The sequence below is a fragment of the Henckelia pumila genome, chromosome 3 (assembly GCF_033568475.1).
Source record: "Henckelia pumila isolate YLH828 chromosome 3, ASM3356847v2, whole genome shotgun sequence".
In the NCBI taxonomy this organism is placed as follows: domain Eukaryota; kingdom Viridiplantae; phylum Streptophyta; class Magnoliopsida; order Lamiales; family Gesneriaceae; genus Henckelia; species Henckelia pumila.
In genome coordinates this window covers 174,757,407-174,818,354 of record NC_133122.1, presented here as the reverse complement: position 1 = coordinate 174,818,354, position 60,948 = coordinate 174,757,407, and the positions used below count along the sequence as shown (strand labels likewise).

The 60,948-nt window shown below is 34.3% G+C and overlaps 4 protein-coding genes, 1 non-coding gene and 1 pseudogene across 6 annotated transcripts; 4 read left to right on the top strand and 2 right to left on the bottom strand.

The window, feature by feature from the left end:
- Positions 1-7,509: 7,509 nt before the first annotated feature.
- On the top strand, positions 7,510-12,865 carry LOC140887799 (switch 2). Its single transcript, XM_073295287.1, has 8 exons — positions 7,510-7,951; positions 8,523-8,629; positions 8,841-9,768; positions 10,202-10,449; positions 10,660-10,786; positions 11,148-11,423; positions 11,516-11,780; positions 12,350-12,865. Exons 1-8 carry the CDS (start codon positions 7,580-7,582, stop codon positions 12,640-12,642), a joined length of 2,616 nt encoding a protein of 871 aa, XP_073151388.1. The 5' UTR covers positions 7,510-7,579; the 3' UTR covers positions 12,643-12,865.
- Positions 12,866-15,634: 2,769 nt separating this feature from the next.
- Positions 15,635-18,412, bottom strand: LOC140892166 (uncharacterized). 2 transcript variants are annotated; one of them, XM_073300935.1, is made up of 5 exons: positions 18,132-18,412; positions 17,615-17,773; positions 16,753-16,971; positions 16,161-16,211; positions 15,635-16,055 (listed from the first exon to the last, which is right to left on the bottom strand). In XM_073300935.1, the coding sequence occupies exons 1-5, from the start codon at positions 18,285-18,287 to the stop codon at positions 15,870-15,872; spliced, it is 771 nt and encodes a 256-aa protein (XP_073157036.1). In that variant the 5' UTR covers positions 18,288-18,412; the 3' UTR covers positions 15,635-15,869. The 2 variants fall into 2 exon arrangements, with proteins under 2 accessions (XP_073157036.1, XP_073157035.1); XM_073300934.1 differs by having other exon boundaries at positions 15,635-16,211.
- A 12,232-nt stretch (positions 18,413-30,644) lies between these two features.
- On the top strand, positions 30,645-33,287 carry LOC140891332 (protein ACCELERATED CELL DEATH 6-like). Its single transcript, XM_073299779.1, has 3 exons — positions 30,645-31,568; positions 31,707-32,248; positions 32,487-33,287. The coding sequence occupies exons 1-3, from the start codon at positions 30,797-30,799 to the stop codon at positions 33,081-33,083; spliced, it is 1,911 nt and encodes a 636-aa protein (XP_073155880.1). The 5' UTR covers positions 30,645-30,796; the 3' UTR covers positions 33,084-33,287.
- Positions 33,288-40,492: 7,205 nt separating this feature from the next.
- LOC140889995 (protein ACCELERATED CELL DEATH 6-like) lies at positions 40,493-42,554 on the top strand (annotated as a pseudogene).
- Positions 42,555-53,486: 10,932 nt separating this feature from the next.
- TRNAV-UAC (transfer RNA valine (anticodon UAC)) lies at positions 53,487-53,559 on the bottom strand. Its single transcript has one exon. It is a non-coding gene; the product is annotated as a tRNA-Val (tRNA).
- Positions 53,560-53,696: 137 nt separating this feature from the next.
- On the top strand, positions 53,697-55,856 carry LOC140892403 (tetraspanin-19-like). The gene is made up of 6 exons (XM_073301277.1): positions 53,697-53,927; positions 54,025-54,124; positions 54,502-54,582; positions 54,671-54,775; positions 55,281-55,479; positions 55,698-55,856. The coding sequence occupies exons 1-5, from the start codon at positions 53,776-53,778 to the stop codon at positions 55,476-55,478; spliced, it is 636 nt and encodes a 211-aa protein (XP_073157378.1). The 5' UTR covers positions 53,697-53,775; the 3' UTR covers position 55,479; positions 55,698-55,856.
- The last annotated feature ends 5,092 nt before the right edge of the window (positions 55,857-60,948 follow it).

Here is a 60,948-nt window from a genome sequence, read left to right as displayed (position 1 = left end):
TTTGTGCCAGATTCGATTAAAAACATTATTTCTATTTCTATGCTTGATAGAAATGGTTTTTCTTGTAATTTTGTGAATGGGATTTGCAATATTTACAAGAATGAATGTTTGATTGGAAATAGACAACTTGAAAACGATCTATATAACTTAAAATTAAAAGACGTTCCAATTAATTATGTTGATAAGCCGGTAACAACAAATAAAAGGAAAAACAATAGTCAAAGCAAACTTTTGGCATGCTAGGCTAGGTCATATTTCCTCAAAGAGGATGAACAAGCTAGTGGGAGAGGGCATGTTTGATATGTCTGATATTAACTCTCTACCTACTTGTGAGTCCTGCCTAAAAGGAAAAATGACTAAATCTCCTTTCAAATGGAAGCCTGAGCGTAGTCAAAATCTGTTGGATTTGATCCATACAGATGTTTGTGGACCATTTAGTATCAGTACTAAATTTGGTCACACCTACTTCATTACCTTTACTGATGATTATTCAAGGTATGGGTATTTATATTTAATGAAATATAAGTCTGAATCATTTGAAAAGTTCAAAGAATTCAAGGCTGAAGTAGAAAACAAACAAGGTAGAAGTATTAAAGCACTTCGATCGGATCGAAGTGGAGAATACTTAAGTACCGAGTTTTTGAGCTATCTAAAAGAGAATGAGATTCTCTCTCAGTGGACTCCTCCTATGACACCTCAGCTGAATGGTGTCTCGGAGCGTCGCAATCGAACTTTGTTGGACATGGTTCGATCTATGATGAGCTTCACTAAGCTCCCACCTTCGTTTTGGGGCTATGCGCTTGAAACGGCGGTATTGTTGTTGAACAATGTCCACACTAAAGCAGTAGATAAAACTCCATACGAGTTATGGAATGAAAAAGCTCCTAAGTATTTGTACTTAAGGATTTGGGGATGTCCTGCTTACGTGAAGCAGACAGTGGGAGATAAGTTGGATAGTCGATCTACCTTGTGTTATTTTGTAGGATATCCGAAGAATTCAATCGGATATTATTTTTATCATCCTTATGAGACAAAAATGTTTGTTTCGAGGAATGCCACCTTCATGGAGAAGGAGTTCTTATTAGATAAGAAAAGCAAGATGATGGAACTCGAAGAAATTCGAGAAGAACCCGAGATACAAAATAACGACCACACACCTCAAGAACCTTCAACGGACACGTCTATATCTAGGAGATCCGAGAGGACTTCTAGACCTCCTATTCGATATGGTCTTCTTCTTGAAGGGGATCAAAGTGAACCCGACATTGGATGTGATCCAAGAAACTTCAAGGAAGCAATTTCTGATGCGGATTCTAATTTATGGCTTGAAGCTATGCAGTCGGAAATAGACTCGATGCATACGAACCAAGTTTGGTCTTTAGTAGATCCTCCCGATGGAATTGTTCCAATAGGGTGTAAATGGATCTACAAGAGAAAACTTGGGCCTGATGGTAAGGTACTTACCTACAAGGCACGATTGATAGCAAAAGGTTACACTCAAAGACAAGGAGTTGACTATGATGAAACCTTTTCACCAGTCGCAATGTTCAAGTCCATAAGAATCCTTATTGCCATAGCAGCATGGTATAACTATGAGATATGGCAAATGGATGTGAAGACTGCATTTCTTAATGGAAACATTAAGGAAGAAATCTATATGATGCAGCCCGAGGGATTCACATCCATGGGAAGCGAGCATAAGGTATGCAAGCTTCAGAGATCAATTTATGGTCTCAAACAAGCATCAAAAAGTTGGAACCAGAAATTTGATGAAACAATAAAGAACTTTGGTTTCATCAAAAACCCGGAGAAACCGTGCGTGTACAAGAAAGTAGTTAAGGATGCGGTGACATTCTTAGTGCTTTATGTTGATGACATCCTACTCATTGGGAATGACGTAGGGATGTTGCAGTCAACAAAGATATGGTTATCAGGTAGATTCTCGATGAAGGATTTGGGTGAGGCCTCCTATATTCTAGGGATACAGATCTATAGAGATAGATCTAAGATAATGATAGGACTCACTCAAGCAACCTACATCGACACCATATTGAAAAGGTTTTCTATGGATGAGTCCATGAGAGGACATCTACATATGTGTCATGGAGTTTCTCTATCCAAGTCTATGTGTCTCAAGACTGATGAAGAGATAGAGAAAATGACACACATATCATATGCGTCAGCCATAGGTAATATTATGTATGGGATGATATCTACCAGACCGGATGTAGCCTTTGCTCTGAGTGTCACGAGCAGATATCAGGCCAACCCCGGTCAAATGCATTGGAAAGCCGTGAAGGATATTCTTAAGTACTTGAGAAGGACTAAGAATATATTCATGGTTTATGGAGGAAGAGAATTGAAATTGGAAGGCTATACCGACTCTAGCTTCCAAAGCTACGTGGATGACTCGAAGTCAACCTTTGGATTTGTATTCATGCTCAATGGCGGTGCTGTCTCTTGGAAGAGTTCCAAGCAAGACACCACAGCGGATTCCACCACTGAGGCAGAATACATTGCAGCATCAGCTGCTGCTAAAGAGGTCGTTTGGATGAGGAATTTCGTCCAAGAGTTGGGCGTAATTCCTGAAGTTGTTGGTCCAGTTCCGGTATACTGCGACAACAATGGTGCCGTTGCTCAGACAAAGGAACCAATGTCTCATCAAAGATCCAAACACGTACTGAGGAAATACCACATCATCCGTGAGATTGTGGAAATAGGAGACATCACTGTCGAGAGAGTGGCCTCTACAGATAATATCGCTGATCCACTTACTAAGCCCTTGCCAGGACCATTGTTTGACAAACATCGCGAAGCAATGGGATTGCGTAGTGTGACTAGTTGGCTTTAGGGCAAGTGGGAGATTGAAAGAGTGGGTGCCCGGTTAGCCAACTTATGGCTAATGGCTTTTGTGACTCTATGTATAAACAATCTTTGTTTAATATAATTTACATTCATTAATGGTATTTTTTTGTCTTTCTTCATATTGTTATATTGTGATATACTATTGATGTTTTGATAAAGACCTTGAATATACTATAGTGTAAGTAAGATGAGATAGTGAATAAAGAGAGATCACTATTATGAAACACATCTTATAGTCACTGTATATTCTAAACAGTTCCTAGTCAATTGAGCCGTCCGCTAATAAGGATAAGGATCGCTCGAGATTGAGACTAGCATTTGTGATGCCAAGTACCACGTTTCATTGGTAATGGACATGGAGATGTTCAAAGCATGCAAATGGATATTCATATGATGAATGATCGAACTACCCTATTCGGACTTTCCAAGTGGTTATCACTTATCGAGTGGATAAAGTCCGCGGTTTTGGTTGTACACCATTAGTCCTTACAACTTGAAACATCATTGAGACTCTATATGCTAGTACTGTACTTTGATCGTTTACCGACTCTATTGGGGTCATCAGGTGTCGGGATTGGGTACAGTTACGACACATATAGAAGTCGATGTTTTGTTGTCAAGGATTCACCACATACTTGCGAGTGTGGATATCATATGCGATCTGAGGAGATATTAGTGTGACGAATCTCTGGCCAGAGTACATGATGTGTTTTAGGTTACTCGGTTTTCCTAGTAACACATGCGATGTCACTATTTGATCTCCAAGATGTAATGCATAGTTATCGAATCTCGAACGACTCTCGATGCACCAATGGTTGTTGATTCGATCGGGATATTTGGATGAAGGGACCGTAGTGTACGCTAACCAAAATCTACTGGTTCTTGCAGGCACTATCAGTGATACCTAGGGAATCATGGGGCGATGTTGCTAGACGCTCTTACTATGATTCGTTGGTCAAGTCAAAAATTGTTGTTCCGAGTCACAAGGAGTTGTGAGCCCACGGCTAGCTGTATCCCTGAACCATTGAGGGTCACACAAGTAATGGATTACTAAACCCCGTTGAGATAGTTAAATTTAAAGAGTTAAATTTAATGAAAGAGAAGTTGGACTTCTTAACTAAAAGGGAGTGGAATTTCCTAAAATGACATAGGGATGGGCATTTTTGGAAATCACTGAATTCGAATTCAGAAAAATTATCTTGACTTTAAAAGGTACAGAAATGGTTTCTGTGCACATTGGTGAAATCGGTTTATCAATCGGAGTCATGATGAATTTTATATTAATTTCTATAACAACGGGCTTGGCTTGTTGGGCTTAAGTTATGGATTGTGAGCCCTAAGGAGTTAGAGTTCTAATACAATTATAACTTAATCTAGTCTAGAAATTATCTATAAATACATGTGTAGTGTTCGAAAATTGACACAATTAATTCTAGCAATTTTCGAAATTCACATAAAATAATTCAAGTTGATTTTCGAAAATCCTCTGCTCCTTTTTGAGAAAATTCGGTTTGTGATTTTTGCGAAAAATTACATTTTGAATTAACAGATCAAATCTGTTTATTCTCATCGATAAACATCTGATTGATTTCTAGTGCAATCAATCAGAGGGTTTCTGTTTTCTGTTCGTGGACCTTATTCCGGAGATTGATCGTGAAGCCATCGGTTTCTGGGATATACAAGAAGAGCAGATTAAATTCTGTTGGTGTCCATAATCAAGCCGTTGCTTGAAGAGGTAAAATATTATTAATTGTGATTATTATTATTTTACTTGCATAATTTAATCGTAAAGTTTTGATACCCATGATATGGAATTGTTCCATATAGAAAAATAAAAAATTTTAAACTTCTGCTGCACCGGGTATCAATTCTTAATTGATCTGAACACGTTTTCCAACAGGAGCTCGGCTCTACTTGCTGATTTTCGCAAAGTCAGAGATCTTGGCAGACATATTGTGGTGAGTACAGGGCCAGGGAGAGAAAGGAAATGGGTTGCGCCGCCTCATAATGCTTTTAAACTTAATACTGATGCTGCTATCAATCCTAACTCTAATCGATCTAGTGTGGGGGGTTTATTGCGAGATTGTCAAGGTCGTTTACTGTTGGCATTTGGCAAACAAATTAGTAAACCACTGTCTGTCGTACATGGGGAGCTATTGGCGATCAAGGAAGGAGTAAAGCTTCTATATGAACTGGGGTTCAGAAATGTGCATATTGAATCAGATTCCTTGTTGGCAGTGCAAGCAGCCACTACCAATTAGGAAAATCTTGGCTATGTCGATGTCTGTGCTCAAGAGATTACTTCTGTTGAAGGAGCCTATAATCACAGGGATTAGTCATATCAACCGAGTTGCTAATAATGTAGCTCATTTTCTTGCTCATTTTGCTTTTTCTTCCCATTTACCTTTTATTTTGGGTAAATGGTGAATTTCCAGGTTGGTTGGTTTGTCTTGTAATGAATTATTATCCTTAATAATATTACAAGCTTTCCGTCAAAAAAAAAAAATAACGGTGAGGTGTTTTTTGAAATGAAAATAGTGATGAAAATCAAAACATATTTTTTTAATGTAAAAATATTTTATAGAATATTTTTCCAAATGCATTTTTGTTCTTACTCTCTCTTATAAAATCAGTAACATCAAACATGTAATAAAATATTTTATTTTTGCCAAAAATATAAGAGAAATGAAAATAATACAGCGAAATTTTTTTGTATATCTTATTCATACATTATCATTTTCCTGAAATATTTTTTTCCCCGTTAATCAAGATATTATACGTCACAAACCTTTTAAATTTGTTTGACTAGTACTTTCTTTTTCACCAAAAAGGAGAGAAAAATCACCATTATCATTATTTTAATTTAATAACATTAAAACTGTTAACTTTTTACCTTAAAAAAACTGTTGCATATTAGTAACCTTTCAAGAACGTAGTCGTCTTCAAACTATACTAAATAAGCTTTGTGTTACAGGCTTGACCGAGTATACAATAAGAAAAATCGAACTCGTGATCAACCCAAATACCTAAAAAAAGGCTGGAAAATTTTATTGATCATGCGCATGCGATATCTTTGATTAAGTGCTAAGAAATTCATGTAAAATAAGAATCCGTTTAAAGAAAACTCAAAATTTGAGTAATTAATATGCCGACTACCTCTAGCTCATCTGACACCAAGGTCTCAAATATGAGACGAAATCTCGAGTTCAAGACTCGATTGTAACAATATCCTCCCTCAATTAAAAAAAATTGAGTAATATATATATGGGTTCACAACACAAAATTATAAGAGTATTTGAAACCTCTAAAAAATTAATTCATAACCTCTAAAAAACATGATTATTGAATTTTCCTTTAAATAAAAAATGACATATGTTTAAATAGTAAAATTTATTTTGGTACACGAATAATCGATAAAATGTCAAATTGATGTATGAAATATTGAAAATGGTTTAATTAGTATATGATCAAGTCATAAAGTCAATTTTATCCTTTACTTCAATTATTTCAATAATTTTGTTAAATTCAAATAGATACACATTTTATTTTTTAAAATTATTTTATTGATTACAATTATAAGCATAAATTTATATTTATTTAAATTTTATATTATAAAAAAGAGATCGTACTTATTGTACAAAAACATTATAAATATTAATTAATACGACACATACATGCGCGCACACATATATAACAGCACACACACATAGCACACACACATATAAGAATTGATAAATTATATATTCAAAAAATATATATATTAAAAAAAATATTTATAAATATATAATAAGATGATGTTTTCTTCGTTATTTATGTTATGATATTAGCATTTATTTTAATAAATTACATTTCATCAATAAACCAGAATATACAGACTAAAATATAATTTATTATATTTATATAAATATTATAAAATAAATATTTTTTATTTAATTAAAAATACAATAAAAAGTATATAATTTATCAAAAATGTCGAAACGAAGTACAATAATTTTCGGGTGCAAATCGAGACAATAAACAAGATTCACGTGATGTTGTGTTGTTGCTCCGACCTTTATAAGCCACCGATTTTTTTCCAATGATATATATATATATATATATATATGTGTGTGTGTTTTTTCATTTATGATATACTAATTTCACGTTGAATATTTTTTTCGGATTAATGATATACAATTTTCTTTTAATAGTATTATAAATATGAATTTATTTTTACAATTTTAATCAATAAAATAATTAAAAAGCGAAATATGTATTTAGTTGAATTTAATAATAATATTGGACTTAAAACAATTTATGTGAAAGACAAAATTGATTTTTAAGTTTGATCATATATCAGTTAAAAATTTTCAATAATTCATATATCAATTTGATATTTCATCAATAGTTCGTGTAATCAAATAATTTTTATGCACATAGCATGTACTTGTATATATTTTTTTACATTTACTCCTTATGACAAAAGAAGTTAGAAAAACATTTGATTTGAGAAAAATCTAAAAAATAATTTGAAACAACATCCAATATTAATACGTATATTTAAAAGTAATAATCACTATTAAATTTAATATAAATTTAATTTAAAAATAAAAAATCAAATGTATTTGTAAATATAAATATTTAAATATCCAGTTCCTTGAATTCACAACTCCGGCGTAAGTGCGATTCGCGATGCACACGAAATTCTCGTGTCTGCAGATTTCTTACAATTCCCATGTCCATTAACGCATTCAAAGAGGCCCTCAAACCTTGCGCAGCCAATTTGTCGTCATCTGCTTCTTCTTCGCAAATTTCTCAGCAGTCTGACTCCACAATTTCATCTAGAAAGCCCCCCAAATCCTCGCTCTCCAGGCAGCTCCTACGCCTTCGGGACGACGCCGCTTTCTTCCCGCAAACCCAGCAGAAAAGTTTGAAAAAAGAGGTCAATTCCAGTCCCAGAAGTGAAAACGATGATGGTGATGGGGAAAAGCACGAGGGTTATACACTGCGACGAAATCCCAAATTGGAGTCTTCCCATCAATTTGATACCACTGGACCCTACGAGCCTCTTGTTCTCTCGGCCCCGGGTGAAATTCCGGTCGTGCAGGTATTTTGAGCGTGTGCACTTGCTAAAGTTTGATCTTTTTCCGTTGTCATGTTGTTATTTTCCAAGAATTTGAATTGTTACTTGTAGTTTTCTTGTTTCACCACTCCAAAATCTAAGTCCCGTCTCCCTCTCGTTCCTAATGGTGGATCAGCTCAATCAAGAGTTTGAATTCATGGACAATTAGTTTATTTCGGACTTAATTATCTGTATCTATATACCAAATACTTGAATTCATGTTGGAGCTCTCCAGCCCGCGAGCTCTTGTAGTTTAAAGTATATTTGATTATTTGCAGACGTTAATTGGAATATCCTCACCGTGTAAACATTTTGGGCTGAATTTGGCTCAAAAAAATGTATTCCGGCATGTTGGAGTTTGATTTAAGTTTCATAATTTCATGCAAAGATCAAATTATGTTCCAGCCAGCTTGAAAAGCATGGAAGCAAATCAATTTTTTTCCACCCTTAGTCGTGAAAACCAACACAAATAATAAGTGGACATATGTGTTTTATTATGGTTATTCGTTGTTATATGTTTCATGCTTAGCAACTTCCTTTCGTTATATTTCTTCAGGTTCCTGCATCTATAAATTCTAGACTTTTGGAACATCAAAGAGGAGGTGTGAAGTTTTTATATAAATTATATAGCAACAACCATGGAGGAGTTCTAGGAGACGACATGTAAGTTTCTAGGAATTCTGTAATTTGGCATTCAGTCTGCACGGTTTTGTCACCAATTATTCTTTTCATTGTAATTCATGTAAATGATCCCCGTGCCCTCTCAAAAAATAAATAAAATCATAGGACTAATTCTTCCTCCAGTATCTCCTTTTTTTTTTTTTTTCTTTCTTTCTTTCTTTCTTTTTTAATTTATCTAACTTGCATGCATTAGGGGACTGGGGAAGACAATTCAAACAATAGCTTTTTTGGCTGCCGTCTGTGGCAAAGATGCAGATTCTTCTGACCCAACATCGGACAAGGGAGGTTGCTCAAAGAAGAATGGCCCCGTACTAATCATTTGCCCCAGTTCTGTTATTCACAACTGGGAAAGTGAATTTTCACATTGGTCCTCATTTAGTGTTTCAGTTTACCATGGACCAAATCGGGATTTAGTAATAGACAAACTAGAAGCACGTGGTGTTGAGATTCTTATAAGTAGCTTTGACACGTATAGAATACAAGGAAACATTTTGTCAGACATCCAGTGGGAGATAGTGGTTGTTGATGAGGCACACAGGCTCAAGAATGAGAAATCAAAACTTTATACTGCATGTTTAAAGATTAAAACCATGAAACGTTATGGTCTTACTGGTACTATAATGCAGAACAAATTAATGGAATTATTCAATCTATTTGACTGGGTAACACCTGGTTGTTTGGGGACACGGGAACATTTTCGGGAATTCTATGATGAACCTCTTAAGCATGGGCAGAGGTCAAGTGCTCCTCAGCGATTTGTCCGAATTGCTGATGAGCGAAAACAGCACCTTGTGTCAGTTTTGCAAAAGTATATGCTAAGAAGAACAAAAGACGAAACAATAGGGCATCTTATGATGGGAAAGGAAGATAATGTCGTATTCTGTGCCATGAGCGAGATACAAAAACGGGTTTATCAGAGGACACTGCAGCTACCTGATATCCAGTGCCTCATCAATAAGGACCTTCCATGTGGCTGTGGGAGCCCTCTTAAGCAAGCTGAATGTTGCAAAAGAACTGTTCCAAATGGTCTAGTGTGGCCTTATCTTCATAGGGACAATCCAGATGGTTGTGATTCTTGTCCCTTTTGCCTTGTTCTCCCTTGCCTTGTGAAGCTGCAGCAGGTATTTATTTTTAATATATTCTATCTAGTATGATTTGTGCATCTCTTGCTTTTATGATGCTTTCACATTGACACCGAGATCACTTTGCTTAAAAACAAGTGTGAACTAAGTTTATGTAATTTTTAATAAAAATCAATTATGTGGTAGGGACAAAGAAAAGGATATGTACATCAATCCTAACTTCTATAAAGTTTTTCTTAAATTATGTCTCTTCTTAATTCTCCATCTCATTTAATTGTTACAGAAAGTGTAAATGGCATGAAGCTATTTATTGAAATTTTACCTTCTGTTTCAGCACTGAATGATGGCAACTAAGAACTTCTTTGATAGTCTTGGTTGATAACTGGTGGAAAATGTTGATTATATAATATAATTTAGGCTTCTTCCTCTGTGTGCTCATCATCTTTCATTTCTCCCCGTTTCACTTATTTAGATAAGCAATCACCTGGAGCTCATCAAGCCTAACTCAAAGGATGAACAAGATAAGCAAAGAAAGGATACAGAATTTGCTTCCACTGTGTTTGGTACTGATGTCAATTTAGTGGGAGGTAGTGCCCAAAATGACAGTTTCATGGGGCTGAGTGATGTCAAACATTGTGGAAAAATGAGGGCATTGGAGAGATTGATGCACTCATGGGTTTCTAGGGGCGACAAGATTCTTCTCTTCAGTTATTCAGTAAGGTAATAATCCATTATAGTTTTCTCTCTATTTCAAAGTCAAAATGAGCTTTCCTTGTCTCAGTTTCTTTCTTTCATTGCATTTACCTTTCTTTTATGGGTACCTTCAACCTCTATGCATTGTTCTTTCTGTTAATTTTCTAGCTGAAACACTACTTATTTTAGTTATGTAACAAATGCACGTTTGCTACTAAAGTATCTCTTGTCTAACAGGATGCTTGATGTACTTGAAAAGTTCATTATACGCAAAGGCTATACCTTCTCAAGGCTCGATGGTTCAACCCCAACTAGCTTGCGCCAGTCACTTGTGGATAACTTCAATTCAAGTCCAAGCAAACAGGTCAATGATCATGTTCCTAGACTTTTGTTGAATATTTTTATTCAGCACATAATTGCCGCACGTGCTGTTTTACACTTTTACTGTCATAATATGAAGTTTCTTACATTTGTAGCCTCCCAATTGGGGACTCAGTCTGAGCTCTTAGTCCCGAATTCAAATGACTCAGGACATCTCTATTTTTAATATTTGACGGGATAATCTAGAAACGTTGTACTTGAGGAATATAAACAGTCACGCTTTATTTGATTTTCAACTTGTAGGAATGTGGAACGTAATTTCAAATTAGAATTTCAACAAGTTTGTGTTGTACCCAACATTTTATATCTCAGTTTCCAAATGAAAATATCAGTTATTTCTTCAGGTGTTCCTGATTTCTACTCGGGCTGGTGGTCTTGGGCTTAATCTTGTTAGTGCAAATCGTGTAGTTATATTTGATCCGAACTGGAATCCTGCTCAGGATTTACAAGCTCAAGATCGTTCATTTCGTTTTGGTCAAAAACGACATGTGACAGTTTTCCGTCTTCTGGCAGCCGGTTCTCTTGAAGAACTTGTCTACTTGAGGCAGATATATAAACAACAGTTGTCAAACATTGCTGTTTCCGGGAAAATGGAAAAGCGCTATTTCGAAGGTGTACAGGTAAAGTGGTAGAGTTTCCGTTTTATAGTTTTGTCAAATTCCAGCTTACAATTAATCCACTTTATCGACTCACTTGAAATGACATGTTGAAGGGCTGCAAGGAGTTTCAAGGAGAACTGTTTGGAATCTGCAATTTGTTCCGTGACCTCTCAAATAAGCTTTTCACAAGCGATATTGTGGAACTTCACGAAAATCAAGAAAAAGTGCACGATAGCACAAAACTTGATTTAACTGAACTTGGGATCTCTTTTGATCGTCCTCAGAAAGAAATATCGGATGAGTGCTCAACAGAATCTGTAGGGAATGAGCCTAAAGATAAGAGAGAGACCACATTGAAGCCAGTGCTCGAAGATCTTGGTGAGTTTACTCTCATTTTCCTTGTAAATTTTTTTCTGCAATCTTAGCTCTTTTCTTGCCACAAGAATGCATAATTTCATCAATTTAGACGTACTTCCATGGCTGTTAGTTTTTGAAATTATATTCAAGTTAGTTTAAGACTTTAAGTCGGTTTGTCAATTTATTGGACATCTTTATGTGTTCAATTGGATATAGGTCAGACTATTTTAGACCCATAATCCATATGAATCATGGATATTACTGAAGAAATGATTCATAATTCAAAATTAAATTATTGAAGCAGTTTATGATCTAAATTCCAAGCACAAGGCATAATTAATCCTCTATAAATGCTTATAAGCTCGCCATTGGCTTGTAGTTTAGAAATCTATGCATCTGAAATATCCATCTTGCTCCATACCATCGCTTCATGTGTTATTCAATTGTTGTCTGTTGATACTCACTTTATGAAGGTGTTTTTCAACAATTATAATTATATACAACTTTTCTTTATTGTACACTACAAAAAGAAGAACTATTTTAATGTCCTTTTAATAAATCAATCTACTTCATTTTCTCTAATCATTTAGGTATTGTATACGCACATCGGAACGAGGACATCGTCAACATGCGGAGTATGATTCGGGAAGAAGGAAAACATAGCGTAAATTTCATGGAAAATGTGAAGAAGCCTAGTTCCTCACCCCCACCTGCACCCCAAGAAGCAGAAGTACCAGATGCATTGGAACGAAAAGAGAGTACAGAAATCGTCGGCACGTCCATAGAACGAAAAAGTGATGAATGTAACATGCTTCTCGCGGTTTTGATGGGCATGAAGGAAGATGAATTAAACAAGTTACTCTCATGCACTTCTCATCATTGAGAGTCTGTATATCCATAGGTTGTATAGCGTTTTTCCTTGTGGCCAGGTAGGTTTATGTATATTTGTACAAAAATATAATAGTGAATTAGAAATGCCACTTGTAGGCCAAATTTTTACATCGTTTTGGATGTGTTGTTTACTTGTTTTTATTTTTTAGTCTTGTAAATTGTGTTCATCTGTTTCATTGGAACCCTCTTATTGAAAACCATTGAATTGCGAGTAACGCATGCACAATATTTGAGCTGTAAATTGTAATATAAATATAGTTCAAATATTGAATTGGTCAAACTTATCTTGCTTGCGATTGGTGCATAGAGAGTATATTTGGCAGAAAATCAAGTCTATTCCAAAGCCAAAAAAAAATATTGTTTATAGAGATCTCTCAGTTAATCACATGTTAATATTTTAACATGGACAGTTAAATAATCTGAGAATTTCAAGCCTATATTTGGATTTTGGTGTGGGTATCAGACTATATAATCGATGGCATTTTTGCAAATCTAAATATAAAGTAATCTAGCAAATTACCAACAGCAACAAAAAAGTAAGAATCAACAAGTTTCCAGATCTATAGCCTGGTATTTAATAAATAAAAAAAAAATGATGAATGCATGATTTATTTAAAATCCAAGATCATATGTCTCAATACAATACAAAGTAAAAAAAAAATGATGAATGCAAGATTTATATAAAATCCAAGATCATAGGTCTCAATACAAAGAAAACCAACCAAAACATTGAAGACAATCCGAGAAATTGTATCCTCGTAAGTCGTAACAATCAATGATCCACGCTAAAAATAAACAAAGAAGTCGAAATATTAAAAACAAATACTAAAACTTGGAGGGTATATATGTGTGGGCTCATTTTCTTATGTGCTTGATCTTATGCCAACCTTTCTTGCAAGAATCACCCACAATCTTGAATCCCTTCACGAAATATACCTTCAATTCTTTTGCTCTGTGCTTCACTTGCTTCTCGAAGCTCCCCATTTTGATGATTTTTGTAGTTGCAGAGGAACACAAAGATATGTTGTGTGTTAACGTTTGGAGTGTCGATGGGGAGATTTTAAGGTGGTAGGAAAACGGTGGGATCCAACTCAGAGAGGGACACGTGGCCACTACTGGGATGGGCCCTTGTGGGCTTCGATTCCGGAGGTGATAAATACCAGACAAATGATAAGATTCGATCAATTTTTTTTTTTAAAAAAAATTTTTTAAACCAGTAAAAGAAAATATTAAACTTGTGGGTTTTTTTATATTGGGAAAAAAATGCGTGTTAGTCCAAAAATAAATAGTACAATTTTCATAAAGACAACGCTAGAACTAGAAAATTTCAAGAAAAATTGCATTCCTAATGTATTTGTAGTGTATACCCATGGGTATTACCCCCATAGGATAGGTGGCAATCACTGGTTGGTTCAAATTATGTGGGTCTCATTGATTATATGAGGCTCAAGTGATTTGAACAAATAAAATACATACATCTGTCTCATGGGGTAGCTTGAAATTTTCATGTATTTGTATTATTAGTCTGTTTAGAAATATATTTGATTCGTCGAGATCTTTTCGTTTAACGACCCATGAAACTGAGGTTCAAATCTCACTTACATGGATAATACAATAGTTTCTATAAATATATCTATCTTATCATATGAAAAGAAGAAATGTATTTAATACAGCTAATAGATTATTTTTTAAAAAAACTTCTATTGTGGAGTAAGTTTAGCTTGAAAGAAGTAATGAGATTTCAATGATGATAATGATTTTAATAGAGTCAAATACAAAAAAGGGGGGAAAATACAGTGAGTAAATCAATATTCTCCAATCACCAATCCACCAATGGCAAGAAAGATGAGCAAAAGCACGAGTAGTTTTCAGATTCGAAATTCGAAATGAATATTTATATGAGAATGGAGATTCTCCCATGTCTCAAAAGTTAGGAGCCAGCTAATATTGGCTGTATGTGTAATATAAATGCGTCCCACTTCGTAGACTCCCAACTATATTTGTCCCAAAAAGAACTTATAATCAAATGATGCTCCTTCCTTTAATTCAAAATGTATGATACTTTATTCATTCATTAGCTACGAAATCTCGACGGCGACAGAACAGGAGGAGACACTATTAAGAAGGGACCATCGTCCCCTCCTGATTTAAATGCTTTTATGGACACATATAATTTCTCATGTAGAAAGAAATCATGGTATCATGAAAAAATTTATATCTCGAGACTCGAATCCAACAGCTAAATCCTGGTTTTGTCCATGATTGTGTATATGAAAATGTCCGGAGGGAATGTGATTCTCTCAAGCTCTTATATTCGTGAGAAGCACATGCATAACACATGAATTTCAAAGGATTCCAAGAACTTGTGCTGATTTATTACCACAAGCCAACTGATGGGATAATTCTACTTCCAGTTTTAAAATGCATGATGGTCCCATCTTCAACGGAAAGCCCATTAGACACATGCAAAATCCAGCCAGACGAAACTGGCTAATTCACACACCCCATTACAATAAAGTCGTTCTGACAAAGTACTAAATTTGGTTGATGCAACTGCCTTGGGATTCTTTATTTCATATTGTTTATATGCACTTGCTATCTTTGAACCATTGTTGCTTTTGCAGGTAATCTTTACAACCTCTAAATGTTAATAAAATTTTTTCATAATCACTTATTTATAGTCTCACCAAAACTAGAATGATTTTGTCATCTCCTGTTTCAATTCACAGACAAGATGATGACTTACGGTTTGATTCCACTTCTCGAACATAACTACCCAAAACAAGATTTGAGAAGTCAAAACCAGAAGACAGATTATGACCCACATCTCTTTTTTTTTCCCACTCTTGCTAAAGTTAAACGAGTAGATTTCAATTAAAGTCAATTCAAATGTTTGGATCTTGGTTGGACCTTCTGTTCCGACGGTGTGGAGGTCGTGGGTTGCAGAAATTTTATGGCCTTTAAATTATGTAAACACAGCAAAATGAAAGGGTGAAAATAAGCCAATGGCACATCTTACCTCATTTTGCTTCTACATAGCATTTCGCCCGGCCTGCATATAAATTTCATCTCAGTGCCGAGCAAGGGAACTTGTCCTTGCAACAAAACAGAATTCAAAAATTCACAAACTTCAGTCTTAAACATATAACTACGATTCTACTCTAGTTTTCCTGAGAAAGGAAAAGAAACAACATGAAGGGTAACTTTTGATAAGGACATCTATGACATAAACGTCGCAGACAACGTGAGAGCATTGTACAATGAATGGATAGCAAGAGAGGAGCTAAGATTTCCTGTCCAGCAATAAGAGGATCCAAGAACGAGACCAACAATGAAAAGTTGCAAGAAATTCTCGATGGAGAAGTGAGCTGCACTGAAGATTATGGAACTGATTATAACTGCTTGCTGCCATTTCATTTTAGAGGAAAGAGATGTTAGCAGAAAACCTCTGTACACAACTTCTTCGAGAAATGGAGTGACGACACAATAGATAAGAGTGCAGAGAATTACAGAGCTTGAGCCGCTTGAAAGAATTTGCTTAAGAAAGGGATTGTTCACATCCTGAAGTACCAACAAGATTTTTGAATCAATCAGGCTATGATAACAGATTAGTTGAAAGAAATAAAAATTCTTAGACATTGATTGGCTCAAATTTCAGGACAAACAATGAATTCAAGTGTTAAAATAGACTAAAACTAAACTGGTAAACTCGAAAACAAGCTACAAGGTTTTAGCTGGCATAAGATTCATGACATGGAAAATATATTATCTGTTTCAACTTCCCCATCCGAACCTAGTTGTCCACTCATTTCTTCTAATCAATTGAAAATATAAAAAGACAAATCACAAAGCATGTTTCATCCAGTATTAAAAATTCTATCAGCGTGAAAATATTATAAAAGAATCAATAGAACCAATAAATTTGTTTGGTGATGATACTCGTGACTAATGCTCAATAAAACTACTCCTTTTCAACCTATTGTCCTAAATGGTCAAAAACGAAAGTTGCAAAGCTACAATTCAGACTTCTGCATATTATGGCCATAAAGAGACACTAAATTCAATTTTTTTGAATCTATAAACGCAATATTGACAAGTTGACCTTGGGCACCATCAGTCTCTCTGCAATAGTTGAGGTAATGAAAACCAACGAGAAAAGAAACCCAAAGCCGAGCACCAATGCCAGTAACCAATTCCTTTTATGAGAAGACTTGTTAGCGTTGAAGAAATCTAAAAGTTCATACTGAGGCTTCCCAGGACATCTCAGTAGCAACAGAACAATACTGAGCTCCAAAATTTGAATTACAAGAATCAAGAATGCCTGTGGTGAAAAGGAAGAAACAAGGTAAAAGCATTCATTACTGACTTTAGTGATTATTTATCATAAATATCAGGAAACATATGCAATACAGAAAAGTCCTTGATAATGATCAAATCGTTCAATCCAAAGATTGCCTCTGTCTACGGCTCAGGTATTTGACTAGAAGTCAAGACTCAAGAGACAGAAATTAAGTGAAGTAGTGAACATTGTGGTTGATCTTCCAAATTTGAAATAAAAGATATGGACCAAGCATACCATTCCACAGAATATTGGTAAAACCACATACTTCTGAAAGGAATAAAAATAATCATAATTGAAGAACCTGAAGTAAAATCGTACATAACTAATGCCTTCCAATCCAAATTAACTTTTTAACCAAAACAAGTAAACTACTATATATCGGAAGCAAGAAACATTATATAACTTTAGTCTCCAATGCTCAAGCAAAACTGAATTGTTGCGCAACTTTGCATTTTCATGTTAGGCATCCAACAAAAAACTTTAATGTACCGCTGATGGAGAAAAAACTGAAGTAAAAAAAGAAACAAATAATGAGATCACATTCAAAAAAGAATCCATACTCATGAAGCACATAACAGTCAAACAGCAACCGTTCACATCAAACCAGAAGAAATTACATTACCGCAGTCTGTAAATCAAGAACAGGCTGATGCAACATCTTGGTAGCAACAGAGAGACCACCAAAACTCAGAGGAACATGGATGCTAAACACATAAAAACCAATAGAGCTCCATATACTTCCAATATCACAAGGAATATCTGTTCTCAGGACCGAGAAAGCCTGTCATAAGAAGGCACATATAAATCAACAGTAGGCTACTAACTCGAAGGAAAATATTTGACCCAAAGGTAAAAAACTTAACTTGCGTCTTGTTTACCTTAATTGATCGTAACCATGCATTTCTTGATTGAATATTATAATTAAAACATATCAATGCCATTTGTTTTTCTAATCAGGATAATCCTTTCTTCAATCTACATTTGTGACCACCAGGTCATGATTTGACCAATGCGGCTCAAAGTAGAAAAATCTCACACACTACTTTTAAGGCTCAAAGATAAACAAAAACCTCACCAAAAAAACAAACAAACAAACAATGCATGAATGAGTTCAGATGGCGGTGGGAGAACGAAATTACCTGGTGGGGTTCTGAAATTTCATCATTTTTCATGCAACGGAGCTTGGAAGCAGCTTTCCTGCTGGAGAAATTGCAGTTCGGAAACACCACATGTAAAGATTTTGCGGGATAGTTGGGAAATCGACAGAGAGGATGGCCATGAATCATTGTAGCCATCTCCCCGAAAACTGACAACTAGGTTTTTATTCCTAAATCCTAGCCAAGTTTCAACTTGGTTTTCGATTGGAATTTGGAACAATCACGGATAAGCATGGTTCGCAGTCGCGTAGCGGAGGCTGCCGTTCTAGTTCGATTGGCATTTCACGGAAGGGTGCGGTTCGCGGGATATTTTTATAATAAAAATAAAAATAATTATATAATTTGCAACAAATTTAATTGAAAAAAATTGAAGAAATTACCTAAAATGTTCCGCGACGATCGCGAAATCCGTAAAATTGTCGTTTCGTTTCGCGATGTCCGCGAAATCGCCGATATTGAAAAAAAATTTTATATTAATCAACCGTTTTCACCCGGAACTTTGTCGCGGCAACTGCCATTTCTGTTTCGGAACGACCGTTCCAACCGTTTCGCGACCGTTTTTGCGAACCATGCTAATAAGGATGTTGAAATTTTGGTTAAACTCGTAAATTCCAGCCACAAAAAATTAAGAAATCGAACCAAACGGAACTGAATTTCTTATTTCAGATTTTTAGATTAAAAAAAAATTGAATGTAGAATTATGCATGTCAAAACTGAACCAATCGAAAATTTAGATGATTGCTTGAACAAAAAAACAAAAAAAATAGCACAATGATAATGAAAAAATACAATAACATATGTATATTTGCAAACTGGAGTGTTTGCAAATAAATTATGTTATTTAAAAATTATAAAAAAGTTAAGAAAAATTATAAGTTGGTAGTGTGTTGGAAAATTTAGTTTTGGTATTTACAAAACAAAGCTAAACTACTTAAGCATCTACAGAAAACCAAACTGATATACAGAGGTTGATGACATCATGATGACCTACAGATACCTCGACTAAACCGAATCTATCAGTCACGCTAAAGGAACACAATTCAGTTTACCTTGCTAAACTGAATTCATCAGTCCATCCTTACTCAACTGATTATCTCAGAGATACAAAGCAGTTTACCCTGCTAAACTGAATCTATCAGTGTACCATTGCCCAACTGATTGCGCAAATAAATTCACAGTACTTCCGGATAAGATCGTCCGTACTCTGACATATCTGCAGAATGTAGTGCCGCGATACTAAGGGAATGTCGGCGTCAGAGATCGTTTGTAGTAACCCAGAAACCATTTTAAGATAATAATATGTTAAACATGATTAAGGGTTGGTATTTAACCAATTTCGGAGTGTTATTGGACTTCAGAAGTAAAATTTGGGCTTTTTAATTTTGGGCCGGATAGTAAGCTCCGATCCCAGATAGTAAGCTCCGATCCTGGATAGTAAGCTCCGATCGGAACGGAAGCTCCGATCCCCAGCTGCCAGAAATGATCGATGACTCAGTCGCGAGTTTTGACAAGTGTAGATCATAGAGCAGATCGGAAGCTCCGATCGTAGATCGAAAGTTCCGATCCTGGCATGGCAGACATGCACGCAATGAGCTGGATCGGAAGCTCCGATTCCAAAATCGGAAGTTCCGATCCTGGCCGAGAAATTTGGCTATAAATAGGGCCGTTCAGAGTTCATTTTCAATTACGAATTCCCGAGTTTCCTTCTTCAGTTATATAGTGTGAGATATACACTTGAGGGCCCTATCGGTTATAATAGAGGTTCTGGAATAACCAAGGTGTGGTTATAGTCATCCGGGACTAGCGACTCCAAAGGGCTAACTACGGACGAAGGTATGGTCCGGGAATCTATTTAAGTTTTGGGAGTACTTATTAGCTTAGTTAAGGCTTATAGAATTTATGTAGTGATACGGTGAACTTTTGAATATAGGCTTGGAACCTAGGATCTACTTTACTTGAACTAGCCTAGAGGTACGTACACATTGACTGAGATTGCCAGCGAGTATACATGTTTATATGTTGCATTTATTTGGCATTATTATATGGCATGATGTATGTTTTACCGTTTTCTATACTCATATGTCATGTGCATATACACGTTGAGCCTATTCTTTGTTATACCTGATTATAGAGCCGCTCAGCTCTATACTCGATAGTCTGTCACTGAGGGTACCGCGACGGCGGGGGCATTTATGTCTGTCTACTCTGGTGTATTAGACGAGTGTGGTTGCACCCAGAGGTTGATCCGTGCGGTGGCAGCACTCATATGGCGCCGGTTCTGAGCATGATTTTTCAGATGATCTTTTACCAGTCATCACGTAGCATGCATTATATACATATGTTTACTCATGTCTATGTACTGGGCGTAGCGCTCACGTCCTAGTTGTTATCTTGGACACCCTATTCCATGGGGCAGGTCGCAGGATGGACGGAGCTGGTAGTTCAAGGCAGGACTAGGGAGCAGGAGCTTTGAAAGTTTTTATACAGCACGATTTATTAGCTGTATAATGTTTACTTTTAAGAATTTCGATATGGTTGTATCACTACAGATTCAAGCCTGGATTATATTACTAAGCTGATATGTAAATTATGGATTATGTTTCCGCACGTTTTTACTCTGTTAAGTATTTTGCTGTATTAAGTTTAATGCATGCTATTAGTTGCCAGTTAGTAGGTGATTTCATGCAGAGTCACTACATTTTTGGTATCAGAGCATGCATAGATTTTGGGATTAGTACTTGGGATTTAGTTTAGTCTTGAGTAATTCTTGCGCATTTGGGATTTTAATGTGCAATTCTTTTCAGGATATGGCTGACGAGAGTCACGGTAGTGTTGGCCAGGGAAGTGGTCATCATCATCGTCGCCATCATCATCAGGATGATCAACATCGTCCTCATGAGGGTCGACGTCGCTATACTATTAATAAGTTCATGCAGGTAGGACCGAAACCCTTAGTGGGAGGCGAGAATCCTGAACAAGCTAGAAGCTGGATGTCTAAACTTGAAAGCACGTTCCGAGCTTTCGAGTGTACTGAGGAGCAGAAACTGGAAGTTCTAGAATTTGTTCTAGAAGATAGAGCACGTTTTTGGTGGGATGCCAAGGGTGCTCAGGCACGTACTGAGAGAGGACAGGTGACTTGGGGGGATTTTTGTCGGGAGTTTCAGAAATTATATTTTCCTCCGGCTCTTCGCCAAGCACGATCTATGGAGTTGCTTACTTTGAGGCAAGGATCAATGACTATTGATCAGTATCAGCAGCGATTTCTTGATCTGCTACCTTTCAGTCCTCATATCAATGCGAGTGATGCGTCGAAGTATGATATCTTTCTGCAAGGCCTGAACCAAGATATCTACGCACAGGTTGTCGTCTGTGATGACCCGGTGTCTTATGAGACTTTGGTGAACCGTTGTCGTCTTGTGGAGACCAGCAACAGGCGTGGACAGTTGATGATGCCAGCACAGCCTAGTGGATTTGTTGAGCCTCGAGCTCAATCTGTTGTGCCATCTGTACCTACGTCTTCTCTACTCCTACTACTTCGTCTGGTTCTCGTGGTTCACGAGGTACATTCCGCTTTGGGAAGAAGAAGAAGAAGGAGGAGTTTTGTAGCCACTGTGGTGGGAAGCATCCTGCAGCTTCATGTCGGAGAGCTACTGGTGCGTGTTATATTTGTGGTCAGCAGGGACATCTGCGGAGAGATTGTCCTCAGCGCATGGGTTCTGCTAGTGGATCGGGATCCCAGGTTGGACCTCAGGCTTCTACTTTTCCACGTCAGCAGCCAGCACCACAGAGTTCTTCTGGTTTTCGTCCCCAGACTCAAGGGCAGGTTTTTGCTCTGTCTCAGGAGCAGGCTACTGAGGAAAGCGATCGCATGTTGGCAGGTAACTTCTTGTTATGTGGTATTCCTGCACTTGTATTAATTGATACTGGAGCATCGCATTCCTTTATTTCTAGTCGCTTCGTTAAGAGACATAGATTACCTTACGTATCATTAGATATGGATTTAGTTGTATCTACTCCGTTGGAGCAGGAGGTAGTAACTAAGCGTCTAGTGATAGGTTGCCTTCTGGAGTTTGAGGGTAATGTGTTATCGGCTAATTTGATGATATTAGCGATGACAGATTTTGATTGTATTTTGGGAATAGATATGCTGACTTTGTATCACGCTACTGTGGATTGTTATCAGCGTCTGGTACAGTTTCATCCCGTTGAGGGTGATAGTTGGTACTTTTATGGTGAGGGTACGCGACCTCCGATGCCACTTGTTTCGGCTCTGAAGGCATGTCATGTCTTGGAGTCAGGTGGGGAGGGCTACCTCATCTATGCAGTTGATATGTCCATGAGTAGTACGAGTATTGATCAGCTACCGGTTGTCAGCGAGTTTCCTGACGTGTTCCCTGATGAGATTCCTAGTTTTCCTCCGGTTCGAGAGGTTGAATTTGGTATTGATCTAGTACCAGGAACTACGCCTATATCCCGAGCACCTTATCGTCTGGCACCTTCAGAGATGAGGGAATTGAAACATCAGTTACAGGATCTGCTTGATAAGGGATATATTCGTCCGAGTGTTTCTCCGTGGGGAGCACCTGTTTTGTTTGTCAAGAAAAAAATGGATCGATGCGATTATGTATTGATTACAGGCAGTTGAATCGTGTCACCATCAAGAATAAGTATCCTTTGCCGCGGATTGATGATCTGTTCGATCAACTACAGGGTACTTCTGTTTATTCGAAGATAGATCTGAGATCTGGATACCATCAGATGCGGGTACGAGACTCAGATATATCTACGACTGCTTTCAGGACCAGATACGAGCATTATGAGTTTCTGGTGATGCCATTTGGTTTGACAAATGCACCGGCAGTCTTTATGAATCTGATGAATCAGGTATTTCGAGATTATCTGGATAGATTTGTCATCGTCTTTATAGATGATATTCTTATTTATTCTCATGACAAGGATGAGCATGCACAACATTTGAGGATTGTTTTACAGACGTTACGAGATAAGAAGCTATATGCGAAATTGAGCAAGTGTGAATTCTGGCTTGATCGGGTAGTATTTCTCGGTCATGTGATTTCTAATGAAGGGATATCTGTTGATCCTAGTAAGATAGAGGCAGTGCTGAACTGGTCTCGACCGACGACGGTTGCTGAGATTCGTAGTTTCTTGGGTCTAGCTGGATATTACCGTCGGTTCATCGAGAATTTTGCACAGTTGGCAAGGCCTTTGACTCAGCTTACACGGAAAGATGTTGCCTTCATTTGGTCCTCGGATTGTGAGGAGTCATTTCACGAGCTGCGTAGACGTCTTACTACTGCACCCTTGTTAGCTCTACCTTCTGGATCAGGAGGTTATGTTGCAAACTGGAGTGTTTGCAAATAAATTATGTTATTTAAAAATTATAAAAAAGTTATGAAAAATTATAAGTTGGTAGTGTTTGAAAACAAAATTGAAAATCTAAAATTCAAATTTGAGTAGTCTTTAATAAATAAGTGATTTTAGTGATTTTAGCATTAAACTTTTTTACTATAATCATTTTTAGAGAACCACAATCACGATATAAATAGCTTTTGAATTTTGATTAAGTTAAGCAAAATCTAACACATAATCTGATTATGAAACATATAAGAGTGATTTTTTTAAGTTAAAATCTAATAATCATTTTTTTCCTAGTGATTGCAAACACTCGCTAAAAATAAGCGATTATGGATTCTAATCACTTATTTTTAGATATTTGCAAACATTATTAAGAATTAACTATTTGAGTGGTCATATTAATTGTTTATAATATAAATTTAGAGTTATTTGCACCAAACACCCATGTGAAATATTAAAAATGCACACTTCTCCCCTGTAAAATTTTAATAGGCATCTTCAACCCTAACCTTTTAAAAAATTAGCACACTCGCCCCTTCAGATGAGTGATTGTTGCGCACGCGCCCCTCATGCGATTGAGCAAAGATTTTGATATTTTTTTGCACCAAATACCCCTGTGAAATATAAAAAATGCATATTTGACCCCTGTGAAAATAATTTTTAAATCTATTCAACCCATAATACATAATTTTTATTAAAATATAACTATAAAATATTTAGCAAACACTTTTTGTTTTATTAATTTTATTTTAATTTTAAATTTATTATGATTATATAATTGTTTTCTAAAACATATTATTATTTTATCTTGTTATCATTATTTTATTAAATTTTCTTCTTGTTTCCAATTTTTTCATTAAACATGCATTCATAAACAAGTATTTAAATAATTTCAAGTACCAAAATATTGAACTAAACCGATAATTTTAAACATATTGCTTTTTCAATTTAGAACTATATATTATTGAACCAAAATTTAAATTTTTCGAGAATATGCAATTTGTAATAAATAATAAAAAAATAACATGCTTATATAATTATAAATCGAAAAGGTAACATTCATGAACTTATCATTTGGTTCAATATTTTGGTATTTTTAGATATTTAAATCCTTATTTATGAATCATGTTTAATGGAAAAATTGAAAACACGAAGTGATTTGATAAAATAATGATAACGAGATAAAATAATAATTTTTTTAGAAATAAATTAATTATAAATTATAAATTTAAATTAAAAATTAAAAATAAATAAAATTAAAAATGTTTTAAAAATATTTTATAATTAGATCTTAATAAATATTGTGTATTATTATTTAATGCAAATTCTGCAATGCATTTTAAAAAATTAAGATTTTGGTTCAAAAATCTATAATCATAAATTGAAAAGTAATATGCATGAAATTATCATTTTGATTTAATATTTTGGTACTTTTAGTTATTTAAATTTCGTTTATGAATGCATTTTTAATTGAGAAGTTGGAAACAAGAAGAAAGTTTAATAAAATATTGATAAAAAGATAAAATAATAATATTTTTTAAAAAATAATTATATAATCATAATAAATTTAAATTTAAAATTAAAAATAAAATCAATAAAACAAAAAGTGTTTGCTAAATATTTTATAATTAGATTTTAATAAAAATTGTGTATTATGGGTTAAATAGATTTAAAAATTATTTTCACAGGGGTCAAATATGCATTTTTTAATATTTTACAGGGGTATTTGGTGCAAAAAAAAATATCAATATCTTTGCCCAATCGCATGAGGGGCGCGTGCGCAACAATCACTCATCTGAATGGGCGAGTGTGCTAATTTTTTAAAAGGTTAGGGTTGAAGATGCCTATTAAAATTTCCCAGGGGTGAAGTGTGCCTTTTCAATATTTCACAGGGGTGTTTGGTGCAAATAACTCTATAAATTTACTTTAAATCTCCAAACTCAAACTCAATTTTGTTTTCAGTATCCGTCAGAAAAAATGCGTGTTTACACTAACTGATCTGCACAAAAATGTTATGTACTCCTTGGGCCCACATGTCTTTTCATGGGTGAAATTCAATACAACATTGAAAATACGATACTAATATATGATATTTGAACACTAATTAGTTCAAATTAGGGGTGGTAAAAATTTTCTAAATCCCGACCCTTCCCGAATCCCATCTCATTCTCGTCCCGAAAAAATCTCTACCCGACATTATCCCGATCCAAATTTTCGTGATTTCTCCCGTCCCGATTAATAAAGGAAGAGGGATCGAGAATAAAACCTTATCCCGATGGGATTCTTGACCCGTTTTGAAATAATATTATAATATATTTTATTAATAGATTGAGCTAAATTATTGTTTTTTTACCCATATAATAATTAATTGTGTGTTTAATGCAAATAATTGTTTATTGTTGAGATGATCGAATAGTAGATAACAAAATCACATTTTTTGTGTATTTTTTTAAAAAATTAAATCAATAATTTAATTAATTCATATTTATAATTATATAATTAGAATAAATACTAGAAGAAGAGATGTAATTTGATAATCTATTTAACAAAATTTATCTAGTAATTTATATCCGAACATTTTATTAATAATTATTCGATGCATATTATGATGTTCTTCTTTTGACAAAACCTTGAAACTTTATCCGAAATATTTTAATATCATATGTTTTAAGTTGAATATTAATTTTTTTATTTAAAAATATAATCTTTCAAACAATATTTTTTTATAAAATACTCACGTGTTTTTTTTTATTTTTGAACGAAATCTTGAAAATAAAAAAAAATCGTGATTTTCTCTCCCTACCCGACGGGATCCCGAATATTCGGGTCTCGAAATGTGTAGGGTATGGGATCGGGAGAAAAAAAATTCCCAATTATTTTCGAGGTGAGAATTGGGTAGGAGAATTACAGGACGGGTCCCGACCCTATTCCACCCATAGTTCATATCTATACAAAAAATAAGATTTCGAGTAAAAAATTTGAACAGTTTTATCAATATCAACACTTGCAACATATGTTTGCGTGCTCAAAAAAAATATATTTGTAATAAGTCTAACACATTTGATACTTAACTATCATATATTAATAACATATTTACAATGTTTTGTATCGATTTCATCCAAAAAAGACAAATGTGTCATTAATATGTTAATACCAGATTTAAAACATTTGATATTCAAATATTTGTATTTGTATCATATTATCAATATTTTGTATCGACTTTTCTCCGAGAAAAACATATGTGGGCTTAGGGAGTGTGTTATGCGTACATATATATTTTTTTTATCAGGAAGTGTAAACACCATTTTTTCTGACAAACTGAACACAAACTTGAGTTTGGATTTCGAGCTATGTTTGGAGAAGCATTATGCAAACTCAAGATATCATTCGAAAGGGTGTGAGATGGCGCATCGGTTCAGGCTGTAAAATGAAGATATGGAGCGACCCTTGGCTTCCAGATTTTGACAGCCCTTTTGTCACTTCGGTCGGCCCCCCCGATTCTTCCATAAATTATGTGAGTGAATTAATTATCTCAGAAGATAGGAGCTGGAATCTGGATTTGATCCACGAGCTTTTTAATGAAAGAGATCGACATCTTATTCTCTCTATCCCCTTGAGTCGGCATGCGGCTCCGGATACGTGGCTTTGGGTGGAAGATAAGAAAGGAATTTACTCTGTGAAAAGCGGGTACAAAGCTCAGCTCAGTACTAGAAATTCTCATCCCGTTTCGTCAACCATTTTATGGAATCGTGTGTGGAAGATAAACCTACCAAACAAGGTTCGCAATTTCGTTTGGAGAGCTCTTTCAGATTGTCTGCCCACTCTACATGCGTTGCAATCCAAACGAGTTAATATTCCGCCTACTTGCCCTCTGTGCCACCGTGATCCAGAAGACGTGCTCCATGTTTTAGTGTATTGTCCTTATGCCCGATCGATCTGGAATATTTCATCCGTTGGGGGTTTTATAACTTTCTCGAGATCATTTTCAGATTGGTGGAATCATTTGGTTGCTACCAAGGATGCCAGGGAGATTGAACTAGTTGCCGCAGTGATGTGGAACATTTGGCTCAACCGAAATAATGTGATCTGGAATGGCATTTGCTCCTCGACCACTCATGTCTATCGGTCAGCACTTGATCTTCTTTCACAATGGAAAAAAGCTCATTCCCAACTTAATCTCAATCATGGAGCAAACCAATCGATTGGTGCTTGCATATGGCAAAGACCTCCTGAGCATGTTCTCAAATGCAATGTTGATGCCACTCTCCTTCCAGATCCTCCTCTTGTCGGTTTCGGTTGTCTCGTCCGAGACTCTTATGGTATTGTTCTAGCAGCAATTCACGGCAGAGTCCACGGCAGTAATGATCCAGATTTGGCTGAAGCTCTAGCCATTCGTGAAGCTCTTAGTTTGATAAAGGATCTTCATTTCTCTTCAATCATCGTGAAATCAGATGCGTTAACAATTATCGATGCTCTTAATAATTCTATTCTAGATTGCTCAGCCTTGAATCTCATCATAGAAGACTGCAAACTTCTCGCTCGAGATGTTTCATCTTGTACTTTTGTTTTTGCCAGACGATCAGCGAATCAGGCTGCCCATGCTTTAGCTAGGGAGACTGTTTCTATGTCTGATCTAGTGGGTAGATTAGTTCTCTCTCCTGCTGTTATTTCGAAAGCTATTGTACCGGACTTGACTTATTAATAGATGTTTCTCTTTTTGTGTCAAAAAAATAAAATAAAATAAAATTTAACACGAGTACCCAAAAAGAAAAAAAAGAAACAAAACTTAATAGTTTAAATAGTCTCATGATAAGCGGCCCGATATTTTGCAACCGAGTACGCAACTTAGAACATAGTTAATTGAGCAATTTCAATATTGCTAACGACAACTCTACGTAGATGTTGATATGATCGTATTTTAATGATTGATTTAGCTGTTGTTTGGGACAACCTCCAGAAAATCTTTCTCAATTTTTTCTTCATAAACTTTCACAAAACTTTATAATTTGTGAAAAAAGCTGAGAAGTGTTTTCATAGACGAATCTGCTAGGCTATAGCACAACCCATTTTGTTTTTTTTTGGTTATATATATATATATATATATATAATTTTAAAAATAATTAATATTATAGTAAATTTTAAATTTTGTATATGTTTATTGTTTAATTTTTTTTTATAAAATTTAGCTTATAACTTCGGCTTCTCAAGTTTTAAATACAGATACAAATAAAATATCTTTTTTGTTTCAGATTAATTTTTAAAATTATAATAGTTGTATAATATGAATGTATTAAAAAATGATATTTTTTTTGATTTGAGAGAAAAAATTATTACTTGAGTAATGAAATTATTTGTTTTTGCATTAAAATAAATTGTAGTGGTTGAAAAAAATAAAAATTTTGGTTCATATTTATTGTTATATTACTCTAAATTCATGAAATTTTCAAATTAGTTTCAAAATATATTATAAATAAAAAATATTATGTTTTCTTATAATAATATATAATTTATTAAATTAAGTTCAAGCACACCCTAATTCTAATTTTTGGACCCGTCCCTGAGTGATTCTTAACCGTCCGAATCGAGCCGAAACCGAAAATTCGATTTGAACCGGGTTTTTGGATTTTCGGTTTTCGGTTCGGTTCGGTTCAATTTTTTTACTTCGGTTCATCGAATCGAACCGAACCAAAAATCGTTTTTTTAATTGTTTTTAAATATTTTAATTCATTTTTAACTTGTTTTTATTAATAAATAAATATTAATTAATAAAACAAAATAAAATAAAACAAATAGAAATTTGGTTAAACCGAACCGAAAAAGTGAAAAAATTTTGGTTTTTAACCGAACCGAACAGCAAAATTCGGTTCGGTTTTTGGTAAAATTCGGTTCAGCTCAGTCCGGATAAATACCCCTACGCACAAACATTACTAGAGTAGCATTTCTCGTCGAAGCTCAAAAAAGCGGAAGGTGAAATTTTCCGCTTGCTGCCTTTAGGCTATAAAAGGTGTAAATTATTACATTTATAACTATACTTCATCCGTCTCATTTATTAGGTTATATTTTCTTTTTCACCCGTCACAGACATAGTATATTATAGTTTACATATTTTCTCTCTCATAATCTTTTATCTAATATTTTTATAACCGGACTGGTGATCGAACCGGTTTACCTTAAAAAAACGGTCCAAACGGTCGAACTGTTTTAACCGGATGGTCGGACCGAAAAACCGTTTATATAATATAATATAATTAATAATATATTTTAAAATTTTAAAACCTAAAAGATGTATATATAAATAGAAAAATATATAGATTTATCATAGTGTGAAAATTAAATAACAATATAAATATATTCAAAATATTAATTCTAGTTATATATTTTTTAAAAAATAAATTAATTAATTAAAAAACTCCAATGATATTAAAATAATATTTTTATTTAAGTACAAATTCCAAATAATCTTATATATATATTTTAAAAATAAATAAATATATTTTTTAAAAAATAAAATAAAATTCGAAAAACCGGTTGAACCGGTTATTGACCGGTTCGAAGCAGGTTCGACCGGTTCTTAACCGGTTTTGATCGATTCTAACCGTAAAAAAGGTATTTAGGAACAATTCGGACCGGAATAGTGACCGGTTCTTGTTCGAACCGATCGGTCCGGTTCGATTTTGAAAACATGACTTTTATCAATTTACCCTTATTAATTAATACCAATAATTACTTGTTCAATTATTTTATTGTATTAAAATATTCATTAAATAAGGAAAAAATAAGAAATTATTTTATAAAATTTATTTTGCCTAACACTTTCTAGATATGTATGAAAACACACACTTGGCTATTTACGTGACGGGGGAGTAGTATTTTTTCTTATAAATCTGGTTTGAAATGTAAGAACGAAAATTAAAATCTCTGTGGAATCGTTTCTTGAAAAATGTTATACGTATCACGAGAGTTATAAATTGTGTTTGAAATTATAAAATGATTGTAAATTAATTTTGCAAAGAGTTTTGAAAAGAATAAATAAAATAAAGGGAGATTTATAATTTTATAATAAGGGTTAATCTTAAACCTAAGGTTTCTCTTCTGACTTTTGTTTCTATTGGTGGGAACAGAGACCGAGATAAACGTAGATTTAGCCGGAAATTTAAACATTCCGCCGTTGACCGTGGACTTGTCACGGCACAATCTGCTGGAGTATTACGGATCACTTTGCTCCGCGGAAACCATTTTCCATCTCACGGATTCTTCACCATTTTCAGCAGATGGGCAAGCTTGATTTGAGCATGGAGCTTCAGAGGAGGAATCGGAGTATAATTTCTAGGCCAGAGAATAACAACCAAGCAACGACAGAATCGGGGAATAACGACCAAGCACTCACCGCAGACACATTCAAGAATTACGGCTTGTATCTGGCTGCCAAACATGGAGACCTGAATCATTTCAGCAGCATTCTCCATTATATTTCAAGTTCTGGGCTAATGTCTTGTACTGAAATTTTGAGCAGGGTAAGCCCTGTTGGGAATACATTCCTCCATGTAGCAGCTCAACATGGAAACAAGGACATGGTAAATTATATAGCAACAAAAGCTCCATCAATCGTGCTTCGAAAGGATTTCAATGGAGACACCGCACTGCATCTTGCTGCAAAAGCAGGGGATGAATCCATGGTGAAAGCCCTTGTGAGCATTCATCATGATTTGTTGCGTTTAGGTGTATCTCATGAGTTTCAGGTTGGGAGTAGTGATGATGAGAATAATTTGTTGAGAGCAAAAAATGAAAGAGGAAATACGGCCTTCCACGAATCGTTAATCAATGGTTGGGAATCGATTGCTCAATATTTGATCAAACAAGATCCCGAGTTACTATATTATCCCAACAAACGAGGAAAATATGGGTTGAATTTGGCAGCTAAAGCTGGCTTTGTCAATTGTGTTTCTTCAATTCTTGAATGTTCGATAGATCATGACGAGCGATTAAATGATCAGTTCAAGGAAAAGTCCCCCATCAAAACAGCCATCATGAACAAGAAAAGAGGTACTTCCAAAGTTAATTTGCATCTCTTGCGTTTGGAGCTGTTATTACATTACATGTACATATATAGCTAGTGTGTGGCACACCATGCTTTTGACTGCTTGATACTAATTAAATTCATATAAGTTGCCTGAAACACAGACGTGCTAGAAGTCATATTAAATTCGACCCCACGTTTCATCGAATTACAAGATAGTCAAGGGAGGACGCCACTTCATTATGCTGCATCATCGGGCTATATCGAGGTGGTTCATTATTTGGTGACAAAGCATGCTTTCGGCGTCATTCAAAGAGACAAAAGTGGCTCATCTCCTGTTCATTTGGCAGCCATTGAAGGCCATGTCGATACCATCAGCCTTTTGCTTAAATCCTGTCCTGTTGATCCCTCGGAGCTGCTCGACAAAAGCGGTCGAAATATGTTGCACCTTGCTGCTAAGAATGGGAAATTTAACGTAGTCAGTTACATTCTCCGCCACCCCGAACTCGCGAAACTTATAAATACGAGCGACAAGCAAGGAAACACAGCCTTGCATTTGGCTACCATGAACTGGCATCCTGAAATAGTGAGTGCCTTGACATGGGACAAGAGAGTGGATATTAAGTTGAGGAATGACAAAAGGATGACAGCTTTAGATGCTGCTGAGTACTATTACGAGTTGAATAATATTCCTCCATTTCGCCAGGTATGCACAATGAGCTTAATTCCCATGCCTCCTTTTCTTAAGCTTGTATCAATTGTGTCATGAGGAAAGTCCGCTAGTAAGGGTGTCCGCGTCGTAGAGTAGCAACTGCGGATTCTCATGTCAGCTTTAAACTCGAACTATTGCCATCTCCAACACATACTTAAAACATGAATTGAATGGTACATATGTGTATAGTCTAGGAATAACTGTGGTAATCTTCTATATATATATAATCCAGCGATTGACATGGGCTGCTCTGAAAGCAGCAGGAACTCCTCGAGGAAAGGGCAAAATCAAAAAAGTTTCGAGTAATTATTCAGTGGAAAAATACAAGGAAAGAGTCAACACACTATTGCTCGTTTCGACTCTTGTGGCTACGATCACTTTCGCCGCCGGTTTCACTTTACCCGGCGGCTATAATCCCTCTGATCATACGGACCCAGGCATGGCAGCATTATTAAGGCAAAAGGCATTTCACGTGTTTGTGTTCTGCGACACTATAGCCATGTATAGCTCCATACTCGTGGCTGTTGCTCTCATTTGGGCTCAACTCGGAGATCTTAAATTAGTGCTTGATGCTATGAGTATAGTGCAACCTTTGTTAGTGGTTGCCCTTACAATGATGTCCGTGGCTTTCACGGCCGGAATATTCGTCGCGGTTCGCGATCTTCGGTGGCTGAGTATGGTTGTCTTGGCTATGGGCTCGGCGTTTCTCCTTCTTCTGTTGGTCCTTCTCGTTCCATTTTGCATGCCGCTTGCTTCGAGTAATAAGATTTTACGCTACATATCATACTGGCCATTCTGGCTTCTTATGTTCGCAACCAGAACAAAGTAACGATCGAGACAATTACAAGCAGGATGGGTAGATGAAAATATGCGCCCATGATTAATTCTCCAGCTTCGATATCACCTTTGTATTTGTAATTTGATCATTTGTTTATGTTGTGTCATTTTCCAACTTGGAACCCCTAATCTTGTTGCTCATTTTATTCCAATTTCAGATAAACACTCAATTTTATTCAAATTGAAAGTAATTAAACATACTCCTACCTCTATTACGCTAAAACCTATCTAAATGAATATTCGATAAATTAATAATCTCTCTGAAATAATTTCTTCCATATATAGTCTCAACTTGGGTCAGTTTATTAAATCAATAATTTCGATAAATTAATAAGATAATAAATTTTTGAATGATGATCTTTATATAAATATATGCTCACGTCAATATCATAAATTAATAATAATCATCTAATATTACGAAATATAACAACGACAAGTTAACAAAATGTGATTCTATTGTTATTTGATTTTTTTGCTTGAATTAATTCAAATATAATTGAAATGTGTTTTTAATTGAATTTCATCTCTAACTTTCTGCATTGCATCTAAAAACTTTGGTGTTGCATTCTTATACTGTAACAAAAAATCGTGAAGATTTTTTTCTCCGAAAGTTTCCTTTCGCGTAACTAGTTAATTCGAAAGATATTTATATCATTCTCAACTTCATCATAAATGAGATTTTCAATTGCATTAATTGTAATTTATTCTAACAATTTGCGCTTTTCAACACCTGGATAATATGAAAACATTTTTTTAAAGTAAATAATACGAAAACTTCTAGTATTAGATCAATTTAATAACTATGTATCAGTTAGATTGAAAATCCATTCTTTAAATAATAAATTATCATATCGATTAATTAATCTCTGTAAATTAATAAAATTTTATTTATTAATTTATAGAGGTTTTATTCAACTTAATCCATGTGATCTGAAAGATCATACATAATATCTTGAAAAAAAAAAAAAAGATAATCATAACCGCAAAACAACAGTCTACAAAAGTCGAGGAAAACATTTGACCAAAAGATTAAAATATTCACTTTTGTAAATTACTCCCCGGTAACTTAATGAATCGGAACCCACATGCATTTCTTGAACGCATTAAAGCAATGCTATATCATAATTTCTTTTAATCGATCAATCTCCATGAACCAATGGAAGCTTAATAACCACGTTAAATGCCTACACAATTTATTCATGCATGAATCACACACTTTCCCGTCAGTTTTTCTTCCAGGTTTTCATGAATATACGTACACTCAATTTCCATATTTGACAAGGTTCATATGATATGGTGATCAAGACAAATAGATAAGTTAAGGGGCAACAATTGCAAGTTTCACCGACACATGGGTGTGTTGGTTTTTTATGTTCGATGCGCAACGAAAAAATGTGAAAAAATAAGATTAAACGACTTTTAAAAATTTTCACGACAAAACAATTTTGTATAGATCGAACAAATGATCTTGTTTAATTATAAGAACTTCACAAGTTCTGTAATAACAAAACATGCAAAATAATAAAATAAATTTAATATTGAAATTCTACAATGAAATTAAGAATTGTTACCGAAGTTGAATGAATTATAGACTTCTTGTATGCAATCTACTCCTCAAGAATTGCTTCTGTTCCACGATTTTTCTCACCAATTTTCGAATTAACCAATGTACAAAAGTGTGGGCTAACTCTATTAATTTCTCACTAAAATATTCTTTGCTAGAATTTTTCAGAAAAAAAACTCTAAACTCACTAGCTAGGGAGAATGAGACAGTTATTGAAATATACAAGAACCACATCTCTTTCTTTTGCTCGAAAATGAAACTATCAAACTTGAAGGTATGGAGTGTTATGGTATATCATTTTCCTTCAAGATTGAGGTGCTTATATAATAGTTTTGGGCAGCTGAAGAGACACACGTTTTTCAGCCCACTAATTGATCATAAAAGTCCTTAATCATGGCCCTAATGATCTTTTATGATGGAGTTTTCATGGCTCTTAAATGAGGTCATTAACCTTGGTTTGATGGTCCTTTAATAGCCTCATGATGGTTGATCATAATGGTGAATATGGGGTTACAAATGGTCTAGATTCCTTTTCACATTGAGCCTTAGAAATCGAATTGAATTGACTTGAGTAGTGTGGTCAAAGTATCTCAAAACTATCTAAAATAATTATTCTTTTCCTTTCCAAAATAAATTATATTTGTAATCAAATTACAAATATAAAATATATATCTCTATTAAATAATAAACAATTTATTATTTAATCAATTTGTGAGTATTAATAATTAATCATATTAATTATTTAAGAATATACATCGTGATTGCGTGAAGATGGTTTGGGGACCATGGACCCATTATCTCAAGCTGCAATAAATTTAGACAAAATTAATTAAAGCTCTTTAATTAATTATATAATCTATTAGTTCCAAGGTTACTCCACTAAAAACCCGAAACTGCACTCTTGAGAAATATGGAACATGCTTACCCAAATATTTGAATAGTCCATCGATATAATTATTACATGTTAATCAACCCTCCGTTCATGGTTCACAATTAGAACTGAGTGAAATTACTGTTTTACCTCATGTTTGTATCTAAAACCTTAAGTATCATTGATCCACTAGTGAACAGTTAATTCATAAACTAATTATGAATTAGAGCGCTCAAACTGTTCAGTTTTAGAACCAATACTCAAGGGAACCATTTTAGCATCCTTTCGGAAGTTACGAATTCCGTATCTGTAATTCATATTCCCAGCTGAGTGTATTTATGAGTCTCCAAAAAGTAATTATTAAGTTTATTACTAAAATAACTTTTAACGAACAAAGCAAGAGACTAATCAATACAAACAAGGACTTTATGATTACTCAGGGTTTAGATTGATCTACATAAGATCATCTTAATGATGTTGATTAAAGTTTTTATAAAAGTACTTAAACAAAAACTCTAAAATCACATATGGTCTTTGTCCTATATAATTAAATAATATAAAATGCCTCTACTTAGTGTCACCACACAGAAAGTTCGAATAAAACTTTCACATTCAAAATATCAAAGACCGCATTAATGATTACCAATTAAATATCCATACTTTAATCAATCATGGATATTTTAAATATATTATCTATGATTTTAATCATCATGTATATAAAAATTTTATATACTAAAATCAAAGCAACTATTATATATTATGGATTTTATATAGATATTCATTTTAAAGCAAAATAGCATAAAACAATCAAAAAATAAAATAAATAATTTTTTATTTAAAATTAGCAATTAATAACAAATATTTGTTTTATGGGCACATTTCTAACAGGGTGGTCGACTGGTCGTCTTGAAAGAACAAATAATTAAGCGATGTAGCACTACCCCATTGCCACTGCCATTGTCATTTTAAGGTGTTGCCTCAGATAAAGATGAAGATGGCGCAATGAAGCTACACAACTCCGCACACCAACCATGCTTGGAGCCACGGGCACTGGCGGAGCCTGCCTTGGCCCAGTGTGGGTTTTTGTCCACCCTGGACCCAAAAAATAATTACAGCATGTATATATATAATTTTTTTCTCCAAATTATAAAATTCTTATCTATTATTATTACATGCTCATATATCAATATTGAATCCAAAAAACAATTTTTTTTTCTTTCGTTATTTTATACCCAAATTAAGGCTAATATTTTCACCTGTTATTATTATTGAAATATACGGTATATAACCAGGGGCGGCCCTGCCCCAAGGCAGAAAGGGCCCATGCCTAGGGGCCCATCTATGGTGGGGCCCCGCATTTGTTAATTTTTTTTTTATTCGTATATATTATAAATATTATGTATTAATGGAGTTTAATTAATTTTTATTATATTATAATATTACTAAAAAAATAAGAATACGTATGCACAATTTTCAATAAATCTATGATCAAAACTGATATGTTTAATTTTTGCTTAATTCTTCACCTCTCAATTTGGTGTTGTTTGTCGTCGATCATCACTTTTCATTGTCTCTTTTTGATCATCGATTTTCTTAGTCTTGAATTTTATAGTTTGATGTTTAACCAATTTCCTCTTTGCCTCTGTGTGAATTAAAATTTGGCTCATGACTCATTCAATTTAATTTTGATTTCATTTAGATGTTAATACTTATTGTTACCCCAGCTTTTTTAAAAACATCATATTTTGATCGCTTATAAGCTGTTTGACCAAATTATTACCAAACAAATTAAAAGAGTTTATAAGTAAGCTGTTTTGTAGAGCTTATAAGCTCAGTCAAACACCATATTATAAGATTGAATATTTTTTGAATAACGATCTAAAATAAATTTGAATATATAGAATTATGTAAGATTGATAAACGTACAAAACCTAAACTCTCAATCAAGTTTTTCTCGATGTTTAACTCCATTCTTGAATATGAGCAAAACTATGTATTTGTTATCCTCTTTGAAATCTTTTCACCGGAGGTGCAAATAATGAACGGGTCATAGGCTCTATGACGATGATGATTATTTATTTATTTATTTTCCTGGGCAACTGACCATGGAAATGCATGTGTTCGTAAGAGTGAAAAAACAATTGATGGAGTATGCGTTTGCAACTCGCTCGTTGTTGTCTACTAAATACTAAATGAGCCTTCACTGCCCGCCCGGTTAGTGAGTACTTGTATATTGGTCAGGTGTTCAATTCTTCGTACCAAGAGTACTATTTTGCATTAGTCTGTCGCATAAAACTTGTCCAATGCAATTTATCTAACTAGCGTGATTTGCATGTTATTGCGTTAGTTCAAATGTTATCTAATACGCATATAAAAAAAAAAACAGCTGCGAGTTCTCATATCATTAAAAAAAGGCTCCTCTAGCAATCTCAAATTTGTGGAATTTATCTTTGTTTTTTTGTTTAAAAAAGAAAGAAAACGAGGCATATTATTGCTAAACAACCATGTCAGGTTTTTTTTACAAAGAGCTTAGAAAATAAAAACAAAATTCGAAACAATCAACGCATTTACTTTTGACAAATCGACAGAAGCAAGAAGAAGACAAAGGAAATGATGCTCCTAAAAATATTCAGTTTAGTCCAATCCAACCCGAGCCCATATATAAGGGATTCGAGCCCAAAATATCATTTTAATGCTAGGGTTATACTTGGAGGAACGAGCCCATTGCCCCATTCCCCATTTCCCCACAATAAACTTGATTAGGCCCTATATCGTAAGTGTCCAAATATTGCACGGTCCTAGGATTGTCCGAGCTTTATATAACTGAGTCCATAAAGATGAATATGTAGCAAAGCCTATATGGCCGAGCCCAGCTGCACCAAAGAAAAAGGGCGACCCGAGCACACGAGCATGTATGCATCGTTTGGTTTGAGTGATAGGATAAGTAATCCATAGATAAGTAATATAATGTAAATTAAAAATAAATAAGAAAAAATATTTAATACATTATTTGATTTGATGGATAGATTATAATTTATTTGATTTAATTGATGTAAAATTATTAATTAATAAATAGATAAATAATATGACGAAAATAAGACAAAATTAATTGGGATAAGTTATACTTAGATTAATAATACATCAAACCAAACAATGCCGATTGAAACACTTGAAAATCTTTAATGATAAAGAAGGAATCCTGATAAATCTCGGATAATGCCAAATCCATCAAATCTAGTAAGAGTCTTAGCTATCATAATAACTGAGTTGTACTCTCATCGGTCTCCAAGAATTTTACTCTCAAATACCTTACTTTTAGAGCCGTCAATTTGGGTTAGGTCCGCCGGTCCGGCCCGGCCCGCCACACAATTTAAGATGGTTGGGTTGAAATTTTTTCAACCCAACAAAATGTGGGCCTAGATAGGCTAACCCGCCTAGGCCCGCGATCCGCGCGGGTTGGCCCGCCGCGGGCCTGGGTTGATCCGCGGGCCTGAAAAATTAATAATTTATTTTTATTTTTATTGTTATATATGTATTTTTTAATAAAAGTTGTGAATTTTTTTTTTGTATTAATTACTTTATATAAAATTTACACACATGAAATCAATAATTAAATTTTTTATTAATATGATTTTATTAATATTTATTTATGAAATGATATTTATAATTAATTATCATATTTTTTATTTATTTTTATTTATCGTGATCCAACCCGCGGGTCGGCCCGGCTAACCTGCAACCCACCTTGGGTTGGGTTGGGTTGAGAATTTTCAGCCCGTCAAGATGGTGGGTCGGCCCTCCATCGACCCGCCAAAAGGTTGGTTTTTTGTGGGCCGCCCCGCCTCGCCATGAGTTGGCCCGTTTGACAGCTCTACTTACTTCTACAAGGTAACTAACCCTCATGCTTCTATGAATACCAGATTTTTTTTTTATAGCTTTACACCCTTCACAATCACCCCATACATTCACTTTTACCCACGCATTCACTCACTCAAATTCTCTTGCTCTCTCCATTTTATTACGCTCTTCATCGTCGTAATATGAGAACTGACTTAGGCATCGGAGGGGTCCAGGGGCGTATCCAGGATTTTTTTGTCGGGAGGGCTTAACGTATAAATTATAAAAATATTTTTATAAAATATTTGTCTAAATATATATTTATTTTTAAAACAACATTTTATAAATACTTCTTCAAACAGGCAGAACTTTAATTTTTTAAAATTATTTCACCAAATAGAGAATTGAATCGATGGGCTAGTTTAGATTTTTTATGAATAACATTTTTTATGAATAACATTTTCTTTTGTTTAACAATTTTATATTTTCTTGGACTTTTCAATCCCATTTAATTTGCTCAACCAAAAAAATTTGATGGGCTTGCTTATTAATTGGACCAAAATATACCCATACAAAACTTTTAAAGTTGGGGCTTGCTGGCCAGTCAAGCCCCTGCTGTTGTTACGCCCCTGGAGGGTCACTCCGAACACACCTCCAGTATCCCCTTACCCTATTTTTGTCTGTGCAGAGTCCCGTTTGTCCGATTCGACTCATGTATTGAAAGACTGAAAGATCGTTCTATCAGACGACGCCGCAACCCGAAGAAAATTTTGGTTACATCATGAAATATGAGAGAATCATTTGGTTAAACTTTATTTTAAAAAAATAATCATGGTATATTCAAATACATATACGAGAATTTTTTGTTTAAAAATTTTTTTGATCAAGATTATTATGCCATTCTAGTCGACTTCTTTCTCATTTTAACAAGTAAAAATATTTTGTTTGAAGACATGTGTCGCGTCTTGATTGGTGGTTAGCGGGCCTAACGCATGGAAATCAACACTTTTTGCCGTTGACTGACTGATCTTTACTCCGCAGTCAACTTAACCAGTAATTGTTCTTTTCTTTTCACACAGTTCGCAGTTTCCATTTTCCGATCAACATTTTTTCTCGCCATTTGCAGGAGATGGGCAAGCTTGATTTGGAGATGGAGATGGAGATGGAGATGGAGATGGAGAGAGGAGACAAGAATGTGATTGATAACACGGAGAGTGACGATCAGGAAACGATGGAATCTGAAAGCACCAACATATTCGAGGATTATGACTTGTATCTGGCTGCCAAAAATGGCGACCTGAATGATTTCAGCAGCATCCTCGATCGTGTTTCAGCAGCTAAGAACGTATCCTCCGGTGAAATTTTGAGCAGGGTAAGCCTGATCGGGAACACGTTCTTTCATGTAGCAGCTGTTCATGGAAATTAATGACGGCATAGTGAACTACATAGCAACCAAAGATCCCTCCATCGTATTACAAAAGAATTTCATTAATGGAGACACCGCATTGCATCTTGCTGCAAAAGCTGGAGATGAATCAATGGTGAAAATCTTGCTGCTAATTCATCATGATTTGTTGGTTTATGTAGTACACCGAGTCTTCTGATCAAGAAGATGCAGATAAGAATAATTTACTGAGGGCAAAGTATGCAAGAGGGAACACAGCCCTCCATGAAGCGTTAATCCATGGTCGAGAATCGATTGTTTCTTATTTGATTAAAGAAGATCCCGAGCTATTATATTACCGCAATAAACAAAGGAAATATGGCTTGTACTTGGCCGCTGCAGCTGGTTTTGCCAGCTCTGTTTCTTCAATTCTTGAATATTCAACAGATGATGAACGTGTAAATGATCAGTTCAAGGAAAAGTATTCCCATTGAAGCAGCTATTGTGAACCAAAAACGAGGTATAAATTTCAAATTTTATTATCAACTTTTCGATCATGAACTCTAATGCTTTTTTGGCTAGAAATTAATCTAACATGCACATTATGAATAGTTATGAGTAGAAGCAAAACCATGCAGCTAGCCTATATGTTTTTTTTATTGTAAATGCTTAATGTATAGTTGCCTGAAAGTTACACAGATGTGTTAGAAGCCATATTAGATTGGAACCCGCGATTCATCAAACTACGAGATGATCGAGGGAGGACACCGCTTCATTACGCTGCTTCATTAGGTTATGTCGAGGTGGCCGGTTCTTTACTTGCTTAAAAAGAACTTATAAACATGAGCGATAAATTTGGAAACAAACCCCTTCATTTGGCCACCATGAACTGGCATCCCGAAATCGTGAGTGCCTTAACTTGGGACATGAGAGTGGACATTAAGTTGAAAAATGATGAGGGGATGACAGCTCTTGATGCTGCTGACCGTTTCATGTCGTCTAATCCCCCATTTTGCCAGGTATGTATGCACATTCTTTCTTTCTTTCTTTCTTAACCAAGTATGCATGCTTCTATGTTTCCTGATGTATAAAAAAGTTTAGAGCTATTAAGCTACATTGTAAAATTAAGGCTTTAAACTACATATGATAGATAAACTTTGCTGGTCTAAGCTGCATCATCGAGCTTGTTTAATGAACTCTTGACAAGCCAGCTGATAATCTTACATGTATCGTCTTTCAGCGAATGACATGGGCTGCCTTGAAAGCAGCAGGAACACCTCGAAGGCAAGGCAAAATCAGACCATTTTTGAGCTATTCAGCGGAAAAATACAAGGACAGAGTAAACACACTATTGCTTGTATCAACTCTTGTTGACACAATAACTTTTGCAGCCGGTTTCACCTTGCCGAGTGGATACAGTATCTCCGATACAAACGTAGGCGTGGCAGCAATGTTAAAGAAAAACGCCTTTCACGTGTTTATTTTCTGCGACACTATAGCCATGTATAGCTCCATATTTGTCGTTGTATCTCTCATTTGGGCTCAATTAGGTGATCTTAGGTTAGTGACTAATGCTATCACCATAGCACAACCTTTTTTGGTGATTGCTCTCACTATGATGTCCATGGCTTTCACGGCCGGAATATTCCTAGTGGTTCGCAATCTTCACTGGCTGAGCACTGTCGTCTTAGTTATAGGCTTCGCGTTCCTCACGGTTCTGTTGGTTCTCCTGGTTCCTTTATGCATGCCACTAACATCAAGTAATAGGATAGTACGCTACATTTCATACTATCCCTTCTACCTGTAGAAACTGATGGAATAATATTTCTCTGATATTTCCAAGAATGAATACAAGAATATTTATATACAACTAGAAGACCTAAGAGATAAAAGAAAAAATATAATTACAAAATATACAAAAGATAATATAGAATATATTCCAAGATATAGAATAAATTCCAATAGGCCCCCTCAAGATGGTGAGCTCATAGAGACACCAATCTTGGAACAAAGTAGACGCAGTCGTGTACTGGGAAGCGGCTTTGTTAGAGCATCAGCCAGCTGATCAGAAGAAGAGATGTGAGAACATCAAATTTGATTACTCTGAACAAGCTCTCGAACAAAGTGGTAATCCAAGGCAATATGTTTTATGCGGGAGTGAAAAACAAGATTAACACAGAGATACGTACCCCCAATGTTGTCACAGTATATAGAAACTGGGGATGACCCAACATCAACCCCAAGTTCTTGAAGAAGCGATCGAACCCATTGGATTTCGGCAGCTGTAGAGGCAATGACACGATATTCAGCCTCAGTGGAAGAGCGAGCAACAATTCCTTGCTTTTTGGAGCTCCAGGAGATAGGAGTAGAGCCCAAGAACACAATATATGCACCAGTGGAAGTGCGATCATCAAGATCACCAGCCCAATCCGCATCACAATAGGCATGCAAAACCAGAGATGAACTTTTCCGAAGAAGTAGACCATAGGAACGTGTACCATTTAAACAGCGTAGGAGACGTTTAACTGCACCCCAGTGAATGGAAAAAGGCGAGTGCATGAACTGTGATAACTTGTTGACAGCAAAGGCAATGTCGAGACGAGTAAAAGATAGATACTGCAGACTGCCCACTGTTTGACGATACAGTGTAGCATCAGCAGGGGGAGAATCGTCCAGCAGGTGCAGAGACGTCAACGTGGCAAGCGGAGTAGAAACTGGTTTGGAGTCAACCATGTTCGTGCGAGTGAGAATATCAAGTAGATATTTTTTCTACGATAGACAAAGGCCCCCTTCATAGGGAGCAACCTCCACACCTAAAAATAAGATAAGGAACCCAGATCCTTGACAGAGAAACGACTGCTGAGGCGATCAATGAAGTCTGGAGAGCACCAGAATTATTTCTTGTGAGAATGAGATCATCAACATAGACAAGAAGATACATAGTAATGCTGCCAGAGCGAAAAACAAATAGAGAGGTGTCAGCAAGAGAGCAAGTGAAGCCAACACTGAGTACAAACTGATGAAGCGCAGTGTACCAAGCGCGCGATGCCTGTTTGAGACCATAGATTGCCTTGTTCAATTTACAAACATAGGCGGGGAGCGAAGTATCAACAAAACCAGGCGGTTGCGCCATATAAACACAATCGGCCAGATCACCCTGCATGAATGCATTGTTAACATCCATTTGATGAATAGACCACCAATTGGAGATAGCCATAGATAGAAGAATGCAAACAGTAGTGGGTTTCGCCACAGGACTAAAAGTGTCCGAGTAATCAAGACCAGGATGCTGATGAAAACCCTTCGCAACAAGGCGAGCCTTGTAGCGATCAACAGAGCCATCCGATTTTCGTTTAATCCAAAACACCCATTTGCAACCGACCACATTTTGAGAGACGTCAGAGAGAACAAGATCCCATGTGTGATTGCGAATAAGAGCATCAAACTCGTCAGACATGGCGGCACGCCAACACGGGTCCTTGAGCGCAGAAGTATAAGTGGTGGGTTCAGATGAAGTGGAGTCAGGAATAACCGCGAGGGAAAAACGTGGGTTTGGTTTGAAGATGTTGTTTCTGGACCGGGTGACCATAGGATGAGTGGGGGATGTATGGGTAGGTGGCTCGGCCGTGGCGTTTGGTAGGGATGATGGCTCGGACGGGATAGGAGGAGGGGTCGGGATTGGGTTAGCAGGGGTGCAGATGGGGGGCGGAGGGCATGGTTCAGAGGGATAAGGTAATGAAGGATCAGCAACCAGGGAGTCCTCCATCGGCACATCAGACAGCACACTTAGAGACGAGCCAACACCAGAACCACCACTGGCAAAAGGAAATTCAGACTCGATAAAGACAACATGACGCGAGACGTATATTTTGCCAGAAGAGAGCTCGTAAGACAGATAAGAACTCTGAGTGAGAGAGTAACCAAGGAAGACACAAGGGGATGAGCGCAAGGTAAGTTTGTGGGGAGAATATGGACGAAGCCAGGGGTAGCAAAGACAACCAAAGATACGAAGTTTAGAGAGATTGGGAGGGGCACCAAGCAAGCGCTCGAAAGAGGACTTGTAAGACAGGTTGCGTTTGGGCATTTGATTTATGAGGTAAACCGCGGTGGCCAAGGCAAAGGGCCAAAACTTAGTGGGGACAGACGCATGATGGAGAAGTGCTAGACCAGTCTCAACAACATGACGATGACGGCGTTCAGAGAAGTCATTGTGTTCGGGAGTATGGGGAGGAGTAGTGAGATGAGAAATTCCATGCTGACTAAGGAAGTCTTTGAGATCGAGGAATTCACCACCATTATCAGTGTAAAGAGTGATGATGGGACGACCAAAACGTTTTTTAACTAGGGACTTGAAACACCGAAACACAGAGAGAACATCCGACTTACGTTTTAAAGGGTAAAACTAGATATATTTGTTGTAGTGATCAACAAAAATAACATAATATTTATAGCCATCACATGAGGTAATAGGAGATGTTCAGACATCAAAAAATAAAAGTTCAAGAGGAAATTGGGATGATAAAGAATAATCATGAAAAGGTAATTTATGACTTTTATTACACTTGCAAGAGTTACAATTAAACTGACGCAACGGAGAATTAAAGGATGACAACGATTTTGACATCACTAATTGGCGCAGGACTCGATCAGATGGATGACCTAAACGATGATGCCAGACAGGCAGAGACACGACAGAGGAAGTAAAAGCCAGTGGTGATGACGATGGACGCTCAGACCAGGAGTAGACACCGTCCTTAAGTGGACCTTGATGGAGAATTGCCCCGGTGCGACGTTCCTTCACCTGAAAATCAGATTAAGAGAAAACAACCAAGATGTCATTAGATTTACAAAGTTGTGAAACGGATAAAAAATTCTTCGTAATGGACGGCACACACAAGGCATGAGTAAAATGAAGAGAAGCAGGGTTAAAAGGCGGTGAGAGACAACCTGTGTGGGTGATGGGAAGACCAGTGCCATCACCAACAATAATACCATCAGAACCTACGTAAGAGTCATGAAGGGAAAAGTTTGCAAGATCAGAGGCCACATGATGAGTTGCACCGGAGTCAAGGATCCAGTCAGACGGAGAAGGTGAGGCAAGTGAGTAAGCAGCTGGTGGAGGTGATGGACCAGATGCAGAATACGACTGCCCAGAGGATGCTGCAGGTGCTGGCAGATAAGTAAAATCCGGGCAAAGTTTAGCAGAATGCCCCTGACGACCGCAAAGCTGACAGCGCCCAAGATAGGGGCGGGGAACACGCTGGCCATTCGCCGATTGGTAGGATGGCGGCGGCGGCCGTGAAGCCCAGCCTCCCGGTTGGCGGACTTGGTGGGGAGACGAGACGAAAGGTGGAGGCGGGATGGGCGACGAACGATGGTAGCTGCCACCCGATCGGGCAGACGTGTTGGCGGTGGCTGGAAGGGTGAGATGAGTGTCCCGATGAGCAGTAAGATGCGCTTCATGATTGAGGAGTTTATCATGCAGTTCCTCAAACGAGATTGCAGAATCACGAGCCTGAATAGCATGAGCAAGTTCTTTATAATCATCATCCAGACCATGAAGAACTTTGATCGTAAGATCCTCGATGTCAACTGGTGAGTTCATGAGAGCCAGTTCATCGGCTTTGGATTTTATGAACTACATGAATTCGGTTATGGACTGAGAACCCTTCACAGGATTGCGAAGTTGCGTCTTTAACTGAGTTATGCGGCCATGGGAGGGCTTGCCATAAGTGAGTGTGATGGTGTTCCAAGCGGCTGCAGAGGTGGTGGCTGTTGCAATAAACGGAATCAATGAGGGAGTCATTGATCCAATGATAATATTCAAAATTAGTTGATCCTGGCGGATCCAGGCGGTGTACTCAGGATTCAATGTAGTAGAGGTGGCAGTGGTGATGCTTTTTGGGTGGACAGGGATGGGAACCATCAGCAAATCCAAGCAGATCATGACCAGTAAGAAGGGTCGTGAACTGCAGTCGCCATGAGAGAAAGTTGGAAGAGGTGAGCTTCAAGGGCGCATGAGCAGCAGCATTGAAGGAGACCGGAGTAACAGGAGTAGCAGAGGAATTGGTGGTGGTTGCCATGGGAAACGGCGGCGGTCGGCGCGGCGGAGAAAGAGGGCGGCGGCGGCTGCGTGTAGTAGGGTTAGGAAAATTTTATTGGCGTATGCCAGAGAGCTCTGATACCATGTAAAAACTGATGGAATAATATTTCTCTGATATTTCCAAGAATGAATACAAGAATATTTATATACAACTAGAAGACCTAAGAGATAAAAGAAAAAATATAATTACAAAATATACAAAAGATAATATAGAATATATTCCAAGATATAGAATATATTCCAATACTGCCTCCTCATATTAGCGACCAGAAGAACTTATAAGTTTATAGACAAGAAGGATTACTAGATAAATATGCATTTTATATGGATTAATCCCCTGGCTTTCGAGCTCTTATGTTTACCAAAAAATAAAATAAACTGTAGAGAACTTTATGTAGCTAGCTCTTTATAGTTTGTTTCGGTTTTGAGAAAGTAATAGAATTTTGTTCGGGTATCAACTTCTTCAAATCATCCAACCATAAAATCCAGTGATTGTAACTGTGCAACATTATTGCTTTGGAGAAGCCATTCAGCGGCCCATTAATTAGCTCATGAAGGATTTTCGAAAGGAGATAGTACTGAATACTTTGATTTTAGTCCTTTGTGCATTGGTCATTAGGGGTGGGACGGGTCACATCGGGTTGATCCGTCCCGTAACTCTTCTATCCAATTCTCGTTTCGATAAGAATAAAAACCTATTTTTTTTCTCTTATCGGGATCAAAATATACGGGATCCCGTCGGATAAGAAGAAATATCCCGATAATTTTTTCATGCTCAACATTTTGTCCCAAAAAAATTGTTTTATTGTTTTTTTTAAATAATATTTAGAAATTTATATGTATAAAGGAAAAAATTCAGTTATAAACATATAATATTAAAATATTAGAGATCATTCTTCAAGATTTGTTTTTCAGAAAACTAAAAAAAAAAATCTATTTTACAATAATTTTTTTAAAAATATTTGCAAACTTAGATTTCTAAATAAGAACAAAATCTTCAATTAGAGACATATAAGTGTATAACAAGATCATTATATATGTTCATGATTGAATTTGATGATCATAAAATTCTAAGTATTGTATGCAATGACTAAGATCAGAAATGTTTTTTCTTGAAATGTGTAGTTAATTCACAACCTCATTCACATCAAAAGTTATAATTAGCATATGAAAATCCTATATTTTCACATTTTTGTCGAATAAGAACTTCAACTATGCACTTGATTATTATTATTGATAAAATCTTCGAGATACAAGTTACATTTAAATTAGGAGTTAACAAATAAATTTTGGTGAATAGATTAAGGGCAAATTGCATATATTTTTGCATATTTTTTATAATTAAATAATTATAAAAATGAATTAATCACATTATTAATAATTTTTTTTTAAAAATAAAATATTATTTCGTAATTTTAATATTCGATCATTTCAATAATTACATAATTGACACAAGTCCACAATTAATTTCTGTATGGGTTGAAGCCCAATAAACATGTAGCACAATATATTAATAAAATTATAAAAAAAATATTATTTCGAGTCGGGTCAAGTCGGAATCTCATCGGAAAGAGAATTTATTCCGACCCCTCTCCCGATATTAATCCGGATGGAAAAATCCAGACAATTCGGGATGTGAAAACGTTGGATCGGGATTTTTTCGAGACGAGAATGAAATGGGATTCGGCGAGATTTTCATAAATTTTTCCAGCCCTAGTGGTCATCTTGTAAGGTTGGACATATCTGGTTGACAATGAATTTTATTTCATCTTAAAAAAAACCAGTGATTAATGTATGATAAAATTATCTAATGTAGTTCGAATATTAATTTCTTGTTGTTTTTCTTCTTGACGTACCAAATTATAGATACGTTGAATTGAAGGAAATGGCTCCATCAAGAGAATTTGACTGCGGATAGCCGAAAAAAGATCATGTATCCCTTGAAGAAACTCCATGGCACGATCTTGACTTTGTTGATCAATAATGCTTTTAGCATTGCCGCAAATACATGGAGTGATAGTGGTAATGGAACTGAGTTCGTCCCACAAAGACTTGAGTTGTGTGAAATATAGAGAAACAGATATACCATCTTGGTTGAGAGCAGATATTGATTGCTTCAACTGATAGATCTTAGGAGCATTTGATTGAGAGAAACGATCCTTTAGATCTGTCTAGATTTGTGCTGCAGTTTCAGCATATAAAATACTTGGACGGATTTTTGGTGAAACACAATTAAAGATCCAACTTCCAAGTAGAACATTGCAACGCTCCCAGTTGGAAATATCATCCTTTTCCTTTGGCATTGTGAGAGACTCATCGACAAAGCCAAATTTATTTTTGGCACGGAGTGCCATCGTCACTGCACGACCTCCATGAGCCATAATTGTCACCTGCCAATAAAGGGGTAACAAGGATGGCGGAAGGCTATCAGAGTGATGAATGACATAGAGGTCAGTTTTGATTGGAGGTGTGGAGCTCATGTTTGCATCAACCATGTGAAGGAATGAGAGAAAGAAATGATACGTGATATTTCAACCTGATACTGATACCATGTGAAAATAGAGATCCCAAGAAGTTGATTGTTTATTTCTTTCTGATGTTCAATATATAGATACAGTCCAAGAAAAAGAGAATACATCAAAATAAGAACAGAAAATTTGTTACAGCAAATAAATCTAATCTAGTTGATAAGATCTAAATTAAAATAAATATGAATATTAACAAACAAATCATATTGATTTGATATCGTCCAACAATATATTTATTATTTTAAGAAAATTTACCATCGAAAATATGTTTTTTCAAGTTACAAAAATCTATAATGGTTTTGTCTATTTCTATTACTTGTAAAAATACTCATTCGTTTGTAGAACAATCTCATAAAGTTATAAATTGTTATAATTTCTAGCTTTTAACTCGAGAAAATTAGTTAAATTACTTAAACTATGTTTATATATTCAATCATGTACCGTTAAATTTTAATAATAAACTAAAGCTTTGAAAAATATTAATTGATTTTCTTTTTATAAAGAAATATAGATCAAATAAATATTCACAAACTAGTTATAAAGACTATATCTCTTTCAAAAAAGAAAAGATAATGCTCGAATAATTTTTGTGAAATATAATTCCAGTCTTGGTAATACACGATTTTTCTTTTTTGATTTAATCCGTCGATTTAAAATAATTAATCCTAATTAATGCCAGATAAAGTTATTTAACATCAAGTTCTTACATAAATTATGTTTTTTGTAGAAAAAAAATGTTTTCACTTTGTCTACAAAAAAAAATAAAAAAATTAGTGTTTTCATCTACAAGTGAATAAAACCATAAATTTAGGAATTTAAATCTTCTCAAATTAAGATTTTTGTTGAGAAAATTTTTTCAATTCATCTACAAGCAAATAAAAATCAAAGAATTTTGAAATTCAATCTTCTTAAAACTGGATCATTATCTCAAATTAAGATAAAATTTTTGTTGAAAAATATATGATTCATTCATCTACTAGAAAATAAAAACAAAAGAATTTTTGAGTTTCAACATTTTTTGCAACTGGATTCTTGTCTATAATACACGTAGTTTGACAATTTTGACTATATTATAATAATTGGTTTTACAAAAACATTCTCGCCAAATTTCTCATGTGTATAAACAAAGAACAAAGTTGTTCATCTACAAGTAAATAAAACTTAGAATTTTAGAATTTGAGAAGAATTTTGAAGTTCAATCTTTTTGAAAACTGGATTCTTATATCAAATTAAGATAAGTTTTTTTTGTTGAAAAATATGATTGATTCATCTCTAGAAAATAAAACAAAAGAATTTTGGAGTTTCAACTTTTTTGACAACTGGATTCTTGTCTAGAATTCACGTAGTTTGACTACATTATAATCATTGGTTTTAAAAAAACATTATCACCAAATTTCTCATTTGTGTATAAACAAAGGACAAAGTTGTTCATCTACAAATAAATAAAACTATGAATTTTTTTAATTTTAATTTTCTCAAATTAAGTTTTGTGGAGTTTTTTTTGTTCATTTACAAGTAAATAAAACCATGAATTTTGGAATTTCAATTTTCTCAAATTAAGATTTGTTGAAAAAACATGTTCAATCCATCTACAACAAATCAAAACCAAAAAATTTTGGAGTTTCAATCTTCTTGACGACTGAATTCTTATCTCAAATTAGATAAGATTTTTTGTCGAAAAATCTGATCCATTCATTTACAAGAATATAAAAAACAAAGAATTTTGAAGTTTCAGATTTCTTGTCAACTGGATTCTTATCTAGAATACAAGTAGTTTAACAATTTTGACCATATTATAATTGATTTTACAAAAACATCGTCACCAAATTTATCATGTGTGTTTAAAAGAAAAACAAAGTCGATGATGCACAATGTAAAACTTCGATATTCGTTGAATCTCCGTCATTTTTTATAGCAATCAAAATATTAATGAATGCATTCTCATAATTAAATAGTATAATAAGGACAATAATATATTTACATATCTCGAATGATGGATTTCAAATACATTCATGGATTTCGATTATAATTTTATTGTTTATAATGCAACAATAATATTTCATCAAGATCTTACTTATTTATATATTAGCATTTAAAAATATTCTAAAAAAAATCGCTTAAGCTTTAATACGTTGAAACTCGATTAAGCAATCACTTTTTAGAACAGAAGACTTCATTTTTTTTCTTGAATGAAAAGAGTTTTATAAATATGTATATTTGTAGCTTAGAACTTGAAATATCTATTAGATCTTATAATCAGGGCCGTCTCCAGAAAATTGAATGTCTTAGGCGAATTTCAGGAGAATGACCTATATATATATATATATATTATTATTAAATATCGATACGATTACTTAATCTAATAATCAAAATTCAAAATTCTTGCATCCCAAAAGAACATACAAGATTTTGAAAGAATAAAAAACTAAAATTAGAAAAGAAAAAAAAACAATGAACTCCTTAATTTCGTGAATCATAGATGAATCAGTACATATACAAGTAGAATAGGAACAATCAAACTAAGGAAGCATAAATAATTTATTTTTGTCACAAAAAATATAAAAAAAAATATAAATTACTTTAAATACTAAAAAATTCAAGAAATAATTATAATCGAATGAAGTAAAAATCAGTTCAAAATTCGGATAAAACAAATCATAAGATTCTAGACTCTCAGAGACCAAAAACCAAATCAATTATTAATTAAGAAATCAACATCAACCATAATACACATCATATTCAATAAAAAAAAAAAGATAGAACCTAACTCACCTAAGTAGAGCAATTTAACAAAAAATAGAGTTTTTTTTAATGATGAAAGAGATTTTTAAGAAAAGTACAAACAATTGACCATTGTTTCAAATTTTAAACAAAATAATTAAGAGACTCTCCACAGTTTTAATAGAAAAAGACAACAATAATAATAAAAAGACAAAAACTCATATGAGACGGTTTCAAGGGTTATTTTTATGAGACGGGTCTCTTGTATGGGTTATCCATTAAAAAGTATTATAATTTATGCCAAAAGTATTACTTATTATTATAAATATGGGTAGGATTGACCCGTCTCACGAACGAGACCGTCTCACAGGAGTGTTACTCTAATAAAAATATTTTAAAAAATTGAGGCCTCGCCAAGAGAGGCCCTAGGCGGCTGCCTAGGTGGTCTCCCCTTGGAGCCGCCTATGGATCTTATATTTATGGTTATTCTGTCATTTTATTTAATATTTACCTTAAAATATTAAATTATAGTAAAAATTGATAACGTTTTTCACGCTTAAACTCATACTAAGCTCGCTTAAGTTTGAAAGCTTGAAGTTTGACCTCTACGTTTCGACGTGATTCACGCTTTGTAGAACCTTGTGTCTGTGTATTAGCAATATAAGTAAAATAGATTTCAAAATGACATTGCCTTGAAATTCATCCTAATTCCTACATCAAATACTTTGTACAAATTACTTCTCTAAACAATAAAAATACATTTGAATACATTTAAAATTCATTAATCGAAATATAACTAAAATAAATTTAATTCATTTTCATTCATTAACGAGTTTTTTTTTATATAGAGTTTTACGGGGAAATGTTTTTTTGTTAGTCATGTAATTAACCTATATGTTGTTTCCATTTTTTTATATATCTTTTTTTTTAAAAAAAAAATTTGTTCTTTTGTAAATGATGGACTCCAGACAAAAAAAAAAAAAGAAAAAAAAATTGAAAAAAATAAAATATAAATTCATGATTAAAAATAAAAAAAATATTTATCGTACCAAGAGTGAATTTATTTATTTATTTTTTGTAATTTTTTCTAATTTAGGTTCTGTACCAAAATCCCGTAATTATTTTTGAAACTAAAACCTCATAATTTTAATCGCATGATTCTCGGAATGTTTTGCTTATAATGTTTCTAAGTTTAAGTTCTCAGTTTTGGGAAAAATATTAACAAATATTTAAGTAATTTCAAATATTTTATTCTACTCCCAAAACAATTTATTATTCAATTGAAAAAGAAAAAATATTATCGTTTCATTTCATTCTTAAAATATCAACTTATAATTAAAATTTAAAACTAATTTTCAGGGTTAGTTTAAAAATAAAAAGGTAAATATGTTGCTGCCCAGGATCGAACTGGGGACCTTTAGTGTGTAAGACTAACGTGATAACCACTACACCACAGCAACTCTTGTTCAATTAATCGCAATTGTTAATATATAATCCTATATTATAAGAAGCTGTCCCATATCGGACAAGACTTGCAAAGACGACGATTTTCGGAAATTTCCGAGCAATTATTGACCTTTGTTTCTTGCACCCATCAAATCCGCTACCATCAACCGATCAATTATCTTCAAAAAAATTCTAAGAAAGTAAAAAAAAAAAAAAAAAGAAAGAAAGAAATGGGGCGTATGGCACGCAGCTGCACTCAGTCGGTGCTGAAAGCGGTGAATTACGCCATGGGAATGTTTGGTGTGGCCATGATTTTGTACGCTGTATGGATGCTCAGAGTTTGGCTGCGCGACCGCGATTCCCATCATACGCAAACACCTTGGTGAGTAATTCCATCTACATTTATATATAATCTTAATTTGTTTTCATTTTGTATTTGTATTTGGTGCAAGCTGGAGATTTGGAATATTGTGTTGCAGGTTCACATACACTGTGCTTGGCTTCGGGGTTCTCATGTGCCTCATTACGTGCTGGGGCCACGTTGCTGCTGAGACTGCTAGTGGTTGTTGCCTTTACATTGTATCCTCCATTAATTAATGTTATTTTAATGCCCCTTTTCTTGCATGGACAGCCACCTAAGCTAGCTCTCATATATATATATATTCACACGCTGTCACAAACTGTGGGTTAACGACATTCTAAGCTAATGGTAATATCAAAATCATGCCTCTAATAGTTTGTATTTTTAAACATAGACGTAATTAATGATATATCGTTGACGTGCCAAATCACAAGACATTAGATCTATCATTGGAATAATACTCATATGCTAGGTTGAACTCTACCCTGATGCTTTTGTGGGTTAATTTCATGCATGAGATGAGATTGAACACACCGAGCGTAAAATTAATGACTCTGGGAAATGCAGTCTTTTGGCCTTAACTGGATCGGAGTAGTACATGGTTTTGGTGTTTCTGGTTTGTGTTTTTGAAGCTGCAGTTACTGCCGACGTGTTATTGAACGACCACTGGGAGGAGGTATATATATATATATATATATGCATGAGTACTGCTCGTTGAAACAAAACAATATTTGTTAAAAAATGTTAGTTTAACTGATTCTCAGGATTTTCCAGAGGACCCAACGGAGAACTTGGATAAGTTAAAGGATTTTATCAAGAATAACTTCGACATATGCAAATGGATTGGCTTTACGGTGGTGGCCTTACAGGTTTTCCACATATCCCTCTTTCCCCTTGATCCCCTCTCCTCTCTATCTTCTACCTCTACACTTAATTACATTCTTGTATGCATACAACAAAATTCGACAAACGAATACTAACTCTAAGAGATGGGCCGTCATGACTCTATATATATTTATGTTTAGGCCTCTCTTAAAGAGTTTTAATTGTACGTTCCACCTGAAGAATGGATGCAGACACTATATTTTGGCATTCACACACAAATCACTAGCAAAAAATAGGACTGCTGCTTATGACATGTTTAATTAACTAACTGCAACACAAATTTGGACATGAACTTCTGATATCTATATGAACGAGAGCAAGGCATGAATTTCTGGTGTTTTACTATGGTCATGTCAATATTATAAATAAAATTATAATAGATCGTCTTATTTTCCAGATTACATTCATTTTGTTTTACATTATTTCTTTAATTATGACCTTTTGTTACGGTATAATTGGTAATGAATTAATGGTGTTGAATGAATGCAGGGCATGAGTATATTATTGGGTATTATCCTAAAAGCTTTAGGACCACATGCTTTGATGTACTATGAAAGTGATGATGATTATCTACCAGAGAGAGTACCTCTGCTCAAGAGTTATGTTCCACACCAATCTTATAATGTGGTTAGTGAGCAGTTTGGGCCAACAAACCGATTCTCAGAATTTGAGAATCAACCGTTATAAGGTCGATCGGTCGATGTACATCGTTTTTTTTTTTATCGTCGATATATATATAGATCAACTTTACACATATATATATAACTTCTGGATCAGGATCATGCTCTTTATTTGACTCGGACAAATTTTGCTGGTCTTTGATGCAATTCGCATTTCGTTTTATTTTGTACTCGGGACATCGAAATAGCCTACGTGGAGTTAATCGCGGGTTTTTCTCATATCCAGGGAAGCAGAAACATGGTGACACTGCAGATGAACGAGCTAGTACTCCGTGTTTACGATTAATTGTCAAGTGAAATATTGAGAGCGTCAATTTCTCATAGGATCATGATGCATTTATTACAAGGATATGTTATTGTTTACAAATGTTTGAGCTTATTATTGTAGATGAATTAATTATTTGGTGTAATGGACTAAGAGCATGCACAATGGGCGAGGAAGTCCACACGAGGAAGTGGGCTTCCTCGCCCAGCTTCAAAGGGCGAGAACCTATGTTATTCGCGTGCGAGGATGTAGTGGGTCCCGCGCGAGAAAGTCCATTGCTTTTTTTTTAAAAAAATAAAAAATAAAGATCTAATGGCCAGAAAATCTGGCCGTTAAGATCGAACGACCATAATTAATCTGGCCGTTTTAAATTATTAAAAATATTTTTAAAATAAAATTAATAATAATATAATTAAATTAAATATAAAAGAGTGGATGAGATCATTTGATCGTTGTAGATCAATGGTCAATATTATTTTAAAATTCAATATTTTTTAAAAAATAGATAAATCATTTTTAAAAAATTGGATAAAATGTCCGACGAACCATTCAAATATTTTTCTGTAATATTTAAAATTTAATTATATGTAATTTTATTTCTTTTAATTGTGCAAATTTAGTTTGTGTTTTGATAAAAATATATTTAATAAAATAAAAAATTAATATTTCAACATCCTTTCTACAACATCATGTCACCATCGCAAAACCTAACAACAATGAAGTTCTCATCAGTGACATCATCATGCAATAAAGTTACCAACTTCATCTCACCAACATCATCTCACCATTGAACATGCATTGAGAAAGAGAAGATGTTAAACATCGGGAGATGATAGAATTAAAGGAGTTGAACAAATTAAATGCTAATTAGTATACTATACGTGTACTTTTTGTGCATGTGCAATGAATTGAATGTGTTGGGAATTTTATATAATGAGCCAAAATTTGCTCATTTGAATGATAAATTACAAGGTTTTAAAAAACGCGAAACGCGGCGAAACTTCGAGATCAATTTTCAAGTTTCACAAGTTTAAATGTATTTAATATAAATTAAAACATGAAAAAACGTTTCAAGTTTTTATTAAAATTTTAATTATTTATTACCAATATATAGGCTAAATAACACACATATATAATAAATTTAATAGTCACACACAATTTCTCAAATTTTTAAAAGCAAAAAATATCAAAACTATAATTTTTAGCAATGTCATAGCTAGACCGCATCAAAAATTTTAAACATTACCCAAAACACAAGAATTTTGAATAAAAAAGTTTTGAAAACTATATGACCGGATTTATTTATTTGATTTTGAAAAAAATGTTTTATTTTGAGATTTTTAAATTGATATAGTTTATTTTTTAAAAAAAAAATTAATTTTTTTTTACAAAAATCACGTTTAATCTCGATTAAACACGTTTAATCACGTTTAATATAATCAACTTAGAGTTGACCGTTTTTTTTTCGCTTTTACCTGAATCTTAGCGTTTTCATCACGTTTTACGTTTAATCTCGTTTAATCTCTTTTTTTATAAAAATGGTAAAATGATACTTCCTCGGTCTCGGAAATTCCATGCTACCGATATATATGAACACTATCTCAATAGTGCATTTTAAGAGTAAAAATTTATCAATACAAGTGAGGTCCACCCTACATGTATTGATAAACTTCTACTCTTAGACGTACTTTGGGGTAGGGTTTCGTACATGTATCATCTCACATTTCGTCTAGGGACGGAACTTATGTGGGGGGCTAGGCTGGGCTTCAGCCCAGTCTAGCCCAGCCCATATAGTTAGTATATATATATTTATTGAGTATTATATATATTTATTATTTGTAGTTAATTGGATTTTTTAATTTATTGATATATATGAGTTTTATTTCAAGTTATTCAGGCTTCTAAATTTTGTGTATATATAGACCATTTCATGGAACATTCAATATATTGAACATTATATGCTATTGAGTAGAAAATAACATCGTAAATATAAAGTATATTTATAATTATGTACATTATCAAATTCAAAATTTATACTTTATAAAATATAAAACAATTATTCAAGTTATTTTAAAGAGAAAAAATATTTTATTCATTAACACAACAAATTTTCATGAAATTTTTTATAAAATAGAATTTAATTATTAAATTACATTCACTATTGAATATAGAAAATATTTATAAGGATATTGATATATTAAAATTTTGTGTCATTACTAGCATGATTGATGTTCAAATTTTTTTTAAAATCATAAACAAGTTGAAAGATATATGAATAATAAAATATTAACATATATCTAATATGTATATTGACCCTATGATTTTAATTCATATTTTTTTCATATAAAATTAGCCCTCCCTACGGAAAAATCCTGGTTCCGTCCCTGATTTCGTCCCTCATATATTTTTATTTTGTGTATTTTACGTACACATATTAAGGAAATTATTGGAAAAGTACATTTCAGAAAGAACTTTTCAATTTTATCTTTATTTAAAAAATATTATAATAGGATACAAAAAATTAAATGAAAACTTTGGTGAAAATAGTACTTAATATATTTAATGATACGGTAGATTGGCAAAAGAATAAATAAATAATACTAAATATGAAAAGTGAGCTATATACTTCTTAAATAAAACTAAAAATATTCTCTATCTGTCTCATTCTTTTAGGCTATATTTATTTTTCATTAATTGTTATAAGCGTATAGTCTAGTTTTCATATTTAATGTTAGCTCTCATATTCTTTTAACAATTTATCACTATATTTAAATTAATATCAATAATTACTTGTACAATTATTTTATTATATTAAAATATTCATTAAATAAAAATAAAATGAAAAAAATTCTTTCTAAAATTAACTTTACCAAACACTTTTAATCTATGTGAGAACACACAATTAATTGTTCAATGAGACGGAGATAATATATATATACTTAGAACCGAAGAGAACACGACATTTAGAACGAAGAGATCGATGGGGAGTATGATATATGCAATTAATGCCTAATTAACCCTGCTTTATTCAACGTGATTAAGATTTAATAGTTGGCAAGCACATGAATCCACTAACATTTTTTTTTGGAGAAAGAATCCACTAACATTTACGGATACCAATAATTCAACTAATTAAACACTGTTTTTTTATTGGACCTAATTGTTGAAAATATTATATTATTATTATTATTATTTAAAGTTGAATGATGAATGTTGAATATTGAGTTGTAAAATGTGAAAAATTAGTGTGTGATGATGTTGATTTTGATGTATTAATATTTGGACTAATCTCCAAATGAGATCTATAAATAGGAAAATTTCAAACCTATCCCATTGGTTTTATCCCATGGGGTAGGTGTAAATATGTGATTGGTCCAAATGATGTGGACTCCACAAGATTGGTGTGGGGCCCACATCATTTGGACCAATCAGGAAGTTTCACCTATCTCATGGGGTAAAACTCATGGGGTAGGTCGAACTTACCCTATAAATAGATCTCTCAATTTGTATAAAATCACAATTGAATTGAGAGAGAAAAATTTGTGAAGTGTAGAGTTTGATATATTTGAGTTTTGAAGTTTTTACTTTTTACCATAAATTCTTACTTTTTCACAACACGTTATCAGCACGATCGCTCGAAGGTTCCGTACAATTTCCAAAGCTTTCAAACACAAGAAAAAGACAAAAATATTCAACAAGTAAGATTTTTTATTTTACTGTTTATATATTTTATTGTGTATATATTAATATATAATTTCATGTTATTATATAAAAGGTTGTCTATGACACCGACCTTATAATAACGTGATGTGATATATATATTTTTATTGTGTATATATTAATATATAATTTCATGTTATTATATATATAAAAGGATGTCTATGACACCGACCTTATAATAATGTGATATGATACATATTTATTATGTATATATACTAACTATATTAATATATAATTTCATGTTATTATATAAAAGGATGTCTATTGCGCCGACCTTATAATAACAAGATATGATATATATTTATTATGTATATATACTAACTATATTAATATATAATTTTATGTTATTATATAAAAGGATGTCTATGACACCGACTTTATAATAACGTGATATGATATATATTATTGTGTATTTATATACTAACCATATTCGTATAATCTCATGTTATTATATAAAAGGATGTCTATGACACCGACCTTATAATAATGTGATATGATATACATAATTATTTAATTATGATTATCATTATATGCATCACATGATTATCACGAATTTTTATTCAACATATACTCGTTTTTTTTTCCTTACTCCCAACGGTCACAAACGGTAACAAAAGGGCTAGTTTTTTGCCTATAAATATGTTCACTCAAACTCATTTCAATCACACCAAATTCACTCTTTCTCTCAAAATATTTTCTCGGTTTTTTCGAAGAAGAAGATGATGGCATTTCTAAGTCTATTTTTCATAACGATTATGATCATCATGCTCACGAGTCTTGTACTCACCGACGATTTTCCACCACATATTTTTTTTCTATTTGTACACATGCTTGTAATCTTCGTTCTTCCATTATTTTGTATTGTCATATTAATAGAAATTAACTAATAAAATGCATTGTTATTTTTCTAGTACCACCATGTCAAATTGAAAAAGATTGAATTTGTTGCGCTCGATATCACTGAAAAGAATTATATGTCATGGACTCTCGATGTAGAAATACATCTTGAGTCATTGGGTCTAAGTGATATCATCAAAGAAAATAATATATCATCCTCACAAAAAAAGTCAAAGTCTATGATTTTCTTACGTAGACATCTTGATGAAGGATTGAAATATGAGTATCTCACAGAAAAAGACCCAATGATTTTATGAAAAGGGCTGAAAGAAAGATTTGAGCATATAAGAGAAGTTATACTCCCGACCGCCCGTGATGAATGGAATACGTTGAGATTCCAAGACTTTAAAAAGTCAGTGATTACAATTCCGTGTTGTATCGAATAGTTTCGCAATTGAAATTTTGTGGGCATGTTGTTACTGCAATGGAAATGCTTGAAAAAATATTTTTCACTTTTCACGCATCGAATATAATTCTACAAAAACAGTATAGAGTGCGTAGATTTTCGAGATATTCTGAACTCATCGCATGTCTTCTTGTGGCGAAAAAGAACAACGAATTATTAGTAAGAAATCATCAATCCTGACCCACTGGA

Coding starts and splice junctions, on each gene's coding strand:
- LOC140887799 (XM_073295287.1), top strand. CDS start 7,580: ATGTCCATTAACGCATTCAAAGAGGCCCTCAAACCTTGCGCAGCCAAT. Junction 8,630..8,840: donor GGAGTTCTAGGAGACGACAT/GTAAGTTTCTAG, acceptor TGCATGCATTAG/GGGACTGGGGAAGACAATTC. Junction 10,787..11,147: donor ATTCAAGTCCAAGCAAACAG/GTCAATGATCAT, acceptor TTATTTCTTCAG/GTGTTCCTGATTTCTACTCG.
- LOC140892166 (XM_073300934.1), bottom strand. CDS start 18,287: ATGGCTACAATGATTCATGGCCATCCTCTCTGTCGATTTCCCAACTAT. Junction 16,972..17,614: donor TTCTTGATTTACAGACTGCG/GTAATGTAATTT, acceptor TTTTCACCACAG/GCATTCTTGATTCTTGTAAT. Junction 16,212..16,752: donor AGAGACTGATGGTGCCCAAG/GTCAACTTGTCA, acceptor TTGGTACTTCAG/GATGTGAACAATCCCTTTCT.
- LOC140891332 (XM_073299779.1), top strand. CDS start 30,797: ATGGGCAAGCTTGATTTGAGCATGGAGCTTCAGAGGAGGAATCGGAGT. Junction 31,569..31,706: donor CATCATGAACAAGAAAAGAG/GTACTTCCAAAG, acceptor CCTGAAACACAG/ACGTGCTAGAAGTCATATTA. Junction 32,249..32,486: donor ATATTCCTCCATTTCGCCAG/GTATGCACAATG, acceptor TATATAATCCAG/CGATTGACATGGGCTGCTCT.
- LOC140892403 (XM_073301277.1), top strand. CDS start 53,776: ATGGGGCGTATGGCACGCAGCTGCACTCAGTCGGTGCTGAAAGCGGTG. Junction 54,125..54,501: donor GTGGTTGTTGCCTTTACATT/GTATCCTCCATT, acceptor GGATCGGAGTAG/TACATGGTTTTGGTGTTTCT. Junction 54,583..54,670: donor TGAACGACCACTGGGAGGAG/GTATATATATAT, acceptor ACTGATTCTCAG/GATTTTCCAGAGGACCCAAC.